This window comes from Humulus lupulus, chromosome 3 (genome assembly GCF_963169125.1).
Source record: "Humulus lupulus chromosome 3, drHumLupu1.1, whole genome shotgun sequence".
Taxonomy (NCBI): Eukaryota; Viridiplantae; Streptophyta; class Magnoliopsida; order Rosales; family Cannabaceae; genus Humulus; species Humulus lupulus.
Window position 1 is genome coordinate 259,746,816 of NC_084795.1, and position 72,089 is coordinate 259,818,904.

A 72,089-nucleotide genomic window follows, 5' to 3' on the forward strand; every position below is an offset into this window, starting at 1 on the left:
ATTAAAGAGTTTAATTAATAATCCAGTTTATTGGAACTTCATATTATAGGTCCATGGTCCCCAGATGACATCTGTCCTACACTGTCAAGGGTAAGGATTTCAAAAGAAAGATTTGTTAAGAGAAATGGTTGAATTGCAAAGGAATCAATTTTTTAGGGCAAGGAAATAATTATTTGATAATTATGGGTAATTAATTAATTGTGAATTAATTAATTATTGAACTATATAGTTTTTATTTTAAAAAACTATAGGTTAAAATTAATATTAATCTTTTTTAGATTAATATAAAGAGAGAAAATAATAAATATCTTATTTATAATATGATATTTATTTATTTAATTTAAAACTAATATTTTAATATAAAGTTAATTTTAAATTAACTGATATTTATGTTGGAATATATATCTTGTCTGAAAAGTTGATTAAATAAAAATATGAGAAAATTAGGGCAACCTTAATAGGGCTAGGCGACACACACTGTACAGTACAGTGTGTGGCGCCTAACATCAGAGTTTTTATCTCCGAGATTTGAATTTCAAATAAATTTGTTTAATTATTCTTTAATATTCTTTTTAATATGATTTAAATAGATAATTAAATGAAAATATATAACCAATTTTAATTTGAATTATATTTTAGTTAAATAAATATTATTTAATTAGATTAAATATCTTTATAAATCTGATATACGTGATATTTAGATAAGGATGGTTAATCAAACTCTCTATCTAAAATGATAGTTTTCTCTAAACCTGAAAACTATTCTAAACCTTCTCTATGTCAAAACTCTCTAGATCTCATGTGTTGAGTAAATCTAGGGAGTCACATAAATCAACATTTTGAATCCTATGTGTCCACACACGTCCTTGTGTATTTGAGGATTGGTCTGGAAGATCAGGGTGTGAGATCTCAGAACACTGGATAGGATGATCGTTGATTTATACAAAAAATGACACTTGATAGGCTACAAGAGGTAATCCCTAATCTATTTATATGTGATTTAATATTTATATATTTATATGATCCTGGCTTGTATTAATATATATATATATATATATATAAAATGGGTCCATATATTCATATGCGTACCTTTGATTTGATCATTTAATACCAACAAAAGCAATCATATTGAGCAACCCTTCAAACTCTTAAGCAACCCTTCAAACTTTAAAGCTCATAAGCAACCATTTTTAGGAAACCTATAATCAACTTGTTAAGCAACCATCAAAACTTGTATACAATCCATAAAGCAACCTAGGAAGAAACTCTTGAAACTCTAAAGCTCCTAAGCAAATCATATAGCAACCCTGTAATGCCCTACTTCCTTAGAGCCGTTACTAAGTGAGTTTTAAAACGAAAAATGTGCAATGAACTCGCTAACCGAGATTTTTAAAACAAAAGTGTGACTAAGCAAAAGTTAAGGCTGTAATCTTTAAAAATGTGTTGTTTCATAGAAAACTTCTAGTATTTAACATTTGGGATCCCAAAATAAGGTTTGAAAACTATTTACAACTTAAAATAAGTTTACAGTCGTTAATTATTAAAATCACCGATTATTACAGCCATTTCTCAAATAAACCCCCAACAAAAGCAGTCGGGCAGACCAAACATGTACGCGTCGCTTCACGCTCTCCGTACTCATGGCTGGTTGACCCAATCTTTGCTCTTACCTGCAACACAGAGCACCCATGAGCCGAAGCCCAGCAAGAAAACTCATACATTACATAACATATGCGATTTATATAGTTAACATATCAGATAATCCACAGATAAACAAGTATTCCATCAGACTAAACAAACATGGCCATGCCGTCCCAGAGGCATTACCTAAGCCTGGGGTCTCGGTCCTCACCGTAAGGATATCCCCTGTATCCATTGGGGTCCCACCCTGTCTACAAGCACTTCACATGCTAAGTGTTACTCCCGGCCCCACTGCCGTTCTCGGCCTTTCGCCGTTCTCAGCTCCTTTGCCGTTCTCGGCTCCTTGCCGTTTCGGCTCTTTTGCCGTTCATTCTTACTATAATCACAAATAGCATAACTCAAATAACATTCAAACCTATATCAATTCAATTAAGTCTGCACCCTAACATGTAATGCAATATAGGGTCGTGCCCTGCAATCAATTCAATTAAGTCTACACCCTAACATGTAATGCAATATAGGGTCGTGCCCTGCAATCACACTATGGGTCCATGCCCTGTCCTACGGGTGCTATAGTTTGCTTACCTATCAATTTGATAGCTTTCATCACTTGACTCTTTGAGCTCGATCCACTCGAGCCTTAGCGCACACCTAATGACAACCATAGGTCAAAGTCATCACCGAACCTCAAGTCCGAAAACCTAGCCTCGGGACCAATCCCGAGCCCCTCGGGAAGTCCTAGATCCACAAAACAAGGTGGTGGAATCGAACCCCGAACCCTAGGTCAAAATCCCTCAAAAATAACCCAAAAACCCCTTTCTGGGAACAGGGTAGTGCTACAGCGCTCAAAAGAGGGCGCTATAGCGCTACAAGCAAAACCAGCATCCCCAGAAACAAGGCCTAGCGCTATAGCGCCCAAAGACTAGCGTTGTAGCGCTAGTTGCAGGCAGGCAACCCTCATTTTCTTTTTCTGCGATTTCTTTGAGCCAATCTCAACCCAAACTTCCCCAAATCTTCACAAAACTCAAAATCAAGCTTATTAACACTCTCCACTCATCCCAAGCATCCCCAAATCTGAAAACCCAAGCTCACACATCCCAAATCTCAAGATTCACCATAGATGAACCCTAAACCCAGAAATTCAGTCAAACATCAAGTTAAAGGCTTAGAATTCATACCGTTGATGCAATTTCGACTTTGATTCAACTCCTAGACCTCCTTAGCTTGATCTTCTCAAAGCTTGCCCAGAAATTCCCCTAAGATTTCCATAAATCCAGCTTAGATACACAGCCCAAACCAGTCAAAACCCAAAACTGAAAACTCTAAAAACGTACCTCAAACATTGATGTGATCTTGCTAATCCCTTGCCAAATCTTCAAGCCTAGCTTAGGATCCTTGATGCTCAGCCTATCCTAGCTCTCCTCTGAGCTTTGCCCCAAGAAATTTGAAGAGAAATGGTGCTAGAATCCTCAAACCGCCCCTTTTAGGAAAACCCTCTGTTTTTCTCTCTTTTCTTTTTCTTCCTTTTTCTTTCTTTTCTTTCTTTTCTTCCACAGCCATCACACTCTCTCTATAAATCCCACTAAGTATATAAAGCCCCAATATACTAATCTCTAAGAAGCCAATTGACCAAAATGCCCTCCCTATTAATTCTTAACCCTTCTGTCCACATAGGGCCATTTTAGTCATTTTACCCAATTCCCGCTAATTCCTCAAGTGTCTCTAATATTTTCCCGTTGCTTCCCAATACCTGATAAATCACCAAATATGTATTCCTAATCATCAAAATTAATCTCAATATACTCATTAAATTCCTATTTATACCCCCAGGCTCACCCCGAGCCGGGTATAAATCTCCGCCTCGACTTTTCCGCTAGTCTGCTCACTGGGATCATCTCGAGTCACAAATCACAGATACATCCACATCACAATGTGGTCTCAACAATCATCACATATCAATACAATTATGCCCAAAATGGCCAAAATTACTATCATGCCCTTCTAACACAATCAGGGCCTACATGCATACTAATACACATAGTCATGCATCTCAAATAGGAAAATAGTCATATAACATGCTTTAAATCATAACCATGCATTTTACTCATTAAAGTCACACATAAATCCCAATATGCCCTCTAGGCACACTAATCAAGACCCTTAAGCCTTATTAGCAAATTTGGGTTGTTACAAACCCTATATATCTACTTGATAAGAAACTATTGAAACTCGTAAGCAACTCATAAAGCAACCCAAAAAGCAACTCTTGAAACTCTAAAGCTCCTCAGCAACTCATATATCAACCCTATATATCAACTTGTTAAGCAACCATTAAAACTTGTAAGCAACCCTATTGAGCAACCCATAAAACTCTTAAGCAACCCTTGAAACGCTAAAGCTTATGAGCAACTCATAAAGAGACATTTAAGCAACTTATTCAACAACCTATAAGAAACTACCAATCATTATAATCAACACATGCAACAAACTTTACTATTACTTTATGAACCCATAAGCAAAATGTACAAAATATAAATAAATGCTTAAGCAACCTCTTCAGTAACATTTATAACTCCTTAAGCAATTAGGAAACAACCTATTCAACAACCCACATCCTTTATTATGCAACATATACAACAACATTTATAACTACTTAAGCAACTATAAAGCAACATATGCAGCAACCCACGATCATTATTATAACCTAATTATTAGCAACCCTTAAAGAAACTCATAAGTAATATATAAAGAGTCATTTAAGCAACCTATTCAGCAACTACCAACCATTATAATCAACATATGCAACAAACTTTATTATTACTTTAGCAACCCATAAGCAACATGTACAACAAATAAATAAATTCTTAAGCAACCTCTTCAACAACATTTATAACCTCTTAAGCAACTAGGAATCAACCTATTCAGTAACCCAAATCATTATATGTAACATAAGCAACTCATAAGCAACATATACAACAACCTATTCAGAGTAACCTTTGACACACCCAACACAAAAATAAAGTAACAAAAGTAATAATAGAGAAAATTAAGCTACCAATTGATCTAAACAAATTATAAAATCATATTTAACTCTTTTGAAGAACTCCCCCTTAAATCCCAAGAACTTGGCATTTGCTTGTTCTCATACCTTCTTCCAATTACTTGTTTTATGAATGTTATTGCCTCAACCTATGGATTTAAAGCAACCCATTCAAATTTAGCCAAATCAATAAATTAGTTTTGTTTCTTTTTTCTTTTTCAAAAGCCAAATTTCAGTTGTGGGTAGCAGAATTCTATTCCACTTTACAACTGTTTTGGAATACATTATATGATATTCATTTAATTTAGTTGATTATATCATATTTATAAGTGAATTGAATTTTAAAATTAAAACTTACCTCAAAGTTGCAAAGATTTTAATTGTTGGGTTTGATTTTGAAGTCAAAATTCAAAAAGAGCTTTCAACCATAGCATCTAACAATATTGGCTGGTTTTTTAATTTTAATTTTAAACTTGGTTGATATGGTGTTTTGGATTTGATGGGAGCATTTATTTATGGAGATTGAAGCTCACATTTGCCCTAACAATGGCTGCCACATGAGTTCCATGAGCCAAAGTTGCTAATTTCCATTATTTTTTTCTCTGAAATCATTGAAGTCATTATTTGTTGGAGATTGAAGCTCACATTTTCCCTAACAATGAGCGCTGCAGGAGTTCCATGAGCCAAAGTTGCCATTTTTCCTTCTTTTTCTCTAAAATGGCTGGAGTCATTAATGGAGGCTGGTGACTTTTTTGTTGTTGAGGAAACCGTATAATTGGAAAGAAAAGTTAGTTTTATCTATTTTTTCATTAATTTTGTAATTACCGTATATATGAATTAAAACTTGTATATTTGGGTATTATTAAAAAATTCCCAAATTGATATTTATGCATTTATGAAATAATACATTATTTTAATAAATAAATGAGAAAAAATCGGGGAAGCACAGCAGTGCTTCACACTAGCTACTGTTGTAAGACCTGAAATCCTAAATGGTTGACCCACTAGGAAACGCCATCATTTACCTAGTCATCAACTCACTTTTAAAAGTCAACTTTCATAAACCAAGTCGTTAAAAACATAAAATACTTTCATAAACCATAATAAGGCGTTTACAGTGCAAACTGTGTTTAAAACATACATGAGTTTGAGATCTCAATAATTAAAAACGAAATATAGTTGATAAACAGTGAAAAACAAAGTACTTGCCCGAATGACCTTCTTGACTCGTTTGGAAACATGAAACATACTTAGTAAGGACACATGACATAAAGTGGGAGACCTTTGGAAACCCCACCAATCCTACAGGTCAGTTAATCATAGGATACATACTCGGACAAGATCCCCTCTAGCTCACCAGCACCAAGTACTTATGCCTTACTCTTACTTGCACACATAGAGTAATTAATGAGCAATAACGCCCAGTAAGGAAGCGAAACATACATATAAACATAACCCTATCATAACATAATCTTAAAACTAGCCAACATATCTTCTTAGCAAATCATCCATAAATATATATTCTAATAAAGATAACATCATATTATATAAATACTTGTAACCATAACATAATCTTGTATTTGGCAGATTTGGTAAAACTTAATCCATTTCTCCACCCAATACTGCAACATATATATAAATATTACCTAATTGGAGCCACTGTGATCCTATCATAACATAACAAAATATAATGGAAGATAACATAAGGTAACATAACATAAATAAGAATTATCTCATATCATAAAGCCAACAGGATCATAACATATCAACGCATAAAGAGGTGTTCAACCTCAAGACCTCTGTTATTAGGAGAATAACCACTACCCACACTAAATGGTAAACTCCATGATGACTACTTTGTAAAGTAAGCCTTCCACAACACGGTTTTATTGTCACCCACAACTACACAACCATAACATACAAAACATAGCATTTGCATCCAGAGCATTTCCTGATCATAATTAGACCATATGAAACACACACACACACACACATATATATATAGTTTCATAACATTTTTAGCATCATAAAAAGCATATAGTTTCCACATATCCTAAATTACTCTTGGTACAAAATTTCCTTACCTGGAGTCCTTTGCTTGACTTTCCTTTTTTGAGTGGGATCACCTCTAGGTCCTATGAATCTAAACAAGACGTATAACTTAGCTTATGATCATACTACATCTTATAAGATGTAGTATAAATAATTTCAAGGACAACTTACCCCCAAAATCCTATTCTCGACACTTCGCCCAAACCCGAGCCCTCAAGGTAAACTGAACAAAATGCCTCTATCGGTAATCCAACATTTCACATTGTTTAACCCAATTTTGACTTGATGATGTGGCTTCTACAAAAGAGACACATGGCGTCATACCACATTAAATTCAGAGAGTTGATCGAAATGAGTAGCTGCTCAAGAAGGCTACGTCAGAATATAAAATATTGCTTAGCAAAGATCCAGTAACCTACTTGATGATGGAGCAGACTAATGCCACCTCTGAAGCTGCTCGAAGTACAAGACTTGCTCGATGAGCAGGATGATTTAACCTGAAGATTTGGGTTTCATGAGACACCATCAAATATCCCAAGATATTTATGTAAGTGATATTTAAACTGTATTATTCCTATATTATTTGAATATGTAACTGAATGTAATGATCCCACACATACATGTGTAGGGCCTAGATTTGCTTGTAAGGGCTCATAGCCCACTAAGACTCTCATAAATAAGGGGTTCATTCAATCATTAACGCTAAGTAAAAATTACGAGAGGAAAAGCTAGAGATTTCCTTTGTAAGCACTTTACGTACAAAACCCTTCGAAATTGTATTCTTTTGTCAGCTTAAGAAACTCAATTGAACCTTGTTTCTTCTTGATCTTGAGTTTGAGACTTCTTTGATAAATAAAAGTACAAGTGGATGTAGGTCATTTCCAACTCTGGGGGCTGAACCACTATAAAATATTTTGTGTTGTTTTCTTGGTTTCAGTACATTATAATTCTTTAAAATAGTTTAAATTGACTCAGTGTCGTTGACCAAAACGCTGGTCAACACACATAGATAAATTATTTTCCCCAAAAATAATTATTTTAAACTTAAGTCTCAAAATCCAAGGCAAATCTCCAATTATTTCTCAAAATAATTAATTTCCAAGGCCCGACCCCTATCACTTTTCTGAGTCTATAAATTTTTTAAATCATGAACTTATTCATCAAGTATTTTCTACGCCTCAAAATACATTCCAAGTTTTAAATCCAAAATGTAACGCCCTGGATAGCTAAGACCACTACACTGTGTATTTGTAAAGGTGCGGGACTTGCTAATCAAGTCATTTAGAAAGAAAAAAAAACGTGTTTGCTAAAGTCATTAATGCGCTAGGATTAAAAGGTTTTGGTCTCAAAAGAAACTTTTCATATAATTAAACATTTAAGACATGGGATCCCAAAAGAAACAACGTTTAAAAGTTGGTTTACAAAATTGACAGTGTATAGACAACCGCTAGCCATTCTAAAGGCAAAACAGATGTTTATGGTTCTCCTGTCCCCGTCTCCCCTCAACCGTGGCAGCTGAGAAACTGTTCATGTACATTCTGCTCTTAGAGCTCTCCGAGTCAAGGTTGATCAATCTTGCCCTTGCCTTTACCTGCACCACAAAGCACCCGTGAGCCAAGGCCCAACAAGAAAACATAACATCATATAACGAGCAATGATAACAGTTGAATAACCCTTTAAGCATGATCATATACTTAGCATATCACATTAATCACATAGCACGTAGATACAATCAAAGATTCAGCCAATCAACACTCAACTATACAGTACGACTAATTCACCAACCAATAACAACAATCAAATCACATATTATTCAGGGTCGACACCTTAGGTCGCACCCTCGATTTACCTCACTGACTCCAGCCCACTTAAACTGAGCTCAGTGCATAATAAGCTGTCCTCAGCTACCAGTGGCCGAGCCATGCCCTGTACGCTAATGTAAACTTTGGCACTTTTAGGTCATTTGTTTACTATTTGCATGGAATAATACCATCCTCTATAAAACATACAGATCAAGGAACCCTTAGTCCCATAATAAATCCACAATCGGGTGCAGTTTTCTTACCTTTAATTTACAACCGCTTTGGTTAAGTGAAATGCCCCTTGAGCACGATCCGTCTCCCGAGCCCTAGCTTTTACCTAGTCACAACCAAGATAAGGGATTCCATTAATATTTGAATAAATATTTTTGGGTGAAGTTCTAGCTTCCGAGACATCGAATTCCACCAAGCACGGTGGTAGAATCGATCCCGAGCACCCTAGGTTAGGTTCCCGCGCTTAAAACTTTCAAACAATAAAAAATGCCCTTAAGGGCCGCGGCCCGCCCCCTAAAACAGAGGCTAGGCCTCTCTGACCACAGACATGCACCGCGGTTCTGCCCTGTGGCGGCGCGACGCTCCCCTACTGTAGAGCCTCCTTGGCTCTTCTTTGCTTCGCAGGGCCGCAACACTCTAGAATAGAGTCGCGGCCCAGCCCCTCATGCCCAGAAAATCCACCATTCGTTACATCCCAACCTTGCTCAAACCACCCCAAAGCACCCTAATTCCAAAACCCATTGATCACAAAACTTCTAACATGATTTTAGCAACAAAATCCAGCAGAAACCTAGCTTAAAAACTCATTGAAATCCCATTTTAATTTTTGAAACCCAAAAGCTCAAGAACATAAAAAACAGCAATGAAACACCAAAATTCAGCCATTAGATCATGGATTCAAGCTTACCTCCACTGCAGAATCAACTCCCTTACGATTTCCAAGCTAAAACCCAAGCTTTTTAGCTTCAATTCAGTCCTTAAATTTCAAAACCATAAACACTTTAAAACCCAGCCAAAACACAGAATTCTAATGATCAAGACTATGATTCAACTCTTACCTTAGTCCTGGTTGATTCCCTTAGTTAAGACTGAGCTAATCCCTCAAAACTTCAGCTCAAATCACAGAGTTCCAACTGAATCTCCTTAGTTTTTAGTAGTTTTCTTAAGAGAGAGAAGAGAAGGAAGAAAGGAACAAAAATGGTCAGTTTGGGTTTTCGTTCTACTATTTTCTATTTTACTTAGTCTAACCTTAGTTAATTAAGTCAATCTCGAGGCTCGGGGTAATGGAAACGTCCTCGAGGGCAAAATGGTAAAATTCTCCAATATTCCCGCCTAAGCTTCCTAACCTCAAATATATCTCCAATATTTTATTTCCATAACCCGATAACCCAAATAATCATCTAATACTTGAAATACCCCTTGACTTGCCCCAAGTCAAGTATTAAGCCCCTTTGTGACTTTCCCGCTAACTAGCTCCCTAGGATCGCCTCAAGTCGTATGCTGCAGATTTACCCACATAATAATGTGGTTCTCACAAATATAACATATAATCACATTTACATTCATATAACCATACAAGCATGCTTATCATATAATCACATGTTAAATTAATAAATTCACACATAAACCAATCATTCCTTCCTGGCACACTAATTAAGGCCCTTAAGCCATATTAGTGATTTTGGGTCGTTACACAAAACCCGAACCTTAACTCGTGAAATCCCGAGCCTCAAGATCCATTACCATTTTGGACCCTTTGGCCATGCATGGACTTCACGTGCATGGCTCATGCAAAGGACCTAAGCACACATGGCCTAAGGCCTCTCACTAGGCTCACCCGAGCCTTTGCTACAGACTACCATCATTATCATCATCTCCATCATCATCATCATCACCTCGGACAATCACCATGGCCACTGTAACCACCACCACCACCATTATTCTAACCACCACAATGGTGGTTCTCTCTAGTGCCCAAGCACACACCAAAGGCCCATAGGGGTTGGTGCCTCCCTAACCCGAGCCTATACTATTAGAATTGGTTAAAATTCAAAGTCCAAGCGGTTTTACAAAAGCTAGGTGTAAAATACTAAATGGTTTCACATAGTGAAGATGTGAAATTTAACTTTTTGTTGTAGGCATTTAAACATTCTATTTTGGGTCAAAAGTGATACATTGAGGTATCTAAGGATGCCCAAAAAGTTTGGGAGCATTTGGATGTGTTTAAGGTCACTTTTGAGAAGTTGGACCTACCTAAGTGGTATTATGTCTCCTCTTTGGAGGCGATGCATCACCTGAAACCTTAGGGTTGTAACGATGCACCGCAGGTGATGCCTCGCCTGCTTATAGGCAATGCATCTCTTATAGGTAGGTGACGAATCTCCAAGCATGTCGGTACAGACACGTGTTTTAAGCTCCAAATAATGTGTTTAAAATTTCAATCCTATTGGTTGGACTTAACCAGGGTGCATGTAGCGTCCCAAAACTCCTAATGAGATTTACTACTTTAATTAGTGTACCAGGAGGGTATGTGGGGGTAATTATATGAATTATATTATTATATAATTGAGTATACATGATTATGTGTCTTAAATGTGTTTAAAGACCCGCTTTTGTTAGAATTGGGCATTTTCATAATTTTGACCAGCTGAGGGTATATTTGTAATTATTTTTTGTTATGTGCTTTGAGACCACATTATTATGTAGATATATGTGATATTCAACATGAGTGGATCATTTCGAACAATTTTAGCGGAAAAGTCACAACGGGAAAAAAATGCCCACCTCTGGTCGAGTCTACGGGTATTTTAGGCATTTCTATAATTTGGGATAATCGATGAAATAAAATTAATTTGTGGAATAACTATGTTTAGTAGATATTAGTGATAATTTGGAGATTAGTGGTGTGATTAGATTTTTAGGAAAATGACCAAAATGTCATTGGGTTTAGTTTTGATGTTAAGTAAATGTGAAGGAAAAATGGTCTTTTTGCCATGGAATCAGACAAATTGGCTAAGTCTTGGAACCAAGCTACCATACACATTCAAACACTCACCCTAACCTTCTAGTTTTCTCCTTTTTCTTCTTGTCATAGCTCACCAAAAGTAAAGAGGCCATACTTGGAATTTTGAAGATTTCTAGAGGAATTGAGCTTCAAAGAGAAGGATAGCAGCTACTAGGACTTGATAATAGCCTAAGGGATTTGAATTTCCAGCTGAGAGGTATGGATTTCTTCCCCCATGTTCTTGAGTTAGTTGCTTGTTCTTGATGGGATTTTTGGGAATTTTGAGTTTGATTTTGATAATTCGTGACTCTAGGCTGTGTAGGTGTGTATATTGATGATAGTAATTGATTTTTAACTGATTTAAAGGTTTAATTGCTGCTGAATTTCTGAAACCAAGCTTGAATTATCGGATTTGGGGCAAATGGGTGTTAGAACCCTAAAATGTGCAACTTGTGGGTTTAAGTGGTAATTTAAAGTTTTGATAGTGTCATGATGTTGCATATTGATTATATAAATTGTATTGAGATTGGATTCTACATAAAAATTGGCTAAAAACTGGTTGGGGTCGATTTGAGATAGCTGAAATTCGCAATTTGGGAAAAGTGAAATATATGGGTTATGATTTGAGGTTTCAAGGACCTAGCGCGAGCGCACTAGAATCTAGCACGACTACGCTAGTGTCTCAGAAGGCCCTCAATTTTGCAATATCGTGATCACTCTAGGATTTGAAAACCCTAAACTTTCTGAGGGCGCGACCGCGCAAAATGCCCCGAAATGATGTTTTATGATTTTTGGGAATTAGGCTCGGGATTTCAAGGATCTATTTTGGGAGCCCACTTTTGGGCTCAGGGGATGATACCATTACTGTGTTGAATGGAATTGGAGGCCTCGAGAGCTAGGGTGTAGTTTTAGAACCCATAATTGGACTTACTTCCTGATGAGCATATCATTAATGTTGTGATTAGGGTTTTCGAGGGGCTCGGGAAAAGGATCGCACTCAAGGTCGCTCCGTCTTCAGCACATGACTCGAGGTAAGAAAACTAGCACATGCACTAGAGCAAGGATTGGCCCCAATATTGATATGTGAATTGTTATAACTGTATACTTGAATGTTTAGCTAGGGCTATGTACCATTGTATTATATTTATATATGTCGCATCTGGTTGCATTATATTTTTTGTGGTTGATCGACATGGGACGTATTTGGTGATAATCATGCAGAATGTAGGCCGTAATGGAAGGGCCTCTGTGGGGTGTTGTACACACTCGTCCAACACAGGCCACAGGATTGGCGCCCCAGTGATGTGTTTCACTCGGCATAGGTCGTGTAAACTATTCATATACTGAAATTAGTTCATTTATAATCTATGAAGCATGTTTTTTGATTGGATATTTGTTATGCTTTGATGGGTTTTCTTACTGGGCATTGGCACACAGGTTCTCTATGGTGTAGGTGAATGAAAGGGGATTGTCGACCAGCCATGAGTTGGACGGTTTTGGAGTGGCGCATACATGTTTGGCCTGCTCAGCCGCCACGATCGGGATATTTTGAAGGACTTAGAGTAAAAGTCCCTTTTAATGCTTAGGTCGACTATTTTGAGAATATTAAATGTAAATTTATTTTATTTAAACTCTTTAAGGATCCCATGTAAATATTTAAAGTTTAAATGGAATAGTTTATACTCTTTGACCAAAAATTTTAGTACTTAACCTTCACTTAATTTTAATTACACTTTTAACTCTGAATGACTCGCTTAACGGGTTAAGTACTATTTTAAACACATAATGTAATAACCCTAGATTAGTAGAGCGTTACAATGCCTACACTATAAAAGGATTCTCTTAGAGTTTTGATGGACTTGATCACTCTTTCAAATCTCTCTCTAACATCTCTCTCTCTAGCTCTCAAGATCACAAGTTTTCTCCAAGAAATTCATAAAGAAAGAGCTTGACTTTGTGCATTTCAAGGTTTTTTCGATCCCAATTCCCTTTCCTACTAGAGAAAGCCTCAAGCATCCATCAAGGTCTAGGAAATTGAGAATTCAAACATTGATACATCTCATGTATAAGCCTTGTTTTTTATTCTAATCAACAAATGATTCAACTGGTGATTCTACCTATGGTTTGAAGCTTGCAAGAAGATCAAAGAGTTTGTTCTACAACTAGGGTTTGCATCATTCTATCCTATTCTTTTATTAGACTCTGTCAAGGATAATTATGTGTAGATTCTTATTATTGTGGTGGTGTAACCTCATTCTATCCCAACATACACCATACACACGACACTTAAACCATGTTAGCACCACCTCACCGCCAGCCAACAACCATTAAAACCAGTGGTGGTTCTTTTCAAAATGATAACCACTCCATGAGCATTCAAGATCCATCATTAAACTTAGATCTAAATAACAAGAATCATCATCTTATGTTCTAATCCTCAAGAACATATTATCAAGGTTTTATTACTAACAATATTTTAACCCAACATCAAGAAATAACAATCAAACTTCCAGCATGAAAACTCACCTCTAGATCTTAAACCAAAAGATTCAATCACCAAGTTTTGGTTGTCAAAATTCTGCAACATCAAATATAATCCTAAGTAACCATCTATGATCATCAATACTTGAGAAAAATAAAAGGAAACTAGCTATTGATGACGATCTATGCCCAGGTAATGTTATATTATTTTATAAATAATATAGTATTTTGGCTAAATGACTATGTGAAAGTGTGAGGGACCCACCCATTAATATTAAATGGTTGATATTTGTGACACTTAATAGTGTGTAAAATAGGAGTGTGTCATTTGTCTATCATTACTTTTAGAGAAAATAATTAATTAACAGAGTTTTACATCTGATTAATTTGGATAAGGAAGATTGAGTTAATTATGACTTTAGTGTTATCTATAGTTGATAATTTTATAGTAAATAAAGAACAATATTTTTATCAAACAATTGAATGAATGTGTTAGTGGTGGAGAATGAACTCTCAACTATTTTTTTATTATTAAATTCTTATTTGTTTACTTTATTGACTGTTTATACTTTCTTTTATTTCTTAAATTCTAGAAACCCAAATTTAATTAATTTTTTTAATTGAATAATAAATTTTTTCAATAGTTCTTGAGGATCAACTATTGCTACGACTGAAATAGTTGGTAAAAATATGCAAGGAAAATAATTAAATTTGAGATGGCAAATGACAGGCATCAGTGGGTCCCACCTATTTTTTTCTCCTCACTTTTCTTTTCCTCCTAATTTTTCTCCTACCAAACTAATCTTCTTTTAAATTCTCTTTAATTTTCTGTCCAAAACTTTCTTTCCCTTAGAGCACTTCCAACAACTTTCTCTATTTTACCTCAAACTTTAACATTACACCATATATCAACTTTTCTATACTTTTTCTTTACATCATGTGTTGGGAGAGTGACATTAGACCACCACAATAATAAGAATCTACACACAATTATGCTTGACAGAGACCAAAGAAAGAATAGGATAGTGTAATGCAAACCCTAGTAGTAGAACACACTCATTATTCTTATTGCAAGCTTTAAACCCTAGTTGGAACACCACTTTAATCCTTTGATGAAGAAAATTAAAACCAAGTCTTATACATGAGAGGCATTATTTTCCAAATTATCTATTTTCTAGCCTTTTCATGGAAGCTTGAGGTTTTCTCTAGTAGGAAAGGAAGTCATGATTTAACAAGCCTTAAAATTCATAAAGACAAGCACATTCTTTATGAATTTCTTGGAGAAAAATTATGATCTTGAGAGCTAGAGAGAGAGAGTGTGAGGTTAGAGAGAGATTTGAAAGAGCTATCAAGTCTATCAAAACTCTAAGAGACTTCTTTTATAGTGTAGGCACCGTCATTAAGTCCAACCAATAGGATTAGAGCTTCTGAACACATCATTTGGAGCTTAAAATGCGTGCTTGTATGGACACGTCAGATGATGCATCACCTTACTATAAACGATACATCACCTGCCAGGTGATGCGTTGCCTACCAGTAGTCGATGCGTCGCTTGCTGCATCTTGCCTAAATTTTAAGCTTTTAGGTGATGCATTGTCTACAAGGAGGTGATGCAACACTATATGGGAAGGTCAAACTTCTCAAAAGTGACCTTAAATACCTTCAAATGCTCCCAAACTTTTTGGGCATGTAAAAGAAAATATCATATCGATGGTACCCTACAAACTTGTAAGGCTAAATTAGTATCCAAGGGATTTAAACAAAATGAGGGATTATATAACTTTGATATGTATGCACCAGCAGGAAGAACCACTTCTATTATATTGTTATTTGTTTTATCATCTATATATAACATTTATGTTCACCAATGGATGTCAAAACAACATTTCCAAATGGAAATGTCGAGGAGGAGGTCTATATGGAACCACTGAAGGGTTTCGTTCTTCAAGAAAATGAACATAAAGTGTGTAGAGTTGTCAAATCATTATATGGTTTGATGCAAACTCCAAAACAATTGCATGAGAAGTTTGATAAACTCATTATTTATGATGGATTTAGAGACAACAAACCGGACAAGTGCTTATATGCTAAGACTTGTGATAATTATGTCATACTAGTGTGTCTTTATGTCTATGATATTTTGATTTTGATTAATGACATGAGAGGAATAATAGAAACTGTAATGCCCCAAATTTCCTAATAAGGTTTAAGACCTTGATTAGGAGGTCGGGAGGGCCATAATTGATTTATCATGTTATTAAATGATTATATGCATGTTTATGTGAATTATATTATTATATGATGATAAATGCATGCATATGGGTCCACATTTAATTATAAGGGAATTTTGGTAATTTGGCCCGTTGAGGGCGTGATTGTGTATTTTCATGCATGTGGGTGAATTATAAATAATACCACATTATATGTGGATTGGTTCGAGCCATTCGGCATGAGACGATCATGGAATGCAAGTTTTCGGTCTAGTCATAACGGGATTAAGTTCGGGGCTCGAAGTGAGTCTCGGTGTAATTTGGTGATTAGAACATTGTCGGGAATTGAAGGGTAACGAGATATGAATTATTGGTATTAGAGAATATTGAGAATAACAAGAATTGGAGGGTGTTAATTATAATTAACGAAATAGGAGGGAAATGACGATTTTACCCTTGGGAGTCTTTAGAAACCTTTATTTGACCTAGGGGCAAAATGGTCTTTTCACCCCTAAGATATATATCAGCCCTTTGAGTTTAGAAGGTTGTGGAATTGTAGAAAATAGAGCATCATCCTCATCTCCCTCCCTCACCCGTACACCATTTCTCCTCCTTCTTCCTTTCAATTTTTGAGAGCCAATTTGAGGATCCAAGCTAGGAGAGCAAGGGTTGAGGGCTTAGGACCTTGGTTCAATCATTGAAGGGGATCCAAATCAAGCTTGAGGTAAGAAATTCAGCCATGAAAGTCTTGCTATACCCTATTTTCTAATAAGTTTTCAATTAAGGATTTTGATGTGTTAGTTGGGAATTAATGGAAGTTCTTGAGTTTGGCTGCTTGGGTTTTGATGAGGGTGTGATGTAGATGAGGTTTAGGGGTTGAATTGGGTGTTTGGGTCATGTTTGGGATTGATTTGGATGCTTATTTTTCAAGGGGGGTCGCAGGGTAGAAGACCATAATTTTCTTTGGTTTGCTGATGGCACCCCAACGCCATTCCTGGCACCCCAACGCTAGGCAAGGCTGGTTCTGGGCTTCTCTGACTTTGGGACAGCGCCCCAGCACTAGTGCGATTTCCAGCAAACATATTTTTGGGGTTTTGGATGATTTTGGGGGCTCGGGGGATGTTCTACTACCCTGTTTGGGTGATTGAGAGTCCCGAGAGTGTGGGATGGATCCCGGGAGTGAGGTTTTAGATTATAAACCTTTTTAGGATTTATTTTATTGATGGGATTCCATATTTGGTTATGACTAGGTGACCGCTAAAGGACCAAAGGATTGATCATTCTCAAGGGTCGTTCTTTTACTAATTCTTGCTCGAACCCGAGGTAAGAAAACTGCACCCCATATGTGACATGCATGGTTATTCTTGATGCATGTTGGATGCTTAAATGTGGAAATTAATAGCATATTGAATGCATAGCAATCTTGCTCATTTGTATATGGTTATTATTGAGGCATGCTGTATGATTAAGTTTGATGCATGTGATGCACGAGAAACATGTGATTAGGGCATGCCATGAATATTGACTATGAGACTGATCAGAGCTTGAGTCTCTGTGTTTGTGCATGATCATAATTCTGCTAGCAACTGTTAAGTAAGCATGATGAATGCCCTACGTTTGAATATTCGACATATGACATATGTTTGGTAGCATTGCTTACTTGTGCATGGTACTGACTAATTAGTCAGATTTGGCAAAGGTGTCAGTATCAACTGTGAAGCTGTGACTCATTAGTCAAGTTCGGTAGTGGTACTGGGCACTGGTCACACAGTGCTGAATCATAAGTCAGGATGGCCTTAGCGTTTTCTACGCAAGCCAATAAAGATTAGATCTAATCGACATCTACATTAGATGACTCAACAAGAGCATTAATTTCGGACCGACCTCAAGTTCGATGAAAACTAAAAGCACTTGTGTGACTTACCCAGACGTCACTCATCTGTTTAAGCTAGTGACTACCCATCAGTCACTCATCTGATTAGAGCCATTGCAGGAAAGCCCAGGTAATGGTTTCGTTACACAGCTATGGGCACCAAGCCCCATAGTGACTTTCTTGTCAGTCACTCAGTATGGTTAACTGAACCTCAAAGTGATATTCACTCATCGGTTCAGGGCTATAAGCTCTGTATGATCATTTTGATCATCATTTGCATGGCTTTGGGTGCTGAGCCCCGTAGTGACTTGCTTGTCAGTCACTTAGTATGGTTTACCAAAAGCTCTAGTGTTAAACCACTCATCTGATTAGGATTGACTTGATAGTCATCCAATCAGGAGGGCAGGATTTCTTATCCTCGATTCCCCAGCATTGTTTGAATTTATTTGCATGCTTGAATATAGCTATGTTTGCTAGGCATGCCAGATATGATTTGATATCATGATATGACTGTTCATGAGCATATTGAGTTTTCTTGCTGGGCTTCGGCACACAGGTGCTATGTGGTGCAGGTAAAGGCAAAAGAAAGCTGGACCATCCTTGAGTTGGAGAGCTTAGGTGACGATGTATACATATGCAACTGCTCGACCGCCACGACCGAGGTTTGAAGGAGAGGAACTAGGGTTAAACCCTTTTTTGCCGCTTAGATCGGCTGGTTGTAAATATTTTGTTGTAATAAACCTTTATATTATATTTTTGGGATCTCAATGTATACAGTAAACATTTTAGTCAAGCGTTATATCTTAACCAAAAATTTTAATCCCTAAACCGCTAATCATACTTAGTTACATAATTTTGGCCAAATGACTCGATTAGCGAGTTTAGCACTGTTTGCAATGTGCACCGTAACGGTCCCTGGAGTTTAGGGCGTTACAGAAACAAAGAGGTTTCTATTTTCTAACTTTAAGATGAAGGACCTTGGAGAGGTCGATACCATTCTTGGTATCAAAGTTAGAAGAAATAATAGGGGTTTGTGCTTTAAGTCAAGCCCATTATGTCGAGAAAGTGCTTGACAAATTTAGTCATCTCAAAATCAAAGAGGAAAATACATCATTTGATTCAGAAATGAAGCTTTAAAAGAATGAAGGAAAGTTGGTGGCTTACTTGGAATATGCAAGTGCAATAAGGAACCTAGTGTATGCATTCATTGTACTAGAATGGACATTGCATACACAGTTAGTAAACTTTGTAGGCTTACTAGCAATCCAAGTATCAAGCATTGGTAGGCTATTGAAAGGATTTTAGGATACCTTAAGTGTACCAAAGAATATACCCTTCACTATTCAAATTTTCCTAGGATACTTGAAGGATATTTCGACGTTAGTTGGATACCGGGAGTGGGAGAAAATCTCTCCACCACCGGTTGTGTGTTTACTCTTGGATGAGGTGCTATGTATTGGGGTTCCAAGAAACAAACTTATATATCACACTCAACCATGGAAGTGGAGTTTATAGGTCTAGAGGCATCGAAAAAAGAGGCTGAGTGGCTTAGGGATCTCATGTTGGATATCCTTTTTACCGCGGATACGGTATCAATAATCTTAATACATTGTGATCATAATAGTGCGTACAATGGGAAGTCTAGACATATAAGTCTAAAACATGAATATGTGAGACAATTGATTCAAGATGGAATGATATCAATCTCATATGTCAAGACTAATGAGAACGTCTTAGATCCATTTCCAAAATCTTTTGTGAGAAGATTAGTAAGTTCCACTTCAAAAGGGATGTGAATGAAACTCCTAGAAAAATAAATTCACCAATGATGGCAACCCAACTCTAACCTTGTTAATATCAAAGGAAAAAGTTCAATGGGCAAGAACAAGTCATTGATAAATAGATGGTTTAAACACTAAAGCAATTGTGAGTTACATCCAAGATGGTTAATATGGGCGGATACCTAGTGACGGTTAAACTAAGGGTTTTTAATGAAGCTCAGTTGAGTGTAACAATCATCTATAAAGGTAGCAAAGATGTTGTAAGAAATTCATCTATGTGAACTTAGAGGTGGTGTCGCCTCTCATGGGAGTTAGAGTTTATCCCTGGAAAGTTCATGAAAGGATGAGCACATGGTCATATTAGAACTAATCGAGAAAAGGGAAAATGAATGATCAAGTGGAGGTGTGTGAGGTATCACAAATTTTATCATAAGGAATACTTGGTACAAGCATTTAAGCAACAAAGTAATTCAATAAGACTTTGTGGTATTTTCAGTAAGATAAAGTTCGAGTCGAAAAACACTTTATTTTAGGCATTAATATTGTTTTGAGCTAGATGAAGAAGTTTGTATTTAAGCTAGTAGGGGAATGTTAGGATTGGCTAAAATACAAAGTCCAAGTGATCTTACACAGGCTAGGTGTAAAACACTAAATGGTTTCACATAATGAAGATGTGAGATTTGACTTTTTGTTTTAGGCATTTAAAAATTGTGTTTTTAGGTTCAAAGTGATACATTGAGTGTTTACCAAGTTTTTTGGAAACTAGAATTTTATTGAGAAGTAAGAGCTGAAAAGAAAGAATTAGAGATGAATAATTAGAGCTCTTACGTGGTTGGGGTGTTGATGAGTCTTAGTCCATGAGTCAATAGTATTAGGCTTTAGAGAGTTTTTGACAATGAACTTTTCTACGAGTTTTAGCAGAGTATTTGCTTACAAGAGAAAATCTGGGATCCCTGCCATAGCGCACAATTGGCTCTATTTATAGGCAGTCAAGTGCAATAGGCTTGGGCCGGATTAATTCGGGCTCAGTAGGGATGTAATCACAGTTTTCTCGCTAATGGAGCCATAATACAAAGAATGTTACATAATAAAATGTAGTTAATCTAGGCCAATTGGGCCGGCTCAGGCATGACCAAGCCTTACAGCTACCCATTGTATGTTATCTCTGACTGATCTGCGTGGGCTTCTAAAAGGATCTAGGGGACAGGATTTGTCAGAGTAGTGGCAGTATTGTTTCCTAGGAACAATGTACATTATGTGCGTACCCTCTTCTGTAGGTTAGTTGAGGAGACCAACTGCCGGATTTCATGGGGACAGGTCAGCATTGGGGCTAGCTAGGCTTTCCCTATCCGGAAGTTTGGTCCGGGTTCGTTTATTAATGTCTCGGTTCACTTACCAAAGTCCTGGTTCGTTTATTTTCCAAGATGGATATCGTGACACTAAGTATCTTCCCTGGATTCTTAATAAGGTCTATCTCCATCGACTAGTCATTCTGCCTCCTCAATTGACATCTTGGAGGATGTAGGTTGGTCGGGGCCGGGAAGATGAGTCGAGCTTGCATCTTAGTATCGATTCCTTTGTTATGCTCACGCCCATCAAATGTTGTTGGGCTCGATGGTACTTGGGCTATCTGGGGTTTCATCCTTCTCCGTTCACTAGGTTCATCATGGGCCCGAACATCTCAAGAGGGCCCACGAACCCATTGGATCATGCCACGTGTCACAGGTGGAAAAAAGGGATAACAATTACCCCCCAAGTCTTCATTCGTGTTCACACGGTGGAGACTTGCCTCGCTCTCCTGAATAAATCTCAAACATCCCAGTTTGTTTACCAAGAGCCGGGTTCATTTACTTGGGGGCCATTTGGGCGATCCCCATCCTTTCAAATTCTCAACGTTTCAGACACGTGTCTTCAGGTTGATGGTGCGTCTGCTCCACTCGCGCCCTAAAGATCTGGAAAGAATCTTTTGATTGCGTAGGTGACCGATGGGTGTCAGCGCAATTCTCGGACATCCCGTCTATACGAAAATGGTTTATTGGGTACTCAAGTGGGTTGTTTAATGTTTATGCATCATTCAGAACCGTTGGATGGGGATAGTCTTGAGATTTTTAAAATGGACCGTCTGATGAGGTGGATGCGGATCGTTGACTGACGAATCCACAATTTAGTGTTCAATTAGGCCAACTAATGCCCCTGCATCATCTGGGACCGTCGGACGGGGATAATCTTGGGATCCCCACTGTGGACCGTTGGATCAAATAGTGTATTTTTACCCTACATATACCTCGAGATGCTCATTTCCAAACTTTACTCATCCCATACATTCAAACTAGAGAGCAAAGAGAGCTTCGCATGTCCACCATTGCTCACAAGGTTCTTCGGCAATTGGTACACCTTCGAGTCCACCTATTTCCGATGAGACCTTTTTTCATTAAACCAGCACACAACTCTATCCCAGTTCAACCAGCAGATGAACTACTGCATCATCTTCTTAGATTTAAGACTGAGATTCTGCCGACTTTGTCGCCTGAAACTCTACGAATCTCAAAACCAATACCTCATAGTAAGTTTTCTAGTCATTTTCTCATCTTTTTATTCCTTTTTAGTTGTTTTTATTGTCATGTTATTTCTGTGACAATAAAATTGTTAGGGTTGTGATCACCGTGTAGGGTGGTTCTAGGTAGGATAGTGGTAGACCTAAATCGTAGATTTTCTAGGTGATAACTCATATTAGTCTGATTGTCCCAGATCAATTCGGACGCCTCAAGATTGTTTAAGGTGAGTTAGAAAAACCTTTGGCCTTTAGTTTCCAACTCAAGGTCTTGGGATCTCTATTGGTCATGGATTTGGGTCCGGAGGGGACTTCTCCAAGAAGTTTTAGGAGAACCCCCGTACCTCAACAAGTTTTCTTCAGTTTTGGTGCTAACTGCTTGGTTCTCATTTTCTTTGCCGCTTCCAGGTCCTTAACCATGAGTTGCTGCGTGACTTTATACGCGGGGGACATTGTCCAGGCAGGCCCTGTAGTCCTAGAGGGGTCCAAATTTCCCACTAGCAACACGTGGGAAAAGGATGGGGAGAAGAATGAGTTCCACAATTACCGGATGTTACAACAGCATGAAAAAGCTCTTGGAGTAGAATCTACTCCAGGACTTTTCTACAACCGAAAAGCCCGGAAGGAGGAGAAGGCCCATACTGGCGTGAGCATGTTCGGGGCCTGGAGCATAGGCCATATTTGCGTGGAAGCTACTCTCCCACTCCACAACTATTTCACGCGATTCCTCAAGTTTGTGGGGATCGCGCCTTTCCAACTTCTCCCCCATGCGTACAAATTGCTCACGGGATAGGGCATATTTTTTGCGTTGAAGGAGATCTCGGCGCCCACTCCCGTGGAAGTGATGTATTTCTACAAGCTGGAGCCACAACTCAACTCCAAAGACAAGACATGGGATGGATTTTATAAACTGAAAGCCCGCGAAGTTAGTCTGGCTCCATTTAGCACATGGAAGCATCCCCCAGATGTCAGGCACTATTGGTTCATGACATCCGAGTACCTCCTAGAGAAGAACCCCACTTTTGTACTGGACTTCCAGCGTGTGGGTAATTTATCCTTCTCCACTTTTTTATCCAACATTTAGTTTTTTTACTAGACACTTACAATCCTGGAAAACATGTCATATACTCAGACCCAGTTTAGCGAATCGATCTTGGAACGGAAAAAATTCTATTCCACTCTGAGCGCCGAGGAGCTCGACGTGGGGGCCTTCTTAACTATGGAGAACCTTCGACTGGTCAGGTTGATTGTGGCGAACCATTTGTTAGATACCCCTAGCTTCCGGGGGCTGCAATACGAGAGGGACCCCACCTTGTGGGAGGAGCTGGCCCTCATCCACATCGAGGCTGTGGAGACTACGACCAAGGCGAACGTGGAGAAGGAGAGGAAGGAGGAGGCCCGTCAGGCAGAGAGGGCTGAATCTGAAGAACTAGATGCCCTTCTCGAGGGGAGGCAGCCTAACACCAGAGCTCCCGGAGCTAGCATTTCGGGGCAAGGTAAATCACCTCTGATTTTAACTTATGCCCTTCATTTTAGGGGCATAATTAGGAATAGGCAACAGTACCAAAATTATTTAATCGGGACTGTTAGCAACGTGGCGCTTCCTTGTCCCATTGTTATAGACATGCTGACCCTCATGCACTCATCCTGGTTCCTCCAATACGGTAGCTTTTTGGACCTGGATGACATGGGGGATTGAATTCACTATTTCTCCCTAGGGGAGTTGAGTCATGCCCGCTCCTTAGATAAGGGTTCGTCCCGAAGGACTTTAAACTTAAAAGTTTCTTTTATTTTTTACTTGTATCCCTATTAATGTATTTTACTTATCAGTTTTCTTTTTCTGCCTATCTCAAGTGATCTGGAGATGTCCAACTGTAACGCCCTAGGTAACCAAGGTCGTTACACTGTGTGTTTAAGATAGTGCAAGACTTGCTAATCAAGTCGTTTGAAAATAAATGTGCTTCTAAAGTCAACTGACAAGTTAGGGTTAAAATATCTTGATCGTAAAATGGTTGATTTTCATTAGAATAAGAGTTTGATACATCAAATCCCAAAAGTAATCTTTACATGGTGGTTACAACTCTCAAAAATAGATACAACAGTAGCTAGCCTAAGTGGCAAAATACGATTTTTGGCTCTAGTCCCTGTAAATCCCTCAGCCCTAGCGATCGAGCAGCTGCCAATGAACACACCGACCCCAAAGCTCTCCATGTCATGTCTGGTCCAACTTTCCTTTGACTTTACCTTCACCACATAGCACTCGTGAGCCAAGGCTCAACAAGAAAACCAAATTCAACGAGCATAGATAAAAAACAGAATGTGCATAGTAAACTTTAGATCAACTAGTTCAATTAACAGCAAAATATAAGTGCTAAACTAGGCAACAATGATAGTTTAATCCAATCATATAAATCAATCTTAATACAGTTAAATAGGTGTTAGCGCCCTTAGGCTGAGCCCTCTGGTTATTTAGTTGATCCCGGCTTGCTTAGGCCGAGCTGCATTCAATACGCTCAACATCAGCCTCGACTCCCTTAGGTCGTACTTTCACATCACACATAGCAAACATACAGGTTACATAACACATATGTTACTTTACAGGGGATCTCAATCCCATTCACAACTTGGGTGCAATTTTCTTACCTCGAGTCCTAAGCGAAGGATGCGGAGCGGTCCCGAGCACAATCCTCAATCGCGAGCCTTAGCGATAACCCTAGTCACAAGCGAAAATGGATAACTATCAAAATATAATCCAATTAAATGATTTGGAATCAAATACTAGCCTCTGGGACCTCGAATTCTACTAAATCGGGTAGTAGAGTTCATCCCGAGCACTTAAGTTTAAGTCCTCAAGCCTCCTCGAGCCTAAAAACCACTCTTGGCTATGGCTTCCTAGGCAGGCCGCGACCTAGCCCTAAGGGTCGCGGCGTGCCCCAAGTCAGAAGCGCCAACCTCTTGTCCCAGGGGGGAGGCGGGCCGCGACTTGCCCCCTAGGGCTGCAGTGTGCCCATGAATCAACAAGCCCCCCAGGGCCTTTTGGGGCACGCGAACCGCGACGCCCATGAACTGAGTCGCAGCGCGCCCCGTGAACCCAGAAATCCCTGTGTTTTCTGCATTTTTCCCCAACTCACTGCCTCAAAATTCAACCCTAAATATATACCCAAGCCAAAAATAGGTCTAGAATTGCCAATATCACCTCAGAATCCCCTCAAGTACCCCTCAACATGATCACAATCAACTAAAAATTCAACAACTTAAAACCTGAAACCTTACCTCAGTTAGTAGCTTTAATCCTCAGGATTTTCTTGACTATTCCTAGCTTAATTTCCCCAAACTTCCCTGCTAAATCCCCAGACTTTTCCTTCAAGAGTTTCCTTCAACTTCAATGCACAAGAGAAGGAGAGAGAGAGAGTGAGAGAGTTTGAGAAATTTCTATTTGGTTTTGATTATTTCCTAGATTCATCTGAGTATATCCTTTAATCAAAAGACCCTCTATACTAATCTTGCCTCATTTATTGCCCATAAGGGCAAAATGGTCACTTCCCGCTAATTCCTCGAGTCATCCTACAAATTCCCAACCAATCCCGATGTACCAAACTAATTACCAAATACTTACCCGTTACTTGATAAATCCCCAAATATTCTCTAAGTTCCCAGAATACCCCTAGGCTCACCTTGAGCTGGGTATTAAACCCCGCTGTGACTATTCTGCTAATCCGCTCACTAGGATCGCCTTGAGTCAAATACTGCAAATATATTCACATAATAATGTGGTCTCAATCATTTAACGCATATAATCACATTTATGCCCTCAATGGCCAAAATTACAAAGATACCCTTATAAACAAGAATGGGCCCACATGCATATTTAATACTCATAAACATGCATTTATAATCATATTATCATATAAATCATGCATGCTACATAGTCACGCATTTAATCAATTAATCACACATATACCCAATTATGCCCTCCCAACCCTGTGGCCAAGATGAAGGAGATAATCGAGGCCAGGGCAGCTGTAGCCAAGGCTTCGGTGAAGAGGGCCGCCAAGGGCCCGGCCACAAATAAAATTATGGAACTAATCCTCAGGGATTCAGAGCCAATTCAGGAAGCTTCTGAGCGGGGTCTAGCTGCAAGTTCCATCTCGGCAGTGCACGCCTAAACGATCTCGCCCTAACCTGCTCCTCTCCAAGTTATTAGTTTGGAGCATGAGCCTTTTGAAGAAGGAAGAGCAACTAAGAGGAAAGCGGACTCGGTTGCTGCGGGGTCTTCAAAGCCGGCCCAGATAAACAAGACCAAGGATCCAGCCCTAGCAGAGGAGCATTCCTCTGGGGAAAGCCTCATTGTTATGCAAGAGATCCCGGAGGCTCTAGGACTTCCCGTCAACTCAATCCTTCCTGAGGAAGGGGACCTGGTCCTCCAAGAGATGAGGATGAAAATAGTGTCCTGGGCCTAGGACGAAAATCGAGACAAATGGGAAGAGGTGTACTTAGCCCTGACCATCATGGACTGACTTGTAGCTGAGATCGGGTTTCGGCCTAAGATGGGGCAGGACACGGCTCCGCTTGTTGCGGATTTGCTGGCCCGGGTGAGGGCTACCATCTCCAATCTTCAGCTCAAGTGATATGCCACCTTGGCCAGCCAAGATGCCCTTTTCATCTCCCAAGCCATTCGCCATCAGGCCACCACAGTAAGTCATGTGCCCGTCTAGTCTTTGATTTTACCATCATGATTCCTTGTAAATTTTCTAACATTGATTTGTTCCAAGATGCCTTTTTGGCCCATAGGAACACGGATATGGTGGCCAAGATGGCGGTGAAGCTGGAGATGACCCAGTTGGAGCTAGAGGGGGCGTTAATCAGCGGGAAACTACCAGGGAAGCCCTTTCCAAGGAGGCTGCTCAGCTTGAGGCTGAGTGTGAGGAGGTTGTCTGAGTTCAGGCTCAGCACGAGGAAGTTTTGTCCAGTAAGGACACCGAACATAAGAAGTCAGTGGACAACCTGGAGGCAAAGCTATGTCATGTTCGTGGCTCGGAGGCTTCGATCAAAGCCCTTCTAGAGGCGGCTGAGGCCTAACTTCGCCAGGATCTAATGATGGTGGCAAACCTTGAGACCCGGAACCATGCTTTGGAGGGCATGGTTTAGCTGGAAATGAAGCGGAGTGATGACACTCGCCAGGAGAGGGAGCAGGCTGACGAGATGTTGGCAGTCACTTTTGATGAGGCCATTTACATGGCCTAGCTCCAAGACAAGAATATGGATATCCTTCACTATCTAGATCCGGCTGCAAAGAGAAAGCTGATGCGGCGCTCTTAGCTGGTGATGACAGGGTGAGAATGCTACGGATGTCCCATATCAAAATGAAGCCTAGGCCTGGGCCTTTGTATTTTAGTTAGGGTTTCCTTTCTGTTTTTGTAGTTGTATTACTTTTATGGACGCGGATGCGTCCAAATTATCTGTATTATTATATATTGGTTTTTCTCTGCATAATGATTCCAACTTTGTATTCGTTTATTTCCTCCAAATTCACTAAGTGTTTTATCACTTTGCATGAATTCAGGTTGAATATTGAGTCCTGGTTCCAATGGTCAGGACCATTAGGGGAAATAATGTAGAAGGTATTTAACCTGTCCTGGGATCCATGTTCAGGTCTTGATGCCCTGGACCGTCTTGGACTTAACCAATATAACTTAACTACTGATTTATCCTGACTCTATGGTTCAGGTTCCAACGGCCTGGATCGTTAATGAGTTATCAACTGTTGTCTCATTTATCTGTCCTGATTCTGATGTTCAGGTTCCAATGATCTGGACTATCAGAGATTAGTTTATTAGCTTATTTCAAACTTGAGGTTAAGGTTCCAATGGTCTGGGTCGTTTATAAGACTAACTTTAATCAATTTAAACCTAAGATTCATGTTCCAATGGTTCTAGGCCGTTACAAGGAAAACATGAATAGGGATTTCGTTATCCGAGACCACATTAGGTCTAGACCAATTTTTATGAGTTGGGTTTTGAAGCCCCCGGACCATGTGGATCTGGGTTAGGATTGGGATTTGAGCCTTGCATCCTATTTTTTGGAAGTTAGGTTTTGAACCCCCTAGACCATGTGGGTCAGGGTTAGGACTGGGCTTTGAGCCTTGCATCCCATTGGGTTTCGAACCCCCAGTCTATACGAATCTGAATCTAGACTAAGCCCCGAGCTTTGCATCCTTTTTTGTTTTTAATCATGGGCTTGTATAGATGGCCTTAGCCCCCAAGTGACTAAAGAGTGTAGTCTTAGGTCACTTATTTGTGTATAAATTGAAGACGGACGCGAACTTTTTCTTTCCTTACAACATTTCTTGTGGTGTTTTGTATGCACCATTTCCCTTAAAAAGAAATCTCCCTGGGGCATACATTGCTAGAAATAAATAATACTAGAAAGAAATGAAATTGCATCCTCCCAAGTACTGATAGTACCGACAGAGTGTTCTGCGTTCCAGGCCCTTGGGACCTCTGTTCCATCTAGTCGCCTTAAGTGATACATTCCTGGACATACTTCGTTTTGGATTTCATAGGGTCCTTCCCAATTTGGTCCCAGAACCCCCACTCCTGGATCTTGAGTTGCAGGGAAGACTCTTTTAGGGACTAGATCGCTTGTTTCAAACCTCTGGCTCTTAACTTTAGAGTTAAAGTGCCTGGCGATCTTTCCCTGATACATTTTCAGTTGCACCTGTGATTCCTCCCGGATCTCTTCGATGACATCCAGGGATTCTTGGTGTAGGGCGTAGTTCCGAACGGGAACGTATGTGTCCTGTCTGTGAGACGGGACCTTTGTTTCTTCTAGGATGACCACTTCACATCCGTACACCATTTAATAGGGAGTATGTCTGGTTGACGTTCTTTCTGTGGTCTGTTAGACCATAGGATGCGGGGCAACTCTTCTGGCCACTTTCTCTTGCAGGCTTGTAGTGTTTTCTTTAATGTGCCCTACAAAATTTTGTTCATGACCTCTGTTTGTCTGTTTACTTGAGGCCTTGCGACTACGGAGAAGCTTTTGATGATGCCATGTCTTTCATAGAATTTGGTGAAGTGGACGCTATCAAATTGCTTCCTGTTGCCAGACACAATTTTGTGAGGGAGGTCGTATCGGCACACAATGTTGATGATGACGAAGCCCAGAGCCTTCTTGAGGGTGATGGCGTTCATTGGTTCCGCTTCGGCCCACTTGGTGTAATAATCGACGGCTACAATGACGTATTTTACTGCACCCTTCCCGGTCGTGAGGGATCCTACTAAATCGATTTCCCAAACTGCAAAAGGCTAGGGACTAGTCATCAGGGTTATTTCTGTTGGAGGGGCTCGCAGGATCTTCGCGTACCTTTGGAACTGTTCACATTTGCAGACGTAATCAACACAATCCTTATTTATCGCATGCTAGAAATATTCTTGCCTTAGGATTTTCTTGGACAAGCTGAGTCCGGCTGTGTGATCTCCGCAAAAACCTTCATGCACTTTGTGCATGATTGCACTCATTTATGTCCCGAATACGCATCGCAGATAGGGCATGGACAACCTTTATCCACAGGAAACTCCCCAGTTTTTAGGTGTTGGATGAGAGGGCCCATCCAGGATGTAGAGTAATCGATGGCATTGATGATTGCAAGGGCTTGAATACTAGGTGCGGGTAGATGGTCGATTGGGACAACCCCGGAGAGTTCTACTTCAACATTCGTGGCCAATTTTGCCAATGTGTCTGCAAACACATTTTATTCCCTAGGGATCTGACGAATGAAGTATTTCTTGAAAGATTAGAGAAACTCCCGGGTTTGTGTCACGTAGGCGGCCATCTTCTCCGCCTTCGTTTGGTATTCCCCTGAAATTTGCCTGACCGCCACTTGGGAGTCGCTGTGGACTTCTATAATTGCTTCTCCTACCTCTCGATCCAAGGGAAGTCTGGCCAGCATGGCCTCGTGCTTAGCCTCATTGTTTGACGCTTCAAATTAGAAATGCAGAGCACTTTGCAACTGGTGACCTTGAGGGGATATCAAGATGATCCCAACCCCGACCCCATTTTCATTTGAGGATCCATCTACGAAGATTTTCCACAGAGGCATTATAGGGTCGACGAGTTCTTCAACTTTGGTTATCCCAGTGCATTCTAAGATGAAGTATGCTAGGGCCTGTCCTTTGATAAAAATCCTAGGGACATATGCTATGTCAAACTGGCTAAGCTCCATGGCCCACTTCAAGAGTCTCCCCGATGATTCGGGTTTCAGTAGTATTTGTTGTAGGGGGTGGTTTGTCAGTACCTTAATGGCATGGGTCTGAAAGTAAGGTCTCAGCTTCTTGGAGGCAGTCAATAAGAAAAATGTCAGCTTCTCGATTGATGGGTATCTAGACTCCGCGCCCAGCAACCTTTTGCTTACGTAATAGACTGGGAGCTGGACCTTTCCCTCTTCTCGTACTAAAGTGACACTGATGGTGTGTCCCGACAATGCCAAATACAGGTACAATGGCTCCCCCATCCACTAGTTTTGACAAGATTGGCACCTAGGCCAAATGTTCCTTAGATTTTTGGAAGGCCTCTTCACATTCGGCCGTCAATTTAAACCTCTAGCTTTCGCGAAGTATATTGAAGAATGGGATGCACTTGTCTATGGAATTTGAGACGAAGCGACTCAAATTTATTATTCTTCCCATCAAGCTTTGAACGTCTTTGTGCTTCTGAGGTGATGTTATCTCGATCAATGCTCTGATCTTGTCTGGGTTTGCTTCTATTCCTCTTGAACTTACTATGAAGCCCAGAAACTTCCCGGATGCTACACCAAAAGTGCACTTTTTGGGGTTCAGCTTCATCCCATACTTCTGGATAATGGCAAATGCTTCTATCAGGTCATCCACATGTTCAGTCGAGGTCTTGCACTTGACCAACATGTCATATATATAGACCTTCGTGTTCTTCCCCAGTTGGTTTCGAAACATTCTATTGACCAGCCTCTGATAGGTGGCCCCAGCATTCTTAAACCCGAAGGGCATGACGATGTAGTAGTATACACCCTTGTCTGTTTGGAAGTTGGTGTTTTCCTGGTCTGCTACATGCATTGAGATCTAGTTGTAGCCGAAGTAGGCATCCATGAAGCTCAACAACTCATACCCGGATGTAGCATCCACCATCCAGTCAATCTGGGGCAGAGGGAAACAATCTTTTGGGCAGGCCTTGTTAAGATCGATGAAGTTGATGCAAGTCCTCCATGTCTCATTTGGCTTCGGTACTAACACCAGATTGGCCAGCCAAACGGGATACAGGGTCTCCCGAATGAAGTTGATCGAGGACAACTTCTTGACTTCTAACTTGAGGGCCTCTGCCTCTCCGCCCATAGGGGGTCTCCGCTTCTGCCAGACGGGAGCTGCATTTTCTTTAATGTTTAGGGCGTGACATATGACATTGCGGTCATTGCCGGTCATATCCAAATGAGACCAAACCAGGACATCCTGGTCCTCTTTCACCCGAGCGACTATGGCAACCCGGACCTTCGAGTTCAGGTTTCTCCCGACTCGGATTACTTTGGTCGAGTCGATGTTATAAATGCACACCTCTTCCACCTCATCCATGGGTTCTAATTTCCTATCCGCTTTTATCCGTGGATCCAATACATCCTCCTCCTGGGCCACCCTCCGTGCTGACTGTGGTGGTGGGATTGGATCAGTGTTTTCCTCTTCAAGAGGCTCTTCGCGAACCATGAAGATCGGTCGGGCAGAGACGTGATAGCATTTTTGGGCACTTTTTTGAACTCCCCACACAGTTCCCACTCCTCCATTATCACATGGGAACTTCATGCAGAGATGGAGGATGGAGGTGATGGCGCCGAAATCAACTAAAGCGGGACGATGAAAAATTACGTTGTACGCAGTGGAGCTGTCCACCACTAGGAAAGTGCAATATTTTAACAAGCTTGAACCTCATTCCCCAACGTCACAGGTAGTTGAATCTTACCCATTGGGAGCAATGAATCCCCATTGAAGTCATAGATCTGTGTTGGGCATGAAACCTGATCTGCCTCTGTCAATCCAATTGCTATAAAGGCTAGCTTGAACAGTACATTGACGGAGCTCCTGTCATCCACCAACACTCGGGATACTCTTTTGTTGGCGATTTGGGCATCAATGACCAAGGGGTCATGATGTGGGAAATGAACGTTTTGGGCATCCTCTTCCGTGAACGTGATGGGCAGGTTCATCAACTTCGGGCATTGGGCCAGAGTTTGGAACAAGGCACATACCTCAAGGTCATGATCAAGCTCACTGAGGTATCTTTTTTTATCATTCCGGGATGGCCCTCTCAGATGCGGGCCTCTTTATATGGTGGCCATGTGGCCATCTACTCATGGAGGCACGCTTCTGGGAGGATATAACATTCCAGGCCTAAGTGCTTGCACCATTGGGGGCCCCTGGGGGGCTTGTGCTCCCAAATCTGAAGTGTACCCTCCGTGAGGAGGTCGGTAGATCCAGGTGCAACTTGGGCCATAGGTTGTCTAGGAGCTGCTTGCAGTCCCGGAACCCCTGTTGGCATCCTGGCCCATTGGTGGAGATGCCCCAGTTTCATCAGGTTCTCAATCTCATCCTTCAACTGACGACACTCTTCGGTCGTGTGACCCACGTCCTTGTGGTAAGCACACCATTTTTTGGTGTCCCTCGAGTTCCTTTCACCTTTAAACATGGGGCCTGGCTTTCGGTAATGGACTATGTTGCCCGTTGCCAGGTAGATATTTTCCTGGGTGTCCACCAGGTTGGTGTATTCTGTGTATTGGGGCTCATACCCCTTTTTTCCCTTCTTTGATGGCTCAGATCGGTTCTGACTCTTTACTGATCTCTATCCATGGGAGGGATTTATCCTTGCCTCAGCTCATCTGGCTTGAGGCAGTTGGGCACCACCGAGAGCAGCACTGTGCCCAGTGGGTGCCACTCCGTACACAGAAATGGGGTTGATGCAGCTGGAGCATATCCCGTTGAAGTGGACCCATAGACTGTCGGGGTCATGAATGGCATCCCAAGGGTTCCAGCGGATCCAGACACCGCTGCGGGTGTCTGATAGATATTTGCTAGATATTGCACTCTGTATCTGGGGAAGGCTTGGGAGGTCAACTGGGTTGCTAGCTACCACCCAAAGGCTTTGAATCGGGCCTCCTCCCAGTTGATGAAACCTTGTGCCCTCCTGATGAATTCTTCAAGAGTGGCCACCTTGTTGCGCTACATGTCGTCTCGGAGAGGGAACCCATCTCTGATCTCAGACTGGAGCCACCAGGCGTTGTCCGTCATCTACCTTAGTTTTTTAGGATTTCTAAGTAAAGCGTTGGATGTAAGCCTTGAGGGTTTCAGGGCACAGTCTTAACATGGTGTCTCATGTAAATAGGTAAATCATTTATACTATATTTAAGCAATTATATATAACTACATAAATAGTTACCAAACCATGAGTCGAGCTTGCCTTCAATAATGAGTGTACATGCCCAGCCAGTCTACAGGAACCCTAAACCTTGGCATGCTCTGATACCAAGTTGTAACACCCTGGTTACCCCAAGACCATTACGGTGAACTTTGAACCGTGAATTTAACTCACTAATCGAGTTCTTTGATTAAAAACGTGCTTCTAGGTGTTACTAATGGGTTAAGGTGGAAATCCAATCAAAAGGGAAGGATATATTTTATTTAAAACATAAAACTATTCATGGGCCCATAAAACGTTTACAAGTTATTTACAATTCAAAACGGTCATTACAGTTTCGAATTTAAAAATCCGCAGACCTAAGCAGCAAAAATAGGGTATATCCCCTAGTTCCTCTAAGAACTCCTTGGTCGTCGTGGTCAAGCGGCCGCATATGTACACATCACCACCTAAGCTATCCACTCAAGGCTGGGTGAGCTTTTCTTTCCCTTTACCTGCACCACATAGCACCCATGAGCCAAAGCCTAGCAAGAAAACTCAATACTACATGATTATAATATCAACAATGATCATAATAATCATTCAGGACTTTCAGTCCAAAATAAAGGAGTGACAGTCACAAAAGTCAATAAGATGGGTTATGTTCCCATTAGCCATGTGACGATAGGGTCACTGGGGCTTTACAAATAAGTGATCCTTTCACTAGACTAAACGAGATAGGTATCTGATGAAATAGTCACCAGCATAAACCTGCCGAGTGACCATAGAGTCACAATCATGGGATTCCACTCCCTAATCATGCGAAAAAACAGTCACCTAGGCCTTAGGCCCTGGCTCTGAGTAACTAGTCATAGACTAGTCAAGCTTTTTAGTTTTCTTCGACCTTAGGGTCGGTCCAGCATTAATACTCATTGAGTCATTCAACACTGATATCGATTAGATCTAATTTTTTAGAGGCTTTGCGTTCATGACGCTTATGTCGTTCCTGACTCTTAGGTCAGTAATACGCGACCAGTACTGATTCTGAAAAGTCAGTGCCATACCCAAGTAAGAAAGATTTACTAAGCATTTAATATGCAATCAATGTCCACATTTAAAAATCAACATGCCTCAACAATAACCACGCATGTCACATATAGGGTGCAGTTTTCTTACCTCTGGTCCGAGCAAGAATTAGTATAAGCACGACCCTTGAGAACGATCAACCTTTTGGTTCCTTGACGGTCACCTGGTCATAACCAAATATGGGATTCCATCAATAAAATGAATAACAAAGGGTTCTGAATCAAAACCTAGCCTCCGAGACATCGAACCCTACTAAACCGGGTAGCAGGATCGATCCCGAGGCCTAAGGCTTGAATCCCCAAGCCAAAAACTAACTTTTGGCCAAAATGCCACTAAGGGCCGCGACCCTCCCTAGCCATGCCACGACCCTCCCCTCAACCAGAGGTGGCCTCCCTTCAGCTCCCAGCACGAGCCGCGGCCCTTCCTGGCCATGCGCGGCCCTTCAGCCTCTTCCTCCCATTTTCTCAAGCTTAGGTCGCAGCGCTCTAGAACAGAGCCGCGGGCCCACCTGAAACTCAGCCAAAATCCCTGTTTTTTCTCCCTTTGAACTCATTCTAAAACCTCATTAAAACTCCCCCAACATCACCAAACAAAGCCACCAATTGTTACTACAACTTACCTAGCATACAAGCATCAAAACCCAAGTGAATTTCCTCCAAAAACTTCCATTAATTCTCATCTAGACACTATAAATTTCTCAACAAAAAACCAATAGAAAAATAGAATATAGCTAAGGTTTCATGGATGAATTCTTTCCTCAAGCTGGATTTAAGTCCTCTTCAATGGTTGAACTAAAGTCCTAAGCTCCAAACTTTAATTCCCTAGCTTAGTTCTTCAGATTGAGATCAAAACTCCAAAGGAAAAAGAGGAAGATGATGAACGTGAGGAAGGGAACTTGCTCTATTTTTGCTTCAACTCTTTCTACAGCATACTAGAATCCCATATAACCCTTGCCAAAAGACCAAATTGCCCCTAGGTTAAATAAAACCCTCTAAAGGATAGTAAGGGCAAAAATGGCATTTATCCTCTAAACCCGCTAATCATACTGAACGTTCTCCAATTCACGTTATTCCTGATATCCTCAAATACCAGTAATTCATAACATGTTACCCTTTAACTCCTGGTAACGCTCTAATCACCAAAACACCGCGAGACTCACCCCGAGCCTCAAGCTTAAGCCTATTATGACCAAACCGATAGTTTATATTCAACGATCGTTTCATGCCGAATAGCTCGAAAAGTTCCACATTATAATGTGGCCTCAACAATTAATCACAAGAATGCACCAAAATATACAAATATGCCCTCAACAGGCCAAATTACCAAAATGCCCTTACAATCAAATGTGGACCCACATGCATGCATTTAACATCATATTATAATATAATTCACATAGACATGCATATAATCATTTAATGGCACAATAAAACAATTATGGCCCTCCCAGCCTACTAATCCAGCCATTAAACCACATTAGGGATTTTGGGGCATTACAACTTATCACGCCCAACCTGGTCGCCTGGTTTGGGTTTGTTTACTAACATCCCTCTTCATTTATCAAGACCCTGGTTCATTTACGAGGATATGGGTTCATCTACTATCGTCCCGGTCCATTTTTAGACTTGGAGGAATTAATATCCTTATCGCATCCCAGACACACCATGCGAAGGGTCCAGGAAGATGAAACATGCCAACCTCACGATCCCGGCTTTCTCTCTGGGACAACGTTTGGGTTGTACCGATATTTGGGCCATCGGGACTCACGCCCTCTCTGTCTATTGGGCCCGATCTAGGCCTTAGTCCCTTCAGGGTGGCCTATGGACTAAATGTACAGATTCGCAAATGGAGGGAGGAAACGAGGATAACATTTACCCCCCAAGCCTTTATCTGTGCTTGCGCAGTGAAGGCTTGCTTCCTTTCCTGGATAAATTCTCGACATCCCGGTTCGTTCCTCAGGTGACAAGTCCATTTTCGTGGGGGATTGATAGCTGGAAACTTGTATAAAAAGCATCAGACTCAGCATCCCTGATCAAATCCCAAAGGCCCGATCCATTTACCAGGATCCTGGTTCGTTTACCAGAGCCCAGGTTCGTTTACTTCAAGGCCGTTTGGATGATCCTCAACCTTTCAACTTCATCATGTTGCACACACGTGTCTCCCTATAACTGGCGCGTCGATGGTACTCGCGTCTGACAGATTTGGAGACAACCCCTTCATTATCGTGTCAACAACCAAACGTCAGCGTAAATTCCAAAGCATCCCATCTGTACGAACAAATCCTTTAATATTCCTACATTATTGAGGATCGTTGGATGGGACAAATTTTAAAATGCCTTTCCTTTGGACCGTTGGATCGAGGTGGCGCGGATCGCGACTTGGGAAACCCTCGATCTGATACTCGAGTGGGCTACATAAAACCCCTACATGATCCGGGACCGTCCGATGTGGGGGATCGTTCCAATCCGTTAGATCAATAAAACGCTTTTTGTCCTTATAAATACCCCCACATTTTTATTTACAAATTTTACGCATTTTGAAAAACTAAAACCATAGAGAGAACTTTTTATGTCCGAGCTCGCCGACGAAGTTCTCCGTCAACTACTCTGTCTTCGTTGTCGTCTCTTTCTGAAGCATGTGATTTCTGCACCCCCGCCTAAAAGTGTGACCTCGGCTCGACCATTGGACGAACTTCTCTGTCGCCTCCGCCTGTTCAAGACTGTGATTCTGTCGTCCCTGTCGCTGGAAACATGTCACCTTCCACGATCAGCACTTTACAGTAAGTTTGCCAAACCTTTTAATTCTGTTTTCTCATGCCTACCATTTCATGATATCGCATTTGTAGCTATAGGGCTGTTAGAGCCGGGCCACCATTTAGGGTGGCTCTGGGTGTACTAGAATAATAGAGCAAATTTTCTGGGTCGTCCCGGTTCCTTTCAAGTTTGGGTTGCCCTTGAACAAACAGTAATAGGCCGACTTGGGGAAACTTTAGAAAAACTCTTCTTATTTGTTCTCAATCAAGGTTCTAGGGATCTTTGGTGATCCTGGATTTGATCCGGATGGGACTCTTCCAAGCAGTTCGTAGGAGAGCCTCGGTACCTTAACCAAACTTTTTGGGTTTTGGTGCTAACTGCTTGGTTATTTTCTTCCTTTTCTTTTGTTCCCAGATCATCAGTCATTAGTCATGGCGTTACCCTCCATCATGAAGAGTATGTCCAATCGGCCCCTTTCATCCTGGAAGGACACAAACCCCCCAGTGGCAACACATGGGAGATGGGCGGGAAGAAGAATTTGTTCTGAAACTACCAGATGTTGGACATTTTGGAGAGGCATTTGGGAGTGGAGTCCACTCCCAGACTCTTTTATAACCGCCTGGCCAGGAAGGAGGAAAAGGCCCACACCAGCGTGGGTGAATTTGGGGCCTGGAGCATGGGCCACATCAGTGCGGGAGACACTCTCCCGCTTCACAACTATTTCGCGCAGTTCCCAAAGTTTGTGGGGATCGCGCAGTTCCTGAACTTCTCGTGAGATGGCATATCTTTTGCATGGTGAGGGAGATACCGAAGCCAACCCCAACAGATGTGTTGTACTTCTATAAGCTAGACCCGTAGCTTAATGCCAAGGACAAGACCCGGGATGGCTTCTACAGACTGAAGCCTCGTGGCAATTATCCTGCTCCCACCAGCTCCTAGAAACACCTCCCGTATGTCAGACACTATTGGTTTATGACATTCGGGTTCCTTTTGGATAAGAACCCCACGCTGATGCTGAAATTCCAGCGAGTGGGTAACTAATCTTTTTTTCTTAGTCCTGTTCGTTCTTTTCATTCTTTTAGTTATCTGCTTTCGACTTACCATCCTGGATGACAGGACCATATGCTCAGACCCCTCTCACTTAGTCAATCCTTGACCGGAAGAAGTTCTACGTCACTTTAAGTGCAGAAGATCTAGACGTAGGAGGCTACGTAAACACCGCCAACCTATGAACAATTGGGATGTTGGCGGCCAATCAAAAAATTGTGGCCCCTAGCCTCCAGGGGCTGCAATGCGAGAAGGACCCAACCTTGAGGGAGGAGCTGGATCTCGACCATATCGAGGTCATGAAGGCCGCAGCCTGGGCAGACGCGAGGGCTCCCAGGGCTAGTATATCGGGGCAAGGTAATTCACCTTTGATTTTGAATTATGCCCCATTTTGGGGACTTAGTTAGGGATAGACTAGTTTATCGAGGCCATCTATTCGGGGCCGTTAGAGAAATGGGACCTTCATCCCCCATCGTCATAGACCCGGAGACTCACATGTACTCGTCCGGGTTCCTTCAACATGGTAAATTCTTGGACCTGGACGACATGGGAGACCGAATCCATTCCTTCGCTTTAGGAGAGTTGAGTCGAGCCCGAGTTCTAGATAAGGGTTCGTCCCGAAGGACCTTAGACTAGTTTTTTAATTACTTCTTATCCTCACTCGTATATTTTGCTTACTTTCTTTTTGTTTATCTATTTCAGACGATTTCGACATGTCCAATCCCGTGGCCAAGATGAAGCAAGCCATGGAGGCCCGGGCGGCCAAGGCCAGGGCGTCGGCGAAGAAAGCCGCCAAAGGTGTGCCCAAGAACAAGGTGTTGGTTTGGATCCTTGGGGGCTCGGTGCCGGAGGTAGATGCTATCGGGGAGGCTCCAATCATGATCCCTCTTACGATGGTTCATACCGAAACCGCCCCGTCTCAGCCTGCTAATTTTCCAGTCATTGACCTGGAGCAGGAGCCTCTAGCAAGTCGGGGGTCAGAGAAAAAAACTGCAGACTCGACTGCTGATGAGTCCGTAAACTGGGCCAAGAGAGCTAAAACCAAGGACCCTTCCTTGGTTGAGGAGAACTCTTCCAGGGAAAGCCAGCTCGCCACCTGGGAGCTCTTAGAAGCTCCCAAGCTTCCCATCAATCTGGCTCTCCCCGAGGAAGGGGACATGGTCCTCCGGGAGGAGAGATCGAGGATGGTATCCTGGGCCTGGGAGGATGGCCAGGACAGAAGGGAGGAGGTCTACCAGGCCCTGACGATCCAATGCAAGGTGGAGTTCGCCGAGTGCCCCTCAGCCGATCGTGGATCGACTCGTCACTAAGACTGGATTTGGCCCCAAACTGGGCCAGGACAGGCCCCACTTGCCGCGGATCTGTTGGAGAACATTGGGACTACCACATCTAACCTTCAACTGAAACAGTACGCCACCTTGGCTAACCAGGACGCCTTGTTCATCTCCCAGACTATCCATCTCAAGGCCACTGCTGTGAGTTATTTTTCCATATCTTCCTTTGCTTTTCATATTTTTTACCCGTATGTTTTCTAACTTTGATTTGTTCCAGGATGCATTACTGGCCCATCGGAATGCCGACTTGGTGGCAGAGATTGCGATGAGGCTAGAGACGGGCCAACTGGAATTGGAGGGGCCTATGAACCAGCGGGAGGCCGCTAGGGAAGCCCTGGCTAAGGAGGTTTCTCAAGCCAAAGTGGACCGCGAAGAGGCCGCACGGGCTCGGTTGCAACTTGAAGAGACTATGTCCTGGAAGGAAGCTGGCCACAAAAAGTTGGTGAATAGCTTGGAGGTGGAACTTCATCGTGTTCGGGGCTCTAAGGCATCATCTAAGATCCTCTTAGAGGCAGCCGAAGCCCAGTCTCGCCAGGATCGTGAGAAGATCACCACTCTTAAATCTCAGATCCAAGTCCTGGACAATCTGCTTCAGCAAGAGGTGAAAATGCACGAGGAGGCCCGCCAAGGGAAAGAGCAGGTGGATGCCTTGTTGGAGGCCACCTTCGACGAGGCTATCTACATGGCCTGGCTCTAAGATAAAAACATGAACCTTATTCTTTACCTTGATCCTGCTGCAAAGAGAGTTGAGTTCGAGGCTAAGGAGAAAGCTGGCGGAGCCCTTGGCCGAGGAGGAGACAGATGGAACCAACCTGGAGGCATCTGGGCCCGGCGAAGCCTAGGCCTGGTTCTTTTACTTGTTAGTCTGTCTCTTTTTTTTGTAACACTTTTATGGACACAGGTGCGTCCAAGACAATTTTTATTTGTATCTATTTTATCTTTTACACAAGTTTTTTTCGTTCTATCTGTTAGAATTTCACTAAGTGTTTTACCACCTTGCATGAATGAGTGGAATGTTCGGTCCTGGTTCCAATGGCCGGGACCATTGGGAAAAAGTTGTAGAAAATGTTTATCTTGTCCGGGACCATACGGGCTCCAACGTCCTAGACCATCAGAGATCTCTTTTTAGATTTTAACTTATTAACCCTCTTTAATCCTGATGTTCACGTCCAATAGCCTGGGCCACTAGAGAGTTAACATCTGTCACCAAATTTGTTTGTCCTAATTCTGGTGTTCAGGTTCCAATGGCCTGAACCATCAGAGATTAGTTGATTAGCTTATTTTGGACCTATGGGTAAGGTTCCCACGGCCTGGGACATTTATAAGACTAATTTTAGATAACTTATACCTAGGACTCACGTTCCAATGGTTCTGGGCCATTATAGGGAAAGCATGGATAGGTATTCGGTTATTTGGGACCACGTTCGGTCGACCGATTTTCAGGTTTTTTATACTCCCGGACCATGTATGTCCGAGTTGGGACTAGGCCTGAGCCTTACATCCTATTTGTTTTGTACCCCCGGGTCGTGTATGTCCGGGTTAAGGACCAGGCCTGAGCCTTGCATCCTATTAAGACTAGGCCTGAGCCTTGCGTCCTATCGAGTCCGCACCCCCCAGACCATGTATGTCCAGGTTAGGGACTAGGACTGAGCCTTGCATCCTATTAAGAATAGGCCTGAGCCTTGCATCCTATCTGGTCTGCACCCCCCGGACCATGTATGTCTGGGTTAGGGACTAGGCTTGAGCCTTTCGTCCTGTCGGGTTTGTACCCCCCGGACCATGTATGTCCAGGTTGGGACTAGACCTGAGCCTTGCGTCCTTTTGTTAGGAGTTGGGTTTCTACTACCCCCAGTCTGTACGGTGTGAACTAGGACTAAACTTTGCATTTTGCATCCTGTTTGTTTTTTTTCGCAAACTTGTTCGTACAAATGGTTATACCCCTCCCAAGTGAGCGAAGACTTTAGTCTTAGGTCACTTGTTTGTGAAGACGGACGCAAACTTTCATTTCTTTACAATATTTCTTTATGATGTTTTGTACACATCATTTTCATTGAATAAGAAACTGTCGTGGGGCATACATTGTTTAAAAGAAAAATTAAAAATAAGAACATGTCCTCTTGACTATTGATAGTACTTATGGAGGTGTTCTGCATTCTAGGCCCTTGGGAACTTTGTTCCGTCAAGCCACCTTAAGCGATACGTTCCCGAACACACTTCATGTTGGATTTCGTATGGTCCTTCCCAGTTTGGGCCCAGAGCCCCCACTCCCGGATCTTGGGTTGCAGGGAAGACTCTTCTCAAGACCAGATCACCGGTTTCAAACCTTCAGCTCTTAACTTTAGAGTTAAAATGCCAGGCAATCTTGCCTTGATGCATCTTTAGTTGAACCTGGGACTCTTCTCGGATCTCTTCAATGAGATCTAAAGGTTCTTGGAGTAAGGCGTGGTTCTGGGCAGGATCATACGTGTCCCGTCGGTGGGACGAGATAGCTGTTTCCACTGGGATGACTACTTCGCATACGTATACCATGGAGTAGGGAGTGTGCCCAGTAGACATTCTTTCGGTGGTCCGGTATGCCCATAGTACGCGGGGCAGCTCTTCCGGCCACTTGCTTTTGCAGGCTTGAAGCTTTTTCCTCAATGTTCCCTTCAAGATCTTGTTCACAGCCTCTGTTTTCCCGTTTGCTTAAGGTCTGGCGACCGCGGAGAAGCTTTTGATGATGCCATGCCTTTCACAGAAGTCAGTGAAGTGGACGTTGTCAAATTGCTTCCCGTTGTCGGACACGATCTTGTGAGGGAGGCCATATCAGCACACAATGTTGTTGATGACGAAGTCCAGAGCCTTTTTTGACGTGATGGTGTTCATGGGTTCCGCCTCGACCCACTTGGTGTAATAATCGATGGCCACGATGGCATACTTCACACCACCCTTTCCGGTCAGGAGCGACCCTACTAGGTCGATACGCCATACTGCGAAAGGCCAGGGACTCGTCATTGAGGTTATTTCCGTTGGAGGGGATCGCGGGATCTTTGCGTACCTTTGGCATTGTTTGCACTTGCGGACGTAATCGACACAATCCTTCTTCATTGTTGGCCAGAAATATCCTTGCCTTAGGATTTTCTTGGACAAGGTAAGTCCGGTTGTGTGATCTCCGCAGAAACCTCAGTGCACCTCGTGCATGATTGCACTCATTTTGGTCCCGGACACGCATCGGGGATATGGCATGGATAACCCTCTGCGATAGAGTTTACCTTCCATCATGACGTATCTAGGGGCCTGGTACTGAAGCTTCCTAGTCGCTACCCTGTCCACAGGCAACCCCCAGTTGTTAGGTAGTGGATGATAGGTCTCATCTAGGACGTGGAATAGTCTATAGTGTTGATCGTGGGGGCTTGAATACTTGGTGCGAGAAGATGGTTGATCAGGACATGCCCGAAGAGCTCTGCCTCAACATTCGTGGACAATTTTGCCAATGTGTCTGCAAACACATTTTGTTCCCTAGGGATCTGGCAGATGGAATACTTCTTAAAAGACTAAAGCAGCTCTCGTGCCACATAAGCAGTCATCTTTTCCCCTTTCGTTTGGTATTCCCCTGAGATTTGTCTGACAACCAATTGGGAGTCGCTATAGACCTCCAGACTTGCTGCCCCTACTTCCTGGGCCAAACACAATCTGGCCAACATGGCCTCATGCTCGGCCTCGTTGTTTGATGCATCGAACTGGAAATGAATGGCACTTTGCAACTGGTGTCCTTGTGGTGACACTAAGATGATCCCGGCCCCCGCTCCATTTTCGTTCGAGGGCCCATCTACGAAAACCTTCCATAAGGGTGTTGTGGGTCGATGGGATCATCATCTTCAGTGATCCCGGTGCCCTCCACAATGAAGTCGGCCAAGGCCTGCCCCTTGATTGATATTATGGGGACATACGTAATGTCGAACTAACTCAGTTCCATGGCCCACTTCAGGAGTCTCCCCAATGATTTAGGTTTTTGTAACACTTGTCGTAAGGGATGGTTGGTCAGTACTCTTATGGCATGGGCCTGAAAGTAAGGCCTAAGTTTCCGGGATGTAATTCGTAAGAAAAATGTCAATTTTTCCATTAGTGGGTATCGCAACTCCGCACCTCTTGCTTACGTAATAGACCGGGAGCTGGGCCTTCTCTTCTTCCCATACGAGTGCGGCACTGATGGCATGTTCGATCACGGCCAATTAGAGGTACAACGGCTCTCCATCCACCGGCTTTGCTAATATTGGCGCTCGAGCCAAATGCTCCTTGAGTCTCTGGAAAACCTCTTCGCATTCAGTCGACCATTTAAACCTTTGGCTTCCCCGAAGGATGTTGAAGAACGGGATGCATTTGTCCGTGGCTTTCAAAAAAAAATGGCTCAGGGCGGCTATTCGTCTTGTCAAGCTCTGAACGTCTTTGTGCTTCCATGGCGAGGGCATATCAATCAATGCTTTTATCTTGCCTGGGTCGGCCTCTATTCCCCGGTAGCTTACTATGGAGCCCAGGAACTTCCTGGATGCCACACCAAAGGTGCACTTCTTGGGGTTCAGCTTCATCCCATACTTCCAAATGATGGCGACCGCTTCTGCCAGATCATCGGCATGTCCTCTGGAGGTTTTTGGCTTGACCAGCATGTCGTCTATATAGACCTCCATATTCCTTCCCAGCTGGGCTTGGAACATTCTATTGACGAGCCTTTGATATGTGGATCTGGCATTTTTGAGTCCGAAGGGCATGACAATGTAGCAGTACACCCCCTTGTCTGTCTGGAAGCTAGTGTAATGACCCACTACTCTAGACTCTTGGACCATTAACGAAACTATACGTACAAATTCTTACTAAAACTTACATTTGCGAAAATACCATAATTTTATTAGAAAACTTATAGAAATAAGAGTTACTTACATAAATACCAAGAAGGATATGGGATCCCATTGTTTGAAAAACAAAAACATAACATGATTTAAAAATAAAGGGGTTACATAGTAAGTGCGGAAAATACATATAAAGACCATAAGTAAACGACTACATCCTTGAAATCGAACTCTCGACTCCTTGACTCCATTCATCATCGATACACATTCTCTAAGCGTCCACGAATCTTACTGCCTCTAAAGCTATTTTCCTGCACATAAAACAAAAAGGAATGAGCCTAATTCCCAGCAAGGAAAATCTAACACATAGTCATAAACATAAATTTCATAAAAAATGTAAAGACATAACATAACACTTATTACATACACATACTATAATGGCCATTATTACTTGGGGTCCCATAGACAAAACAAGTCCTATGCCCATGAGATTAGTGGGGTCCTACTAGCTAAGTAGGTCATATGCCCATAATCTATTTGGGGTCTTGTTAGTCATATGGGTCTTATGCCCAAGCCTACAACATACATAGCATAACACTTATCATAACATAAGAACATAAGATAACATAAAAACATATAACATATGCATTTCTATCCTATTTTCCTTACCAAAGTTACCGGGATATGTGGACAGTGCTGGGACTTTGGAACACTCCTAATAATCATTATGAAAAAGAGTGAGTCTAATGAAGAAAAAGAGATGAAAAGGAATGGGAAGACTAAACCATTGAGACACATACTTACCAAAACTTATGTGTAAGTTCTTAGATTTCCTAACCAAAATGAGAATAAGGTTAGAAGACTGAGTAGAAGACTATGAGAAAGAAAATAACATAATACCAATGAACTAGGGTATAGAAATACCTTGAAGACTTGTAGACCAATCTAAACCTCGAACCGAAATACTATGAAACCTTACTTCCCCAAGTGTTTGATAAGCTTATAATGATCAAGCTTATGATTCCCCAACCCAGGTGTTTACACTCTCATACTCACTTAGCACTTGCAGCCTCTAAACTTAGAGCAAAAGATGAATAATGGCTGGGTACTAGGTCCTATTTATAGAGTTTAGGAATGAAAGGATCTAAATTTTACTTGAATAAAAATAATAGCTTTTTAGGTGAAAATAATTTGAATAATCGTTCAGCAGAGGCTGAAGACTCGTTCAAAAAGATGCTGGACTTATCAAGAGGTTGAATGGCTGAATGGAAAATGAATTCAAAACATTTCAAAATACACTGAAGGAGGCGATATATCGCCTGGGCCAGTATGCCCAAGGCAGTCGTGCATCGTCTCGTGTTTTCCGTATCTACGTGCTGCGATATATTGCCCCCTATAGCTGCGATATATCGGCACACGCTGATTAATTAAACACGAAATTACACATTTTTAGCTAAGTTTGAATGGAGTAAACAGCCTTGACTAAGCCCTCAACGTATTCAAAGCTGCTGACTGACCTTATAGCATTCAAACTTTACTCCTTATTAAATTTAATCCTCAAAATACTTAATCCTTAATCACCCATTCATAACATGTGCTTAAAATCCTATTGGTCCTTATCTAAACCTTATAGTATAATAAATATTATCCTTAATATCAGTCATATAATCAAACCTTAGGTTAACATTAATATTCATAAACTATAGGTTAAACTTAGAAAATCTATAAGTACTACTATGAGTGTCCAAATAATTCCCGATCTGAACCAAAAATCCACAGTTACAAACATAATACTATACATACTATAATACTACTAAATAATTAGCTAAGTAAAGTTCTTGGACTCTACAGCTGGTGTGTTCCTAGTCTACTACATGCATTGAGATCTGGTTATAGACCGAATAGGCATCCATGAAGCTCAAGATCTCGTATCCAGATGTTGCATCTACCATTTGATCGATTCGAGATAAAGGGAAACAGTCTTTGGGGTAGGCCTTGTTGAGGTCCGTGAAGTCGATGCAAGTTCTCCACGTCCCATTTGTCTTGGGCACAAGCACCGGATTGGCTAGCCATACGGGATACAAAGCTTCCCAAATGAATTTGGTCGAGTAAAACTTCTCAACTTCTAACTTGAGGGCCTCTGCCCTCTCCGCCCCCAGAGGTCTCCGTTTCTACCGGACTGGAGTCGTGCCCTCGTTGATGTTCAAGGCATGGCAGATGATGTTACGGTTTATCCCAGTCATATCCGAATGAGACCAGGCCAGGACATCCTAGTTCTCTTTCACTCGGGCGATGATGGCAACCCAGACCTCTGCATTCAGGTTCTTCCCGACTTGGATCACCTTGGTCGAGTCAGTGTCGCTGATGCACACCTCTTCAATTTATTCCCTGGGCTCCAATGCGTGGTCCGCCCCTATTCGCAGATCCAATTCATCCTCCACCTGGACCATCCTTCGTGTCGGGGGAGGCAGGGCTGGATCAAAGTTTCCCTCCTCAAGAGGTTCTTTGCGGACCATATAAATAGGTCGGGCGGACACGTGGTAACATTTTTGGGTGCTCTTCTTGTCTCCCCGGACCGTTCCTACCCCTCCGTTGTCGCAAGGGAACTTCATACAGAGGTGGCGGATGGAAGTGATGGCACCAAAATCGACCAGTGCAGGCCGACCAAGGATGAAGTTATATGCAGTGCGGCAATCCACCACTACGAACGTACAGAATTCGAACGAGCCTTGGATCTCGTTCCCCAACGTCATGGGCAACTAGATCTTCCCCATTGGGAGTATTGAATCTCCGATGAACCCATAGATCTGAGTTGGGCACGAGGCCAGATTTGCCTCAGTCAAGACAATCGCGACGAAGGCTGGCTTGAACAAAATATTGACGGAACTTCGTCATCCACCAACACTCGGGACACCATTTTGTTGGCGATTTGGGCATCGATGACCAGAGGATCATGATGTGAGAAGTGGACATTCCGATCGTCTTTTTCCATGAAGGTGATGAGGAGACTCATCAACTTTGGCGTTGAGCCGGGGGCTGGACCAAGGCGCATACCTCTTGGTCGTGGTCAAGCTCGCTGAGATACTGTTTTTTATCATTCCGGGATGGTCCCCCCAAGTGCGGCCCCCGAGATGGTGGCTACGTGACCATCTATTCGTGGGGGCACGGTTCCGTAGGAGAAAGGCATCTCAGGCATGGGTGCTTGCACAATTAGGGCCCCCTGGGGGGCCTGTGCTCCCGGTCCTGTCACGTATCCTCCCTGGGGAGGTTGGTATGATCCAGACGCACCCGGGATCACGGGTCGTCCAGGGGCCGCTAGCAATCCCGGAACACCCACAGGCATCCTGACCCACTGGTGGAGATGTCCTAGTTTGATCAAATTCTCGATCTCGTCTTTCAGCTGACGACACTCCTTGGTCGAATGACCCACATCTTTGTGATATGCACACCTCTTGTTGGTGTCTCTCGAGTCCTTTCCCCCTTTGAACATGGGGGTGGGTTTCCGATAATGAACTGTCCTCTCCGTGGCCAAGTATACGTTTTCCCTGGTATCCACCAAGTTGGTGTACTCTGAATATTGGGGCTCGTAACCCCTCTTGCCCTTCTTAGAGGGCTTGGACCAATTCATTCCTTTCCCCGATCTTTTCCCCCAGGAGGGGTTTACGCTTGCTTTCGTTCCCCCCATCTGGGATGGTTGGGCCCCCCGGGAGCAGCACTATACCCGACTGGGGCCATCCCATAATCAAAAAATTGGGTGAACTGGGCCGACGAGTATCCTGAAGACGTAGGACCGTAGACTGTTGGGGCTGCGAAAGTCATTTCGGGCGTACTAGTCGCTCCTAGCGCCACCGGGGGTGTTGAATAGTGAGAGGTTGGATACTGTATTCCATACCCGGGAAAAGTTTGGACACTCGGCTGGGGAGCCGGCTGCCATCCGAATGCCTGGATTTGGGCCTCCTCCCAGTTGATAAAGCCTTGTGCCCTCCTCCTTATGAATTCTTCGAGGGTGGCCGCCTTACTGCGCTGCATGTTGTTCTAAAGAGGGGAACCAGCTCGGATCCCGGACTGTAGGGCACCAGGCATTGCCCATCGTCCACCTTGGTGTTTAGGCCTCTTCCATGAAACACTGGATGTAGACCCTTAGAGTCTCTGTTGGGAGCTGTTTAATGTTAGCGAGGGCGCTGATCTGATTGTCCATCCTCGTGGCAGCCAAAAACTACTTGCAGAACGCCGACTGTAGTCCGGACCAGGACTGGATAGATCCTGGCTTGAGCCTCTTCCACCACTCTTCTACGGAGCCATCTAGAGTGATCGAAAAATAGAGGCATTTTCCGTTGTCACAGACATGGGCTATAGTCATTAACCGATTATAGCGGACAGATGGTCCTTGGGGTTTGTGTTCTCAGTATAAGCAGGCAAGTTTGGAATTTTGAACCCTTTAGGGAGCACCACATCCAGGATGTGTTTGGCGCATGGTTCCTTTTCCTCTTCCTCAGAATTAGAACCGCCTCCCTTCTGTTTACGGACTAGATGGTCCGTGACTTTCTTTAATGCAGCTAGTTGTTCCAAGAACTGTCGGGTCATTCCATCATCCAGGGGGACCTCTCATTCCTCCTGTCGTTGAGGTTATTTCTCAGGTCTCCCCCTAGGGGGCAGATCTTCTCCTTGCGGGCCCGCTCCTTTTGATCAATTAGCCTGTCACGCAGGTCTACCTGGGATGTGTCGTCCCCTGAACTAACGGCGTTTGGCTCATCAGCACGCTGGCGTCCTCGATGATTTTTATTCACGATGGCTCTGGGGTGAAAATGTTGTTCCCGTCCAATCTGTTTAGGGACAGCCCGGGGCCTAGTACCCTGCGGGCGCATCCCTTACGGATCGATTGGGTGATCCCGTCCTGGGACGGGACACACCTTGTCTTTCCTAGGGAGCGACCCTGGGTTGGCCCCGATTTTCAGAAAAGGATTAGTTTTCCTCTGGGGGTTTTCTTTTCCCACAGGGTCAGCCACTTTGGCTTTCCCTTTTTCTTAATCCGGGTTAGAGGGGCTGACTTCGGGATCTTGTCCCAAATGAGGGACCGGCCTCGTGTTTTCAAGCACTTGGCCCTAACTGGCGCAGCAGATGGTCGTGTTCCTGGAGGAGGAATGACTGGAGGATTGGCTGCCAACCCTTGGCCAGCAATGAAAGCCTGCAGGGCCAGGAGGAATTCTTGCATCTGGCGAGTGGCTTCTTTCTGTTCAGCTATCCTGGCCTCTTTGTCCAGGACTTGTTGCCTCAATTTAATCATCTCCAGGTCCTCCTTGTCAAGGTCTACTTCTTCTGGGATCGCAAGATCCTCAGCTTCGTGATTGTGGTATCCCCCTTCAATTTCCTCATCCTCCTCATAGTAACCTTCCTCGTAATCTGCCCCATCTTCATAGTTCTGGGACTCGTAAGGCTGGGGCATTTGATAAGGTGTATCCTCAGGTTGATTTTGAGGGAGAGGTTGATTGGGCAGTGGCACTCCATTGCCTTGTTCTTGGTGAGCGAGATCGAACGTAGTATGTCTCGTGTTCACCATCGTTATAGATTTTTGATATCTTCTTTAAAAAGCTTTCTTCGACTCTCAATGAAAGCACCAAAATGTTTACTGAGTTTTTTGGAAACTTGAATTATAAAAGATAAGAGATCTAAGAAAGAAAGGATTAGAAATAATCACACAATGATTTTTACGGGGTTGGGGCGTTAAAGAGCCATAGTCCACGAGTCTATTGTATTAGAGCTTAAGGAGCTTTAGTAATGGAGTTTTTCTCTGAGTTTGAGCAGAGTATATGCTTACAAGAGAAAAATCTGACCCCCTCCATAGTGCACAATTGTTCATATTTATAGGAAGTTGAGTGCTCTGGGTTTGAACAGGACTAATCCAGGCCCTATGAGGGTATAAACATTATTTTCTCACTTATGAAGGCTTAATACAAAGGAGCGTAATAAATAAAATGCACTAATCAGGGCCCATTGGGCCGGCCGGAGCGTAACCACGCTATAAAACTGACAACAGTACGCAGTGTCAGTCCGGTTCATGTGGGCTTCTGAGGAGATCCGAGGAATAAGATCCGTCAGAGTAATGGAAGTACGGTTCTAAAATAACGGCGTACATCTCGTATGTAACCTCTTCTGCAGGTTAGTTATGGGGACAAAACTTCGTGTTTCTTGGGGTAATGTCAGTATCAGGGACAACTTATCACACCCAACATGGTCGACTGGTCCGGGTTCGTTTACTAACATCCCTCTTCATTTATCAAGACCCTGGTTTGTTTACCAGGATCCGGGTTCGTCTACTGTCGTCCCGCTCCATTTTTAGACTTGGAGGAATTAATATCCTTATCGCATCCCGGACACACCATGCGAAGGGTTCAGGAAGATGAAACATGCCAACCTCACGATCTCGGCTTTCACCCCGGGACAACGTTTGGGTTGTACCGATATTTGGGTCATCGGGACTCATGCCCTCTCCATCTATTTGGCCCGATCTGGGCCTTAAGTCCCTTCAGGGTAGCCCATGGACTAAATGTGCGGATCCACGAATGGAGGGAGGAAACGGGGATAACAGTTATAAACGTGCATCTAGGAGTTATTAATAGGCTAAGGTGAAAAATCTTGATCAAAAGGGATGGATATATTTTATTTAAGACATCAAACTGCACATGTGCCCATAAAAGTGAATACAAAGTCAATTACAATCCAAAATAGTCATTACAGTGTAAAAATTACAACTCGCCGACCTAAGCGGCAAAAAATAAAGGGTTAACCCCAAGTTCCTCTTAGAAACACCTTCGCGGTGGTTGTCAAGCGGTCGCATATGTACACATCGCCACCTAAGATCACCACTCAAGGCTACTTCCCTTTACCTGCACCACATAGCACCCATGAGTCAAGGCTCAGCAAGAAAACTTATTACTAAATGTATGTAATATCAATAAATGATTATGGTAATCATTTTGGGGCATGCAGCCCTAATCAGATAGTGAGTCACACTTTGAGCTCCGCACCCTAATCAGATAAGTGACTATTAAGTCATACTCTAAATAAATAACTAATAAGTCTATCTCTAGATAGATGACTAATAAATCTATCTCTAGGGCTCTACACCCTAAGCCATGTGACATTCAGCCACCTGAGTCATTGGGCTCTGGCATAATGTAATTAGCCTTTAGATTAGACAAGCGCTTTTAGATTTCATCGAACTTAGGGTTGGTCAAGCATTTCATGCTCATGGTGATTAGATCTAATCATTTTGGCCTGTGTTAAACACATTAATGTCATTCTTGACTCTTAAGCCAATACCATAAGACCAGTGCTTATATCACCGATGAACTTGACTAATAAGTCACAGCTTCAGGATCAATACAAAACAACGTTGCCGTTCTCTGACTGATAAGTCAGTACCATACACAAATAAGCCAAGCTGCTATGCATTTACTATACAATCAATGTCAATATATAGAGCACTCAACATGCTTCATCAATAACCATGCATGTCACATACTGGGTGCAGTTTTCTTACCTCTGGTTCGAGCATGAAATAATAAAAAGAATGACCTTTGAGAACGATCAGTCCTTAAGTTCCTTAGCAGTCACCTAGTCATAACCAAATATTGAATTCCATTAATAAAATAAATCATAAAAGGTTCATGGACTAAACCTCGCTCCCGGGACCTCGAATCCTACTAACACGTTAGTAGATTCGATCCCAAGCCTTAAGAGTTGAAACTTTGAGAAAACCCTTGAAAAACCCTTCTTAGTTCGAAAAGGAAGGGTGGGTCGAGACTTGGCTTAGTGGGTCGCGACTCACCCTCAAGACAAAGAGCACCATTTGAAGAACCAGGGGCGGGCCACGACTTGGCCCAAGGTGGGCGCGGTGCGCCTACTTCACAAAGCCTAGGCGCTCTGACTTGGGTCCAGGTCGTGACTTGGCCTAGTGGGTCGCAACTTGACCCAGCGATCCCAGCTCCCCTGCCATTTTCTCAATTCGAACCAGCCAAAAACCTTCACCAACCACACCCAAGCATTACCACAACTTATCCATCACTCATCCAACAAAACCTAAGCTTTAAACCATTCAACACCTCATCAAATTCCCATCTATTCAGACCAAAATATCAACTAAAAACCAGCTGAAACACAAAGCAAAAACCAAAAAAACTATGGCTGAAACCTTACCTTGAACTCAGGTTTAAATCCCCTTCAATGGTTGAACACTTGCTTTGACTTGGGTCCAAGTCGTGACTTGGCCTAGTGGGTCATGACTTGACCCAGCGATCCCAGCTCCCTTGCCATTTTCTCAATTCAAACCAGCCAAAAACCTTCACCAATCAACCCAGAAGTCACACCCAAGCATTACCACAACTTATCCATCACTCAACCAACAAAAACTAAGCTTTAAACCATTTAAAACCTCATCAAATTCCCATTTATTCAGACCAAATATCAACTAAAAACCAGCTGAAAACACAGAGCAAAAACCAGAAATACTATGGTTGAAACCTTACCTTAAACTCAAGTTTGAATCCTTTTCAATGGCTAAACACTAATCTAGAACCTCAAGCTTTGATTCCCAAGTTTGAACCCTCATTCTTGCTTCAAAAAATCAAAAGGAAGAAAAGAGAAAGAAATGATCGGGAGGGAGAAAGAACCAACTGCTCTGTTTTGCTCCTAAGGCTTCTACAACTTTCTAACTCAACATATATCCCTTGGTCAAAAGACCAAAATGCCCCAAGCCTATTTTAACTTCTTAACAGCCCCCAAGGGAAAAATCGTCACTTCCCACTTATCCCACTAATTATAATTAACGTCCTCCAATTCCCATTATTCCCAATATTCTCAAATAGTTAATAAATCATATCCCATTACCCTTTAATTCCCGGTAATGTACTAATCATCAAATTACCCAGAGACTCACCCCGAGCCCGGCAAATAACCCCGTTATGACCAAACCGCTAACTTGCATTCTAAGATCATCTCATGCCGAATAGCTCGAACATATCCACATAATAATATGGCCTCATCCATACATTACCAACATGCATGAAAATATACAAATATGCCCTAAACTGGCCAAATTATCAAAATACCCCTACAATGAAAAGTGGACCCACATGCATGCAATTATCATCATATAATCATACAATCATGCATTTAATCACATAATGGCATAATAAATCAATTATGGCCCTCCTGGCCTCCTAATTCAATCATTAAACCACATTAGGAATTTTGGGACATTACATCCGTGATCTTTGTTCACGAAGGCACTAGGATAAAAGCGTCATTCCCGTTCGTCCTGCTAGGGAAGTTTTGGGGCTTAATACCCTACGGGTGCTTCCCTTGCAGATTTTTTGGATGATGACAGGATTCATCTATTCTTTCCTAGGGAAGTGTCCTGGGTTAGCCCCATTTTTGGAACGAGATGAGCTGTCTTCTGGGGGTTTGTTATTCCCATAGGATCGACCATTTTGGCTTTTCCTTTCTCATAAGCAGGATTAAACGGGCCAGCTCCAGGATGTGGTGATGGTCCAAGAGGAGGAATAGGGCTAGCGTAGTAGGGAACGCCAGTCCTGACAAGTGGGACAGGTGGCTGCGTTCTAACGGGATTGGCTACTAATCCTTAGGCAGCAATAAAGACCTGAAGAGTCAGAAGGGACTCTTACATTTGGCAGGTAGCCTCTTTTTGTTCAACTGTAATGCCCTGGTTACCCCAAGACAGTTACGGTGAGCTTTGAACCGTGATTTAACTCGTTAATCGAGTTCTTTGGTTAAAAATGTGCTTCTAGGTGTTATTAACAGGTTAAGTTGGAAACCAATCAAAAGGAAATGATATATTTTATTTAAATCATAAAACTATTCATGGGCCCATAAAACGTTTACAAGTTATTTACAATGCAAAATGGTCATTACAGTATAAAATTTACAACCCGCTGATCTAAGCGGCAAAAATAGGGTAAACCCCCTAATTCCCCTGAGAACTCCTTGGCTGTGGTGGTCAAGCGGCCGCATATGTACACGTCACCTCCTAAGCTCTCCACTCAAGGCTGAGTGAGCTTTTCTTTCCCTTTACCTGCACCACATAGCACCCATGAGCCAAAGCCCAACAAGAAAACTCAATACTGCAAGAATATAATATTAAACGATGATCATAATAACCATCTAGGACTTTTAGTCCAAAATAGAAGAGTAACAGTTGTAAAAGTCACTAAGGTGGGTTCTGTTCCCTTTACAAATAAGTGATCCTTTCACTAGCATAAACAAGATAGGTATCTGATGAAATAGTCACCAATATAAACCTAACGAGTGACCACAGAGTCACTAACGTGGGATTTCGTTCCCTTAGCCATGTGACAAAGCAGTCACCTGGCTCTGAGTAACTAGTCATAGACTAGACAAGCGCTTATAATTTTCATCGAACTTAGGGTTGATCCAGCATTAATGCTCCATGTGAGTCATTCAATGCAGATGTCGATTAGATCCAATCTTTTATCAGTTCTGCGTTCATGACGCTTATGCCGTTTCTGACTCTTAGGTCAGTAACACACGACCAGTGCCAATTCTGATTAGTCAGTGCCATACACAAGTAAGCAAGATTTTCTAAGCATTTAATATGCAATCAATGTCCACATTTAACAATCAACATGCCTCTATAATAACCACGCATGTAACATATAGGGTGCAGTTTTCTCACCTCGGGTTCGAGCGAGAAATAGTAAAAGAATGACCATTGAGAACGATCTGTCTTTTAGTTCCTTAGCGGTCACCTAGTCATAACCAAATATGGGATTCCATGAATAAATAAGTAATAAATGGTTCCCGGACCAAGACCTAGCCTCCAGGACATCGAATCCTACTAAACTGGGTAGTAGGAACGATCTCGAGGCCTAAGATTTGAGTTCCCATGATCAAAACACTTATTTGGTCACAAAAACCCTCAAGCACCGTGGCTCGCCTCCCCAAGCACCGCGGCCCTCAGCCAAAACAGAGGCACCCACCTCAAGCACCTACCCCAAGCACCACGGCCCGACTCCCTAAGCATCGCGGCCCTTAGGCCCTCCAGCACCACCCTTCCTCTTCAATAAACTTGGGTCGCGGCGCTCTAGAATAGAGTTGCGGTCCCACCTGAAACTCAACCAAAACCCCTATTTTCTTCCCTTCAAACTCATTCTAAAACCTCATTAAAACTCCCCCAACATCACCAAGCAAGCCACCAATTGTTACTACAACTTACCCACCATACAAGCATCAAAACCTAAGTAAATTTCCTCAAAAACTTCCATTGATTCTCAACTAAACACTTCAAATTTCTCAACTGAAAACCATTAGAAAAAAAGAGTATAGCTAAAGTTTCATGGATGAATTCTTACCTCAAGCTGGATTTGAGTCCTCTTCAATGGATGAACTAAAGTCCTAAGCTCCAAACTTTGATTTCCTAGCTTGGTTCTTCAAATTGGGGTCAAAAATTCCAAAGGAGGAGGATGATGATCGTGAGAAGGGATGAGGAAGCACTATTTTGGTAAGCTTCTATAGTCTACATGCTTGATATATATCTTAGGGGTGAAAAGACTATTTTTCCCCTAGGTCATTTAAAGGTTTCTAAAGACTCCCAAGGGTAAAATCGTCCTTTTCCACCTATTTCTTTAATCATAATTAACACCCTCCAATTCCCGTTATTCTAGATATTCTCAAATACCAATATTTCATATACCGTTACCCTTTAATTCCCGGCAACGCTCTAATCACCAAATTACCTCGAGACTCACCCCGAGCCTCGAGCTCAAACCTGTTATGACCAAACTGAAATTTATATTCAAAGATCGTCTCATGCCGAATGGCTCGAACAAATCCACATTATGATGTGGCCTCAATAACGTTCACCGGCATGCACACAAATATACAATTAAGCCCTCAACTGGCCAAATTACCAAAATACCCCTGTTAAGAAATGTGGACCCACATGCATGCATTTAACATCATATTATAATATAATTCACATAAACATGCATATAATAGTTTAATGGCATAATAAAACAATTATGGCCCTCCCGACCTACTGATCCAACCATTAAACCACATTAGGAATTTTGGGGCATTACAACTATCCCCTCCTTATAGAAATTTTGTCCACGAAATTTACCTAAACAGCTCGGGATACTGACTCTGCATATCTGACTCCAGCTCCCAGGTTGCTTCCTCGACCTTGTTGTTCCTCCACAATACCTTAACCAAAGGTATCGTCTTGTTTCTGAGGACCTTGTCCTTTCTGTCAAGTATCTGGACTGGTTGATCCTCATATGAGATATCTGCCTCAAGCTCCAGATCTTCATAGCTCAAAACATGAGTTACATCAGATACATACCTCCGAAGAGCTGAAACATGAAACACGTTATGCACGGCTAACAATGTCGGAGGTAAGGCTAACCTGTAAGCCACCTGACCAATCCTCTCCAGGATCTCAAATGGACCTACAAATCTAGGGCTCAGCTTGCCCTTCTTCCCAAACCTTCTCACCCCTTTCCATGGCGAGACTTTAAGGAAGACGTAGTCTCCCATTTGGAACTCCACGTTCCTGTGCTTGGGATCTGCATAACTCTTCTGTCTACTTTGAGAAGCGAGCATCCGAGCTCTAATCTTCTCAATGGCCACACTGGTCCTCTAAACTGCCTTAGGACCCAAGTATCTCCTTTCACCTGTCTCATCCCAATGAATGGGAGATCTGCATTTCCTACCATACAGTAACTCATAAGGTGCAACCCCAATGGTATACTAATAACTGTTGTTGTATGAAAACTCTATCAAAGGTAGATACTTACTCCAAGATCCACCAAAGTCCAGCACACATGCTCGCAGCATGTCTTCCAATATCTGGATCGTCCTCTCAGATTGCCCATCTGTCTTAGGATGATAAGTAGTACTGAACTTCAACTATGTTCCCATGGCCTTCTGTAAACTCCCCCAGAACTTGGAAGTAAAAGTGGGGTCACGATCGACCTCGGCGCTCCATGGAGGCGCATGATCTCTCTTACGTAGAGATCTGCATACTGGTCAACTGTATATGTAGTCCTCACTAGCAAGAAGTGAGCTGACCTGGTATAGCGATCCACTATATCCCAAATAGAATCATGCTGACCAACAGTTCTGGGTAACCCCACCACGAAATCCATTGTGATGTCCTCCCATTTCCACTATGGGATATCCAAAGGTTGCAATAACCCTGTTGGCCTCTGATGTTAGCCTTGACCTGTTGACATGTCAAGCACTTAGCCAAATATTCCACTACATCCCTCTTCTTCCCCGGCCACCAGTACAATGATCTCACATCCTGATACATATTCGTGGTGCCTAGATGCAAAGAGTAAGGTGTAGTATGAGATTCATCCAGAATCTCTCGCCTCATAGCAGTGTCTAACGGAACACATATCCGTCCCATATATCGCAGCAAGCCTAAATCAGACATTGTATAATCTCTGGATGCATCATCCAAAACATCCTCTCTGATCTTGATCAGTTGTGGATCACCCAACTGACCCTCCTAGATTCTTTCCAACTGTGTAGACTGTAGCATAATATCGCCCAACTGGCCCACCAGCATCTCTATACCAGCTCTGGTCATATCATCTGCTAACTCTCTGGCTATCAGCCTCGCACTATAAATCTGTCCTGGACCCTTCCGGCTTAAAGCATCAGCTGCCACGTTGGCTTTTCCTGGATGATACAAAATCTCACAATCATAATCTTTTACTAACTCCATCCAACGCATTTTTCTCATATTCAAATCTTTCTGCGTGAAGAAGTATTTCAAGCTCTTGTGGTCTATATAGATCTCACACTTCTCCCCATAAAGATAATGCCTCCATACCTTTAAAGCAAAGATCGCAGCCGCCAACTCCAAATTATGAGTGGGATATCTCTTTTCATACTCCTTCAGCTGACGTGAGGCATAAGAAATTACTTTCTCTGACTGCATCAGAATACAACCTAAACCTTGATGCGAAGCATCACAATAAATCACAAACTTCTCCTGATCTGTTGGAAGACTCAGAATCGGAGCTGTAATCAATCTCTGCTTCAGTTCCTGGAAGCTGTTCTCACACTTATCTGACCACACAAACTTCTGATTTTTACGTGTCAACTCAGTCAATGAAGTAGCAATCTTAGAGAATCCTTCCATAAAATGCCTATAATAACCTGCCAATTCAAGGAAAATTCTAACCTCAGAAGAATTATTTGGCCTTGGCCAATCTCTGACTACCTCGGTCTTTGCTGGATCTACCTTAATCCCCTCCTTACTGACAATATGCCCAAGAAAAGATACCTGAGATAACCAGAACTCACATTTCTTGAACTTTGCAAATAGCCTGTGTTCCCTCAGTCTCTGTAGAACCAATCTCAAATGATGTTCATGCTCTAACTCTAACTGAGAATAAACCAGAATATCATCGATGAAGACGATCACAAAATAGTCCAAATAATCCTTGAACACTCTATTCATAAGATCCATAAAAGCAGCTGGGGCATTAGTCAATCCAAAAGACATAACTAAGAACTCATAATGCCCATACCTGGTGTAAAAAGCAGTCTTCGGTATGTCTCCCTCCTTAACCCTCAATTGATGATAACCAGAACGAAGGTCGATCTTTGAGAATACATTTTTACCTTGCAACTGATCAAACATATCATTTATCCTTGCCAAAGGATACTTGTTCTTGATTGTTAACTTATTCAGTTCTCTGTAATCAATGCACATCCTCAGAGAACCATCTTTCTTCTTCACAAACAGAACTGGCGCTCCCCAAGATGAGAAACTAGGTCTGATAAAACTCAAATCCAACAGCTCTTGCAATTGTACTTTCAATTCTTTCAACTCAGCTGGGGCCATTCTGTAAGGTTCTCTAGACACTGATTCCATCCCTGGTGCCAATTTTATCACAAACTCTATCTCTCTATGTGGTGGCAACCCTGGTAAATATTCTGGAAATACATCCAGGAATTCACAGACTAGTCCTGTCTCTTCTGGTTCACTGGCATGACTTGAGTGGTGTCAACCACACTAGCTAAGAATCCAATGCAACCTTCTTGTAATAGATCTCTAGCCCTCAAAACAGAAATCATAGGTATGCGAGGTCCATGCACAGTACCAACAAACACAAAAGGATCATCACCTTCAGGCTCAAAGGTGACCAACTTCCTTGTGCAATCAATGGTTGCCCCATACTTTACCAATCAATCCATACCCAGAATCATGTCGAAGTCAGTCATGACTAACTCTATCAAATCCACTGACAACTCTCTACCTTCCACTGTCACTGGCAAAGATTAGACCCATCTCCTGGATACCACTAATTCCCCAGTGGGTAATAAAGTTCCAAACCCCACAACATAAAAATCACAGGGTCTACACAGTTTATCAATAATTGTACTAGCAACAAAAGAATGTGTAGCACCAGAATCAATCAAAACATTATAAGGGGTTCCAGCACTAAGAAGTTGACCTGTAACTACTGAGGGAGAAGCCTCAGCTTCTGCTTATGTCAACGCGAACACTCGAGCTAGGGTCGAGCTGTCCGCTTTCCTGGGTTCTTCTTTTCTTGCCTTAGGGCACTCCTTCCTGAGATGACCCACTGCTCCACATGAAAAGCAGGCCCTTGCTCTACACTCTCCCAAATGACGCATCTTGCATCTAGGGCATTCAGGATAAGACTTCCAGGCCTCACCACCACCTTGACGACCCATTAAAATACCACGAGGTCGTCTATCAGAACCTGGAACTGGGAAGGTGTCAGGAACCTTCCTCTTCTGATCACTGGGGCATCCACCCCTACCAAAACCCATAAATAGAGGACTTGTCCTCCTCAACTCCTTTCTGGCTGCATTATCTCGCCAGATCTTGTTCTCTGCACTCTCAGTTGTGAGTGCCTTCTCGACCACCTGTGCATAGGTAATAACCCCAGCCACAGTGGTAATGTGGACATCATGGGCTAATCTAGACTGTAGCCCCTGGAGAAATCTCTCCCTCCTGGTCCCATCAATGGGCACCAGCTCCATGGCAAACTTTGCCAATCAATCAAACTTCAAGGCATACTCAGTCACTGAAAAACTCCCCTGAAGTAATCTGATAAACTCCTTAGCTTTTTCCGCCCTGATGGCATCATTGTAATACTTCTCGTTGAATAAAGTCTTAAACTCTTCCCAACTCAGGGCATTAATGCTTCTGGTCTGGGATATAACTTCCCACCAAATTCGGGCATCCTCCCGAAACATATATGTGGCACAAGCCACCCTCTCATTACCAGTCACCCTCATGAAGTCCAGGATGGTGGTAATCATGCTCATCCACTGCTCAGCTTTAGCAGGATCTGCACTGCCTTCAAAAACTGAAGGCTGTTGTTTTCTAAACCTTTCATAGAGAGGCTCCTATTTATTACCAACCTCAGGCAACTGCTCAACTGCTGGCACCGATACAGGAGGTGCCTCAAGTACACTGGCTACTGTAGGAACCTGATGTTGTCTCAGGAGGCGGAGTTATTCTCCCTGCCTCAATCCTGTAGCATGCAGCTCATTGAATAATTGCTGCCAGTTCTCAGGAGCTGGCTGTGGAATCTGGCCTTGGTCATTCTCGTGACCCTGATTATTAATTTGTCCTTGATCACTCTAGCTAGCTGATGAATCTGTCTGTCCTGGATTCATTCTTATCAACTTGAACCTTACTGAAATAGTCAATATGGCCAGTCAGGTAGTGATAACTAAACCCTTTAAGCAGATAACTACCATATTCCACAGTTGTACAAAAATACAAATAGATACATGATCACATCATTTAACACTTAACATGTATCAGATAATAGTTCGCAATCAACATTACTAATGAATATGTTCCTGCAATATCAGTACTAATTAGCACACTGTTGCTGAAAATGCAGTATTCAAGGCATAGCCTTAATATGGTGTCTCATGTAAACAAGTAAAACATTTATACCATATTTAAGCAGTTAAATATATAACTACATAAATAGTTACCAAACCATGAGTCGAGCTTATCTTCAGTGGTGAGTGTACATGCCCAGCTAGTCTACAGAAACCTTAAACCTTGGCACGCTCTGATACCAAGTTGTAACGCCCTGGTTACCCCAAGACAGTTACGGTGAACTTTGAACTATGATTTAACTCGCTAACCGAGTTCTTTGGTTAAACATGTGCTTCTAGGTGTTATTAACAGGTTAAGGTGGAAACCAATCAAAAGGAAAGGATATATTTTATTTAAATCATAAAACTGTACATGGGCCCATAAAACATTTACAAGTTATTTACAATGCAAAATGGTCATTACAATATAAAATTTACAACTCACTGATCTAAGTGACAAAAATAAGGTAAATCCCCTAGTTCCCCTGAGAACTCCTTAGCCATGGTGGTCAAGCGGCCGCATATGTACACATCACCACCTAAGCTCTCCACTCAAGGCTGGGTGAGCTTTTCTTTCCCTTTACCTGCACCACATAGCACCCATGAGCCAAAGCCCAGCAAGAAAACTCAATACTGCAAGAATATAATATCAAACGATGATCATAATAACCATCCAGGACTTTTAGTCTAAAATAGAGGAGTGACAGTTGTAAAAGTCACTAAGGTGGGTTCCGTTCCCTTTACAAATAAGTGATCCTTTCACTAGCATAAACAAGATAGGTATCTGATGAAATAGTCACCAATATAAACCTAACGAGTGACCACAGAGTCACTAACGTGGGATTCCGTTCCCTTAGCCATGTGACAATGCAGTCACCTAGGCCTTTGGCGCTGACTCTGAGTAACTAGTCATAGACTACACAAGCGCTTATAATTTTCATCGAACTTAGGGTCGATCCAGAATTAATGCTCCATGTGAGTCATTCAAAGCAGATGTCGATTAGATCCAATCTTTTATCGATTCTGCGTTCATGACGCTTATGTCGTTTCTGACTCTTAGGTCAGTAACACACGACCAGTGCCGATTCTAATTAGTCAGTGCCATACACAAGTAAGAAAGATTTGCTAAGCATTTAATATGCAATCAATGTCCACATTTAACAATCAACATGCCTCTATAATAACCACTCATGTCACATATAGGGTGCACTTTTCTTACCTCGGGTTCGAGCGAGAAATAATAAAAGAATGACCCTTGAGAATGATCTGTCTTTTAGTTCCTTAGCGGTCACCTAGTCATAACCAAATATGGGATTCCATCAATAAATGAGTAGTAAAAGGTTCCCGGACCAAGACCTAGCCTCCGGGACATCGAATCCTACTAAACCAAGTAGTAGGAACGATCCCGAGGCCTAAGATTTGAGTTCCCATGATCAAAACACTTATTTGGCCACAAAAACCCTCAAGCTCTGCGACCCGCCTCCCTTAAGCGCCGCAGCCCTCAGGCCCTCCAGCACCACCCTTCCTCTTCAATAAACTTGGGCTACTACGCTCTAGAACAGAGTCGCGGCCCCACCTGAAACACAGCCAAAACCCATGTTTTCTTTCATTCAAACTCATTCTAAATCCTCATTAAAACTCTCCCAACATCACCAAGCAAGCCACCAATTGTTACTACAACTTACCCACCATACAAGCATCAAAACCTAAGTAAATTTTCTCAAAAACTTCCATTGATTCTCAACTAAACACTTCAAATTTCTCAACTGAAAACCATTAGAAAAAAAGAGTATAGCTAAAGTTTCATGGATGAATTCTTACCTCAAGCTGGATTTAAGTCCTCTTCAATGGATGAACTAAAGTCCTAAGCTCCAAACTTTGATTTCCTAGCTTTGTTCTTCAAATTGGGGTCAAAAATTCCAAAGGAGGAGGATGATGATCGTGAGAAGGGATGAGGAAGCTCTATTTTGGTAAGCTTCTATAGTCTACATGCTTGATATATATATATTTTAGGGGTGAAAAGACTATTTTGCCCCTAGGTCATTTAAAGGTTTCTAAAGACTCCAAAGGGTAAAACCGTCCTTTTCCACCTATTTCGTTAATCATAATTAGCACCCTCCAATTCTCGTTATTCTAGATATTCTCAAATACCAATATTTCATATCATGTTACCCTTTAATTCCGGGCAACGCTCTAATTACCAAATTACCCCGAGACTCACCCCGAGCCTCAAGTTCAAACCTGTTATGACCAAACCGAAAATTTATATTCAAAGATTGTCTCATGCCGAATGGCTCAAAAAAATCCACATTATGATGTGGCCTCAATAATAGTTCACCGGCATGCACAAAAATATACAATTACACCCTCAACCGGCCAAATTACCAAAATACCCCTGTTTATAAATGTGGACCCACATGCATGCATTTAACATCATATTATAATTCACATAAACAGTATATAATAGTTTAATGGCATAATAAAACAATTATGGCCCTCCCGGCCTACTGATCCAACCATTAAACCACATTAGGGATTTTGGGGCATTACATCAGCTATCCTGGCTTCTAGATCCAGGACTTGTTGTCTCAGGAGGACCACCTCTGAATCCTCCTATTCAGGATTCATGTCCTTCTCTTTAGGATCAATAGGGTTTTCGGCCTCGTGATCCTCATATTCCCCTTCATCTTCCTCGTAATAGCCTTCATCGTAGTCACCTCCCATCCCCAAAATTCTGGGAATCGTTTGGCAGAGGCCCCTGATAAGGGGTTTCCTCGAGTTGGTCTTGAGGAAATGTTTGATTGGGCAATGGTTCTCCTTTGTCTTGTTGTTGTTGGCAAGCAGAATCAAACACAGTGTGCCTAGTGTTCACCATTTTCGCAGATGATCGAGATTGATTCAAGCTTCCTTCAGCTCTCAATGAAAGCACCAAAATTTTTACCTAGTTTTTCAGAAACTAGAATTTTATTAAGAAGTAAGAGCTGAAAAGAAAAAAATTAGAAATGAACAATCAGAGGTTTTATGTAACGCCCTGGCTACCCCAGAACAGTTACGGAGAACGGTGAACCGGAAATTTGACTCGCTACCCGAGTCCTTTGGCTAAAAACGTGTTCTAAGTGTTAATATCAGGTTAAGGTGGAAAACCAGTAAAAGGAAAGGGTACATTTCATTAAGTAAATAAACTGCTCATGAGCCTTTTAAAATGTTTACAAGTAGTTCAAGTTACAAAAGAGCTGCTACAGTTCCAAATATACAAACTCCGCCGGCCTAAGCGGCAAAAATAGGGTAAACCCCTAGTCCCTCTGAGAACTCCTTGACCGTAGCGGTCAAGCGGCCCTGTATGTACATTACATCGCCCAAGCTCTCCACTCAAGGCTGGCCAAGCTTTTCCTTTCCTTTACCTGCACCACATAGCACCCATGAGCCAAGGCCCAGCAAGAAAACATAATAGAACATGATGTAATATCAACAACGGCCATAATAACCACTCAGGACTATCAGTCCAACAAATAGGTGACAATAGCCAAAAGTCACAGTAATGAGCATCGCTCCTTCTAGCCATGTAACGATAGGGTCACCAGGGCTTAACTGATAAGTGATTTCTTTCATAAGCATGTTCAGGACAGGTGCATGGTGATTGGTCACCAACATAACCTTCCTCACGACTCTAGAGTCGAAACTATGGACAACGTCCCTTAGCCACGTGACAAACGGTCACCGGGGTCATATACCTTGGCTATAGTCATCTGGTCGTAGACCAGGCAAGCGCTTGTAAGTTTCTTCGACCTTAGGTCGGTCCCGCATTAATGCCATAGAGCCACTCAATGCGTGATCATCGACTTTAGAGTCGGTCCCTGACTAGTCAGTGTCTTAAGCAAGTGATTGGCAATCATTAGCATTTGATATGCAATCCACGTTCACATATAACAAACAACATGCCTCAATATCAAACCATGCATGTCATATACCTGTACAGGGTGGAACTGTGTCCATACACTGTTTTCTTACCTCAAGTTCGAGCGAGAAGTATGATAAAGACGACCCCTGAGAACGATCGGTCTTTTAGTTCCTTAGCGGTTACCTAATCACAACCAATTATAACCTCCATTAATGATAATCCACAATAATAGGGTCTTAACCTAAGCACCACCCTCGGGACCTTGAAACATGCCCACACGGTGAGTAGAATCGATCCCGGGCCTTAAGGATTGAAACCCCAAGTCAAAAACCCTTAAAAACACTCAAAACGGGGTTTGGAAGGAACAGGGTAGCGCTACAGCGCTCAACCCCTAGCGCTACAGCGCTATACTCAGAACCGCCCAAGTGCCAGAAACCTCCCTGAGGAGCGCTATAGCACCCTAGGGTGGGCGCTGTAGCGCTACCTCCAGCCCAGAACACCCCTGAACCGACCTTCTTCATCTCCTTCGATTCTAACTCAATTCCCAAGCTTCCAAAGCCTATTCTTGATGCCAAATGAACCCAAAAACCATCCCAAACATCACAAGCATGGGAACCCTAGCCAAAACTCCCAACAAAACCCATGAATTCACCCTAAACATTTCAGCTGCAAAACAAAACTAAAACAGAGCAAACCAGAAAAAACTATGGTTAGAAACTTACCCAAAGCTTGGCTTATGATGGCCTTCACTAGTGGAACATACTCCCAATCTCCCAAGGCTTGCTTCCCAAGCTAGAATCCTCAAAGTTGGTTCAGAAATCACAAAGAACAGTGAAGAGAAAAAGGTACGGGAGGACTCTCAAAAACACTCTGTTTTTCCATCACCTTTTTCAGCTGAATAAGGGTTATATCTATCCTAGGGGTGAAATGACCATTTTACCCCTAGGTCAATTAATGGTTTCTAAAGACTCCCAAGGGCATTTTTGGTACTTTCCTCCTAACTCGTTAATCATAATTAACGCTCTCCAATTCCCGTTATTCTCGAAAATCATAAACACCAATAATTCACATCCCGTTACCCTTTATCTCCCGGTAACGCTCTAATCATCAAAATCACCCCGAGACTCAAACCAAGTCCCGACACTTAAACCCGCTGTGATTAAACCGCTAATCAATAATCTACGATCGTCTCATGTCGAACAGCTCGAACAAACCCACATCATAATGTGGTCTCAACATATATCACCGACATGCATACAATTAACATTATATTATAATATAATTCTCATAAACGTACATAAACACGTTTAACAGCATAATTAAGCAATTATGGCCCTCCCGGCCTACTAATCCAACCGTTAAACCACATTAGGGAATCCGGGGCATTACATTTTACGTGGTTGGGGCATCTATGAGCCTTAGTCCACGAGTCAATAGTATTAGGCTTTAGAGAGTTTTTGACAATGGAGTTTTCTACGAGTTTTAGTAGAGTATTTTCTTATAAGAGAAAATCTGGGATCCCTGCTACAGTGCACAACTGGCCTTATTTATAGGCAGCCAAGCGCAATGAGCTTGGGTTGGATTAATTCAAGCCAATAGGGATGTAATCATAGTTAGCTTGCAATGATAAAATGTAGTTATTCTGGGCCCATTAGGCTGGCTCAGGCATGGCCAAGCCTTACAGTTGCCCATTGTATGTTATCTCAGACTGATCCGCATGGGCTTCTAAGAGGATCATGGGGACAAGATCTGTCAGAGTAGCGGCAATACTGTTTCCTAGGAACAATGTACGTTCTGTGCGTACCCTCTTCTGCAGGTTAGTTGAGGAGACCAACTGCCAGATTTCATGGGGACAGGTCAACATTGGGGCTAGCTAGGCTTACCCTATCCGAAAGTCTGGTCCGGGTTCGTTTACTAATGTCTCGGTTCACTTACCGGAGTCCTGGTTCGTTCACCAGGACCCGGGTTTGTTTGCCAAGATGGATATCGTGACACTGAGTATCTCCCCTGGATTCTTGATAAGTTTTATCTGTTACGGTTTTATGCCCTAATTAAAACCCAATTTCTTTGCAATCTCATTTTATTATCAATAAAAGAATATAAATCAATTTTTGACTTGGTCAATCACTTTGCTCACATGTTTTATTTTCATTATTATTTATTTAATATAAACTTTTATTAAATCCCGAGAATATGGCTAATCATATTTATAGTGACGTAATCACAGTGGAATATAAATATGATTATATGTTCAAAATAAATTAGTTTTAAGATTAGTCAGTGCACAGGATTTACACTAACTTGCCAATCTATGATATGATCTACTTACACATTGCAGTGTTATGTTCTTTCCATAACATTAGCAAAGTAGATAAGATCGGATGTATTTGTTACATCAGACTGGACCGATATTGATAGTAGATAGGATAAGTAAACATACTGTTATTATATATTCTAGTCATATTATATAGTTGGCCATAGGTCAATTCAATCTCAATTCTGAGTGGTTAGTATTCTAACTGATTATATTATTTGAGTTCTTTGACTTGTTCGTTAGTCGCTAACCCTACAGACTAGCCCATACTTACATGTTGGAAACTCGGTAGTATAATTGAGTGGGAGTGTTAATCATAGATATGAACATCTATAGCTTCTGATGAAGAAGTGAAATGATGGTTTCATTTTAGTTTGGTTCAAGGTGCTAAATGATAGAGATCTCATTTCAGTAATTAATATTAGTTTACTGAAATATCATTTACAAGGAACTAAGTGTTTTAAGGATAAAATACAATGAGGGGTAAAATGGTATTTTATTCCCATCTCATTGTAGACCGTCTATAGATGATTGAGTGACAATTATGGTTGTAACAATGGATAATCAATAATGTATCTATATTGCTTATAGAGCATTCTATGAATTCAAGAGTGCAATTCTGAGTCTTTATTGGAGTCACGGGGAATTAATAAGTTAGTAAATATATTTGTTAAATTTATGATAACTTATTGGAGCTTGATTTCATAGGCCCATGCTCCCCACTGTACCTTGGATAAAATCATCTAGATAGTCTCAATTAATTTATTTAATTATCAATTAGAATTATCAAATTTGAATAGGTCAATTTTTGATAGTTTCACATAGTTATATAATTTAGAAAATAAAAGAGAAATTATGACAGATTTATTAATTAAGATAAATTGGTGTCTACATTAATAAATAAATTTAAATCAAGGTTCAAATTATAAATAACTAATTTGATAAAGAATTTAAATAATTATTTAATTAATTAATCAATAGAAAATAATACATGCCTTGATTTTAAATCCAACAGGCTTATAATTAAAATGGAAATTTCACGGGCCTAAAGCCCATGATAATTTCGACCTAGGGTTGATTATTGGCTATTATTTTATTGATTTTTTAATTGAATAAATGACATAATTGAGTCTATAAAAGGAATGCTAAGAGAGAGTTGAAAACATATGTTTTTTGAGATTACAGAAAGACTATTTGACAAAAAACCAGAAGATCTATTCTTGATGCTCTAGGTTCTAGATTCTCTCTACAGCATAAGTCATTTTCTAAGCCTAAATATTATTTTCTCTTCTTCTTTTTGTATATATCTCATGTGTTGAGAATTACCCACTATAGTCTATGATTCTAAGGATACTTTGGAAAACTGTGAAGAAAATTAAAGATCAGTTCAGTTTCTTGGTGATACCCTGTGACAAAAAGGATACAAGGGTTAGAGAAACTGAAGGAATGACTCATTCATTCCACCGCGTATAATGTAAGTGTTCTTATCATTATTTCTATTTGAATTCAATTTTAGAAACATTTTCTAGGTTGCCTCCTATTAATTTGTTTAATATAAGATTTACATGAAAATAAACAAGATCTTGTATACGTTTTTCCAACACTATCTCCATCAACTAGTTAGTCTGCCGCCTCAATTGGCATCCTAGAGGATGTAGGTTGGTCAAGTTCGGGAAGATGAGTCGGGCCTGCATTTTAGTCCCAGTTCCTTTGTTATGCTCGTGCCCATCGAACGTTGCTGGGCTCGATGGTGCTTGGGCTATCTGGGGTTTCATCCTTCTCCGTTCATGAGGTTAAGGATGGGCCCAGACCTCTCAAGAGGGCCCACGGACCTATTGGGTCATGCCACTTGTCACGGGTGGAAAACATGGATAACATTGAGGTATCTAAGGATGGCCAAAAAGTTTAGGAGCACTGGGAGGTGTTTAATGTCACATTTGAGAAGTTGGACCTGTCTAAGTGGCGTTGCGCCGCCTCCTTAGAGACGACGCATCGCTTGAAACCTTAGGGTTTCAGCGATGCATAGTTAGGCAACGCGTCGCCTGACGTGTCCGTATATACACGTGTTTTAAGCTCCAAATGATGCATTCAAAAGCTCAAATCCTATTGGTTGGACTTGATAACGGTGCCTACACTATAAAATAGTTCTCTTAGAGTTTTCAAAGGTCAAAAGTGGTGTTCTAACAAGGGTTTGAAGCTTGTAAGAAGAACAAGGGTTTTATTCTACAACTAGGGTTTGCAATCTCTATCTCAATCTTTTCTTGGACTCTGTCAAATGTTATTGTGTGTAGATTCTTATTATTATGGTGGTGTAATCTCACTCTCTCCCAACATTAGATACATTAATGTATCACTTTGGACCCAAAAATATAATTTTTTAAATGCTTACAACAAAAAGTCAAATTTCATATCTTCATTATGTGAAACTATTAGGGTTTTACACCTAGCTTATGTAATACCACTTGAGCTTTATATTTTTAACTAATTCTAACATCATTTAAATATTATATTTTTAGATATTATTTATGTATTCATTTAAATAAAATAAGATGAGAAGGAAAGAAAAATAATGGAGGAAAGAATACAAAAAATTAAATAGATTTAGAGCACACATAACAACAATTGTATTTTACATCATGCTTCATATTTTTACAGAATTGCCTAAAAAAATGCCTTCCATATTAGATGAGGTAAAATGCATTTTACATTTGCAATAGTATTTTGCTATATTTAGAGTTACAGTGGCTTTTTCAAACAGTTTCTTTTTATTAATTCATCATTCCTCTCTCTTTTATTTTATTTTTATAAATAAAAAATATTAAAATATATATAATTTAAATGATATAAAGAAAATATAGAGAAATTAATATATGTTGTTAAATAAAAGATAGAGGTAAATAAATAAAATAGTATTTTGATAGAGCTTATGTTGGAAGTACATCTAAATGAAAAGCTAAACTACTTAGAGCACTCCCAATAGCTCCTTCAAACTAGAATATTCTTTAAAAAATTTGAAGAACCAAGGCATAAAACACCTTCCAATGTAAACTAGTTCTCTATTTTAGAGTTTCTCTATTTTTCTTCATTTTCATCTCTACATGTAGAGAAATGATAAACCTTCTTTAAACATTTTTTTTTCATTATTTTAATCTTTTTTCTCTCTAATTAATTATTTTTTATATTATTTATCTTTCTCTTCTATTTTCTTATTTTAATTAATAAAAAAGATTTAAAGATATAATATTTAAATGAGGTAAAAAAAATAATGAGAAGTTGTTGTATATTGTACTGTAAAAATCTGATGTCAAATAAAAAAAAGTAGAATTTTAATGATATATTTTGAAAAATGGAGTAGATGAGCTACTAGGAGTGCTCTTATTCCTCATTTTCAAGTTTCTCTTTTTTAAAATAGAGAATAGCTCATTTTAAAGGAGCTATTATGAGAAATAAAAGATTAAAAGGGCAGGATTTTTTCATTTAAATGGATAATAGAACAAACTCATAATATCTTTATATATTATAAATATGAGTTTAACATAAATTGTTGTTTTCATTTAGATTTAACACTTTTTTATTTTCTAACACTGTTAATTTTAAAATTATCTAAGTAAGGTAAATATATTAAAAAAATAAAAACTAATAAAATTATATAAATAAGGTAAATAAATTAAAAAATAAAATTATTAGTAATAAATGAGTCATACAAATTTCTCATCACATATTTTAAAATTTCATATTAAAAAATTTGAATTACTCTATCAATTATGTTTTCAAAACTATAACCGAAAAATATTTATGTGCTTAAATTTATTTATTTTCTTTATTTTATTAATTATTTATTTTGTCATTTAACATATTTTGTTTATCTAAATATTAATGTAATAGTAAAGTAAGACATAAATATATATATTTTTATTTTGTCATTTAATTTTTTTGATAAGAAATTACTTATTTTAATTGGTCTAACCATTAATTAAATAATATATATTTATATATAATTTTTTATTAGCTTTAAATTTTTTTAAATTAAATAATTAAAATTTGATTAACTAAAATTT